Source organism: Lissotriton vulgaris, chromosome 6 (assembly GCF_964263255.1).
Source record: "Lissotriton vulgaris chromosome 6, aLisVul1.2, whole genome shotgun sequence".
NCBI lineage: Eukaryota > Metazoa > Chordata > Amphibia > Caudata > Salamandridae > Lissotriton > Lissotriton vulgaris.
The window spans coordinates 211,134,987-211,207,075 of NC_141694.1; positions in this window are offsets into that span (position 1 = coordinate 211,134,987).

Genomic DNA, 72,089 nt, shown 5'->3' on the forward strand with positions numbered 1-72,089 from the left:
CCACCAAATTGTAGCTTGCGAGCTGGCTCCCTCCCTGCAAAGGCTCCAGCTCACCTTCGTTCACAAACGCTGCAGCATCCAACGTGGTGCCGCAGCTGACCCGTCACAGCGGTGGGCTTCTCTTCGCGACCGGGTCACGGCCGCCTTTACATAACACACACAAACAGGAAACCCTTTGAAGAGACGTGCCACACGAAGGTTGATCAGCTCTCTTTATTTGGTTGCCTGCCAGCAGGAACTCACGAGGAACAGCTTTTCAAAATTAAAATGCCAGACGCGTTTCAGGTAAGACCTTTCTTCAGTGGCATGTGGTTGTAAGAGACTGCAAGCGCTTCGAACTGCACAGTTTATAATTTCCAGCACCTGTCCTTGTGGGCGTGGTCATTTGCATGGCCTTGTGGGTGATGTAGTGCAAATCCTGTATTACCCCAGTGGGTTCGCTGTTTTTGCAGTCTCTGAATGAACTCATAAGTCTTGCATTGTCCAAGATAGTGCCTGCCGAGCTTTTTAAAACCACCAAATTGTAGCTTGCGAGCTGGCTCCCTCCCTGCAAAGGCTCCAGCTCACCTTCGTTCACAAACGCTGCAGCATCCAACGTGGTGCCGCAGCTGACCCGTCACAGCGGTGGGCTTCTCTTCGCGACCGGGTCACGGCCGCCTTTACATAACACACACAAACAGGAAACCCTTTGAAGAGACGTGCCACACGAAGGTTGATCAGCTCTCTTTATTTGGTTGCCTGCCAGCAGGAACTCACGAGGAACAGCTTTTCAAAATTAAAATGCCAGACGCGTTTCAGGTAAGACCTTTCTTCAGTGGCATGTGGTTGTAAGAGACTGCAAGCGCTTCGAACTGCACAGTTTATAATTTCCAGCACCTGTCCTTGTGGGCGTGGTCATTTGCATGGCCTTGTGGGTGATGTAGTGCAAATCCTGTATTACCCCAGTGGGTTCGCTGTTTTTGCAGTCTCTGAATGAACTCATAAGTCTTGCATTGTCCAAGATAGTGCCTGCCGAGCTTTTTAAAACCACCAAATTGTAGCTTGCGAGCTGGCTCCCTCCCTGCAAAGGCTCCAGCTCACCTTCGTTCACAAACGCTGCAGCATCCAACGTGGTGCCGCAGCTGACCCGTCACAGCGGTGGGCTTCTCTTCGCGACCGGGTCACGGCCGCCTTTACATAACACACACAAACAGGAAACCCTTTGAAGAGACGTGCCACACGAAGGTTGATCAGCTCTCTTTATTTGGTTGCCTGCCAGCAGGAACTCACGAGGAACAGCTTTTCAAAATTAAAATGCCAGACGCGTTTCAGGTAAGACCTTTCTTCAGTGGCATGTGGTTGTAAGAGACTGCAAGCGCTTCGAACTGCACAGTTTATAATTTCCAGCACCTGTCCTTGTGGGCGTGGTCATTTGCATGGCCTTGTGGGTGATGTAGTGCAAATCCTGTATTACCCCAGTGGGTTCGCTGTTTTTGCAGTCTCTGAATGAACTCATAAGTCTTGCATTGTCCAAGATAGTGCCTGCCGAGCTTTTTAAAACCACCAAATTGTAGCTTGCGAGCTGGCTCCCTCCCTGCAAAGGCTCCAGCTCACCTTCGTTCACAAACGCTGCAGCATCCAACGTGGTGCCGCAGCTGACCCGTCACAGCGGTGGGCTTCTCTTCGCGACCGGGTCACGGCCGCCTTTACATAACACACACAAACAGGAAACCCTTTGAAGAGACGTGCCACACGAAGGTTGATCAGCTCTCTTTATTTGGTTGCCTGCCAGCAGGAACTCACGAGGAACAGCTTTTCAAAATTAAAATGCCAGACGCGTTTCAGGTAAGACCTTTCTTCAGTGGCATGTGGCTGTAAGAGACTGCAAGCGCTTCGAACTGCACAGTTTATAATTTCCAGCACCTGTCCTTGTGGGCGTGGTCATTTGCATGGCCTTGTGGGTGATGTAGTGCAAATCCTGTATTACCCCAGTGGGTTCGCTGTTTTTGCAGTCTCTGAATGAACTCATAAGTCTTGCATTGTCCAAGATAGTGCCTGCCGAGCTTTTTAAAACCACCAAATTGTAGCTTGCGAGCTGGCTCCCTCCCTGCAAAGGCTCCAGCTCACCTTCGTTCACAAACGCTGCAGCATCCAACGTGGTGCCGCAGCTGACCCGTCACAGCGGTGGGCTTCTCTTCGCGACCGGGTCACGGCCGCCTTTACATAACACACACAAACAGGAAACCCTTTGAAGAGACGTGCCACAAGAAGGTTGATCAGCTCTCTTTATTTGGTTGCCTGCCAGCAGGAACTCACGAGGAACAGCTTTTCAAAATTAAAATGCCAGACGCGTTTCAGGTAAGACCTTTCTTCAGTGGCATGTGGTTGTAAGAGACTGCAAGCGCTTCGAACTGCACAGTTTATAATTTCCAGCACCTGTCCTTGTGGGCGTGGTCATTTGCATGGCCTTGTGGGTGATGTAGTGCAAATCCTGTATTACCCCAGTGGGTTAGCTGTTTTTGCAGTCTCTGAATGAACTCATAAGTCTTGCATTGTCCAAGATAGTGCCTGCCGAGCTTTTTAAAACCACCAAATTGTAGCTTGCGAGCTGGCTCCCTCCCTGCAAAGGCTCCAGCTCACCTTCGTTCACAAACGCTGCAGCATCCAACGTGGTGCCGCAGCTGACCCGTCACAGCGGTGGGCTTCTCTTCGCGACCGGGTCACGGCCGCCTTTACATAACACACACAAACAGGAAACCCTTTGAAGAGACGTGCCACACGAAGGTTGATCAGCTCTCTTTATTTGGTTGCCTGCCAGCAGGAACTCACGAGGAACAGCTTTTCAAAATTAAAATGCCAGACGCGTTTCAGGTAAGACCTTTCTTCAGTGGCATGTGGTTGTAAGAGACTGCAAGCGCTTCGAATTGCACAGTTTATAATTTCCAGCACCTGTCCTTGTGGGCGTGGTCATTTGCATGGCCTTGTGGGTGATGTAGTGCAAATCCTGTATTACCCCAGTGGGTTCGCTGTTTTTGCAGTCTCTGAATGAACTCATAAGTCTTGCATTGTCCAAGATAGTGCCTGCCGAGCTTTTTAAAAACACCAAATTGTAGCTTGCGAGCTGGCTCCCTCCCTGCAAAGGCTCCAGCTCACCTTCGTTCACAAACGCTGCAGCATCCAACGTGGTGCCGCAGCTGACCCGTCACAGCGGTGGGCTTCTCTTCGCGACAGGGTCACGGCCGCCTTTACATAACACACACAAACAGGAAACCCTTTGAAGAGACGTGCCACACGAAGGTTGATCAGCTCTCTTTATTTGGTTGCCTGCCAGCAGGAACTCACGAGGAACAGCTTTTCAAAATTAAAATGCCAGACGCGTTTCAGGTAAGACCTTTCTTCAGTGGCATGTGGTTGTAAGAGACTGCAAGCGCTTCGAACTGCACAGTTTATAATTTCCAGCACCTGTCCTTGTGGGCGTGGTCATTTGCATGGCCTTGTGGGTGATGTAGTGCAAATCCTGTATTACCCCAGACGGGTCAGCTGCGGCACCACGTTGGATGCTGCAGCGTTTGTGAACGAAGGTGAGCTGGAGCCTTTGCAGGGAGGGAGCCAGCTCGCAAGCTACAATTTGGTGGTTTTAAAAAGCTCGGCAGGCACTATCTTGGACAATGCAAGACTTATGAGTTCATTCAGAGACTGCAAAAACAGCGAACCCACTGGGGTAATACAGGATTTGCACTACATCACCCACAAGGCCATGCAAATGACCACGCCCACAAGGACAGGTGCTGGAAATTATAAACTGTGCAGTTCGAAGCGCTTGCAGTCTCTTACAACCACATGCCACTGAAGAAAGGTCTTACCTGAAACGCGTCTGGCATTTTAATTTTGAAAAGCTGTTCCTCGTGAGTTCCTGCTGGCAGGCAACCAAATAAAGAGAGCTGATCAACCTTCGTGTGGCACGTCTCTTCAAAGGGTTTCCTGTTTGTGTGTGTTATGTAAAGGCGGCCGTGACCCGGTCGCGAAGAGAAGCCCACCGCTGTGACGGGTCAGCTGCGGCACCACGTTGGATGCTGCAGCGTTTGTGAACGAAGGTGAGCTGGAGCCTTTGCAGGGAGGGAGCCAGCTCGCAAGCTACAATTTGGTGGTTTTAAAAAGCTCGGCAGGCACTATCTTGGACAATGCAAGACTTATGAGTTCATTCAGAGACTGCAAAAACAGCTAACCCACTGGGGTAATACAGGATTTGCACTACATCACCCACAAGGCCATGCAAATGACCACGCCCACAAGGACAGGTGCTGGAAATTATAAACTGTGCAGTTCGAAGCGCTTGCAGTCTCTTACAACCACATGCCACTGAAGAAAGGTCTTACCTGAAACGCGTCTGGCATTTTAATTTTGAAAAGCTGTTCCTCGTGAGTTCCTGCTGGCAGGCAACCAAATAAAGAGAGCTGATCAACCTTCGTGTGGCACGTCTCTTCAAAGGGTTTCCTGTTTGTGTGTGTTATATATATATATATATATATATATATATATGTATATATATAGGCAGCGTGAACAAGGGTACTTGTACTCGAAACGCGTCGCTGATGGTTCTGTGAGAGACTAATAAACCACATTTGCTGATTTCTGTGGTCCGTTCCTTTCCTTTGTTGGCGTGGAGGCGTGGGTCCCGAGCGCAGAGCAAGTGAAGAAGGAAACCTTGGTATTTATATATATATATATATTACCTACTGGCGGTCGCCAGTAGGTAGTTATAGTTAGGATTTTTTTCAATGTTAAATCTCAAAATTCTATTTGGAATAACTTTGGCACCGGTTGACGAATCTGCCTGAAAATTTCCTGAAAATGGCCTCGTCGAGCTCGGGTCCTTCCTTGAAAGTTTGGGGGGGATACGTCAAGCGGGGGCCGAGATAAAAGGGGGGTCCCAAAACGCGTTTTCCCCATGTAAATTTCCATAGGGCGGTCGATTTCACTTTTAGCCCGAACGGCTGAATGGATTTCCAGCAAACTTGGCAAAATTGAAGGGACTGGTAGCCCGATGTGCCTTTGCTATGTCTCAAGATATGTGCTGCAGTGGATTTTGAGTAATTTAGGTTCAAAAAAATATATATATCTATATGCGCTCTCCGGTGCGCGCACCGGAGTGCGCTCCAGGCGCGACACGCGACTTGCGCGCAGGAAGCTGATTGGCTCTTGGGTGTCTGTAAACATTCTAAACAGTCTGGAGCGGCCGCCATCTTGTGTCTCGGTAAAATCGAGACACAAGGGGTTTGAAAAAAAAAGGGGCAAATGACCATTGGGGGAAGAGTAGACCCCCTCTGACCCCCTAGGTTTGATGTAGGGGCTAAAATAGGGTCCTGCAGGGCATTACATTTTTTATTTTTTTTTTCGTTTTGCGCGGGGGAAGCGCATGGTACGCGCACCGGCGAAGCACGGGGAAAATCCAGGACCATATTTATGAAGGCCTTGCGCTGCTAGTTTTGCGCCTCCTGTGCGTCAATTTTTGTGACGCACCAGCGGTGTAAAAAAATGCGCATTGTTATGCAATATTTAAAAAGTGGCGCATCTATCTAGATGCGTCACTTTTTAAATATAGTGCAACAAGGCACATTTTTTTACACTGCTGTTGTGATGCGTCACTTTTCTGTGCGCACTCCTTATGACATTCCAGATGTGTCATATTTAATGTATGACGAATCATGTTGCAAGGAGTTACAGATACATCAGTATTTCTGACATATCTGTAAACATAAAAGTGATGCGAGGCAGGTGCAAGATTTTGACGCAACAGCATCCTAAAAGTGACGCAGAGAAATCTTATAGATTTCAGTACGTCGTTATTACCAAGCTTTTTGCGGGGGAATGCCCCCTTTGCATACATTATACCTGACGCAGATATAATGTGGCGCAGAGTTTTAAAAAGTGACCCATGTACCTAGATGCGTCACTTTTTAAAAATAGCGTCAGGTATAATGCATGCAGAGGGGGTGTTCTCCCGCAAAAAGCTTTGTAATAGCGACGCAGTGAAATCTTTGAGATTTCACTGCGTCACTTTTAGGATGCTGTTGCGTCAAAATCTTGTGCCTGCTTTACAGCAGGTGTCTTAGTCTGACGCAAGCCCTTTCACATGGTGCTTTTTCCATGTGAAAGGACACATTACTGGAGTTGCGTCACTTTTGTGACGCACTCCAGCAATGCGTTACTTGGAATGTCATAAGGAGTGCGCACAGAAAAGTGACGCATCGCACCAGTGGTGTAAAAAAATGTGCCTCGTTGCGTTATATTTAAAAAGTGACGTATCTAGGTAGATGGGTCACTTTTTAAAATCAAGTGCCACATTATATCTGCGTGAGGTATAATGCATGCAGAGGGGGTGTTCCCCCGCAAAAAGCTTTGTAATAGCGACGCAGTGAAATGTTTGAGATTTCACTGCGTCACTTTTAGGATGCTGTTGCATCCTTTAAATATAGTGCAACAAGGCACATTTTATTACACTGCTGGTGTGATGCGTCACTTTTCTGTGCGCACTCCTTATGACATTCCAGATGTGTCATATTTAATGTATGACGAATCATGTTGCAAGGAGTTACAGATACGTCAGTATTTCTCACATATCTGTAAACATGAAAGTGACGCGAGGCAGGCGCAAGATTTTGACGCAACAGCATCCTAAAAGTGACGCAGAGAAATCTCATAGATTTCAGTACGTTGTTATTACCAAGCTTTTTGCGAGGGATTGCCCCCTCTGCATACATTATACCTGATGCAGATATAATGTGGCGCAGAGTTTTAAAAAGTGACCCATGTACCTAGATGCGTCACTTTTTAAAAATAGTGTCAGGTATAATGCATGCAGAGGGGGTGTTCCCCTGCAAAAAGCTTGGTAATAATGACGCAGTGCGTCACTTTTAGGATGCTGTTGCGCCAAAATCTTGCGCCTGCTTCACAGCAAACCTTTCACATGGTGCTTTTTCCATGTGAAAGGACACATTACTGGAGTTGCGTCACTTTTGTGACGCACTCCAGCAATGCGTTACTTTTGTGTTTACAGATACGTCAGAAATACTGACATATCTGTAACTCCTTGCGAATTGATTAGTCATATATTAAATATGACATATCTGGAATGTCATAAGGAGTGCGTCCAGAAAAGTGACGCATTGCTGTTTTCACGTAGCGATGCGTCACTTTTCAGAAATGAGGCCTCCAGTTTATTCACTGTGTCATAACTTTCTTTTCTAACACTCACCTTCTTTCAATCCTCCTACTTCACTTCCTTTCACCTCTCATACCTTTCTGTTCCTTCTTACTCATTCTCCTTTCAATTATCAATGCACTATATTTCACTTACTCTTCATTTTTTTAAGAATATAGCTCTTTGATGAGAATTGGAGGTAGTTCTGAAAAGAACTTTTGGTTTTCTTCTTTTAACTGAACAGGAACAAAAACAGGGAATGGAAACTGCTCAACAGGAGCAAAAAGAAAAGAAAAAAATTAGGGGTGGGAAGGGCAGCGATGGTTCTCCAATGCTCGAACCATGAGCAGGACACTTTGCTCCCCATAGGTGAGGAGTTGATTGCAGTATCTGCATTTGACGACCCCATGGTTAAATGCAGGTTGTATGTTTGCCACCTGCTCCTGCGATTGCTCTCTCCCAGAAGAAGTTGCTCCTCCTGTTGATGTAGAGGCCCCATCTCTGGGAACCTCTTGTGCCAGAGCCCTGACACTTTCCCGGGCAAAATTCTGGGGGTGCCTCCTCTCCTCATGGCGAATCATGGTGAAGTTGCCAAAAGAATACTTTTTTTGGGGGTTACCCCGTGACAGGACCTGTTTGCAGATCCTGCACTCTACTTTTGGTGCATTCACCTTTTTCTGGTCTGTTGGAAACTTAAAAAATTTCCAGATGAAATGCTCTTTGACCTTCGGCTGAGGAGGCTCTTCATCAATGAAATCATTGGAGTCATCTTCACTGCTGGATGGTCTGGCAGCCATGATTATCCAAGAAATATGCAACAGCAAAAAAGGCAGGTCTTTCAGTCACAAAAGTGAAAGAAGAAGTGAAGGAAATGGGTGGGGATTTCATTCATTGTAAAAAAAAACTGTTAGCAACCAATGAAAAGTGTTATTTTAGGGTCACATGACCCGACGCGTTTACGCTGCGCGCTCCGGAGCACTTCCGGTGCGTTTACGCAGCGCGATCGTAGGCGCTTCCGGGGCGCAAACGTGGCGCGATCGTAGGCGCTTTTGCGTGCGTTTACGCGCCGCGAACGTAGGCGCTTCCGAGGGCACTTACGTTGCGCGCCGAAGTGACGTCATCAAACTTTTACAGAAATGCATAATCATTTTCCTTATTAAAAAAAACTAATTTTATTTGTATGGTACGAAATGTTTTGCATTATTATTAACTTTTCATTCATATTTTTTTTCACGAACGACAGTTGCGCTCTGGGTGCGCTTTCAGATGAGCTCACGGAAAAGCTTACCGGAGAGCTTAGCTGAAAGCTTCCCGGAGCGCGCACCCAGAGCGCAAAAGAAAAAAATTATATAAAAAAAAATGAATACTTTAAAAAAAACAGCAAATCGAAAAAAAAAAAAAGGTTAGAAACTCGATATACAAAGGAATTAGCATTTAAAAAACCTATGAAATTCACTGAAAAAACCATAGGTTTCACACCAGTTATAGTTAGGAATTAGCATTTAAAAAACCTATTAAATTCACTGAAAAAACCATAGGTTTCACACCAGTTATAGTTAGCTGGAAATTTTACTGATATAAAACCATTGAAATTCCCATGTTATAGTTAGATGGACTCACTATAACTTGCGCGTGCAATGCACTGCTGATGATGTCTTATTAAGCCAGTTAACCAATCAATTTTTAAAAACCATCCATTTAGACACTTATTTAAACATTTATTCTTCCATCAACTTTTACATATACATATATAAAATATATTTATTTTTCAGAAAGACACACATTCACTGGATGGTGTCATCAGTGATGTCATGAGTGATGTCACTGACCATGTCATGAGTGATGTAATATGTGATGTCATCAGCAGTGCATTGCACGCGCAAGTTATAGTGAGTCCATCTAACTATAACGTGGGAATTTCAATGGTTTTACATCAGTAAAATTTCCAGCTAACTATAACTGGTGTGAAACCTATGGTTTTTTCAGTGAATATATATATATACACACAACTAACTATAACTGTGAATTTCAATGGTTTTGTACGAGTGAAATGTCTAGCTAACTATAACACCCCTAAAACCTATTTTTTTTCAGTGAATTTCAAAGGTTTTTTAAATGCTAATTCCTAACTTTAACATATCTCAAACCTATGGTTCTTTTAGTGAAGTTCAAAGGTTTTTTTAAATGATAATTTTTAAATATATTTATTGTTGTTTTTGTTTAATATTTTTTAACTACATTTCTTTATTTTTTTATTTTTAGATATGTATAAAGAGATCTGATTGGTTCATTAGACTTCCTATTGAAACTATTGAAGGACACCACCCATTTCATTCACTCTTCTTAGACACTTTCTTAGAGAAAGACCTGCGAAGGAGAACTGCTGTTCCTTCCTCTGAATCAGACCATTCTTCAGCAGTGGAGTTTTTTGTAAAGAGAGAGATACTCAAGTATTGTGTGGAAATTTTTCACATTTCCTCCAGGCCTCAAGAAAGTAAATTCTACTTAAGTTACTTGCCGTATTTGCAAGGGAGTGCTTTCTAGGGGAGACCCTACAAAGAAATACTTGTGTGGTACTGCGAGTATGCGGAAGCACCTCCAAACAAAACACCCTGTGAACTTTGCAAGGGAGGAATTGAGACGACTGATGGAGAGTCCTGCTGATCCTTCGGCTGTTCCAAGCACAAGTGGAGCAACCCCATCAACGTCATCAACGCCTCCCGACATCCGTCCCCAATTTGGGAAAATCCGGATGACACGTATACAATGCGGTCGTCTCATTGCGTATGGGGAGCAGTCAGTGGATCTGGTGTGTCGAGCCATTGACAACCACCGTTGTTAGTTTTCTTTTTTTCTCTCCTCCCAGTTTTTAGTTCTATTTCTCCAGTTCATATTTTTCCCCCTTTTAAAAAAAAAATACAAAATCGTTCAAATTTTTTTTTTAAAATACAAAACAAAAAAAAGAAAAAAAGTTATTTTCAGAACTAACTACTCTGGTTAAAGAAAGAGCTAAACTGTTATGCTAGTGTGTGAAAGTTTAGATGAATGTATGTGTAGTGCATAATTGACTATAGAAATACATTTGTGATGTGTGGTGAATACATAAGTGCAGAATTATAAGGAAGCGCTGCAGTATGACACTGTAAACTGTTTAACTACAGCATGCTGTGGTACTTACAAATTACAGGGATGCAACATATATATATAAATATGTTGCATTTCTGTGCTTCCCTCTGCACAGCTGCTTAAACTGCAGCCATGTGGTGACACAGGCATCCTTGCACCATGGTGCAAGGATGTCCGTGCCAACTGGAGATTGTTTTTGTGCAGGAAGGGACACCTTCCTGCACAAAAACAATCAGTAAAGGCATTTTTCTCCTTCAATATATGCTGTGCATTGTGGCATATATTGAAAGTGAAAAAATGAGGACAAGGGAAAACAATTTTCCTCATTGTGCTTTGCTACACAAATAGGAGGATGGTGCAGCATTCACAAACATGTTCAGATTTATAATTTCTAATAAATCTGGACATGTGTCTTGTTCTATGAGTGTTCTCTGCAAACACGCACAACAAAACCCATAGAACACCTTTTCTTTCTTTATTTATTTTTTGGAATGCGTGAGATAAAGGTTGGCCTATGACACTGAAAAAAACCCTGTCCAGTGGTGTTCTGCCACATTATCGAGTTTTCAATACTGAAATACAAAAATTTTGAATCCAGACTATGAACTTTCACTAGATCATCAAGATAAGAATATATTAAGTATACCTTTACTATTCTTTTTTTTAACAATTTTTATTCAGAACTAGTACAGACAAGAGTCAAAACACATTAATATTGCATAATTAATAATAAAGAGAGAAAAAAATATATATATAAATACCAAGAAACGTAATCATATATGATATATTCTCAAATTATTTGGAAGGGTAAGGGGATAGACAAAAGAAAAGCGAGAAATCATACGAGGAGTTCCCTTATGAGAATACATAGTGTGATCAAGAAGGATACAGGTTATAATTCATTTAATTTCGTTTAGGTAAGCCAGCTCTTCCAGTCAGTGATTGGCTGCCAGATCGCCCTACCGAGTCTAGCAGATTTTATCCCTCTAGTAGCATAAATGGCACTTTCTTGATTGAAGACACCAAGGAGGCGGGCTAACCACATTTGAAAGCTCGGTTGATCTGAGTCTTTCCACCGTGCAGCTAGTATTACCCTGAGCACTGACGAGCCTATGAAGAGCATTGCCTCTTCATCTTGGTTCAGGTTGAGTGTATTATCAGTGCCTAACAAAAACAAGGTAGGGGAGTCGGGTATCTTATGATCAAAGACTTCTTCCCAGAATTAAAAAATAATTTTTTTAATTAATGTTAAATGCTCACACTCTCAGAGCATGTGTATTAATGTTGCTGGGCCTCTACGGCATCTAGGACAGTGATTGTTCTCCCTTTTGCCCCAAGCATGTAGCTTAGCAGGAGTGAAATACAAGTTGAAATTAGTTTTATAGGTCTGGGCCTTTAAGCTAACAGACATAAGTAATCGTGATGATAAACGTAAACACATATCAATATCTACATCTGGGTTGTCGAGTTTGTCTGCCCAGGTACTTTCTGTATGTTCTATTTTGTTCAGCAATAGGCCGTAGATAATACCTTTTCTTGTGTTCTTTCTAGCTATGGTATCGATAATTTCATTTCTCCCCAAGTTGATGTTTGGTACCTTAAGTTTAAGTATTGATAATATCTGGATGAATTTGAGATAGTGTCCATTTGGAAGGTTAAATTTATGTTGTAATTCTTCAAAGGTAGTGGCGTGGTTTTCCCCCATAAGGTCTCCTATTGAGCTAATTCCTATGGATTCCCATTTCCTTCAGATGGCATCGCTCCCTTGCTCGGGGAGTAGGTTAGAGTACCATAAGGGGGTATATCTATTAAACTTTGGGATGTGCATATGCTTAGCAGTTTTTACCCAAACTTTCCAGGCGCTAGAAATATTTTTGAATTTAGTTTTTTTGTAATAGCTACCCTGCACTTCCCTCAAAAAAAGACCTTTAGCCTATTGACCTAGGGACAACTCATAAATGGAGGGAAGTGGTAGAGCCTCGAGGTCTTCAGAAACAGGGTTAAAATAAAGAAGCAGGCCATCTGTTGGAGAAATGAAGCCCAGAAGTAGAGCACCAAATTGGGCCCTGCTAAGCCACCTCTATTATGGGGGAATGACAGTAGTTTTAGTGATCTTCTAATTTTAACCTGTTGCCACATAAATTTATATTAATCAAAAAAGGGGGGGGAGGAAATCTTGTGATCCCACCAAGTTCCTTGGCTTCAAGTATTTTCAATCAAAAGGGGGAGGGAGGATCACTTGTCATGTATAACCTGGGTACAGTTCTAACTGGGATGTCCCTTGGTAAAAGACCCTCATTTACGTGTAACGATGGTGGTATGGGCGGTATATGTTGGTTCTCCGCCTTTGTTTACACGTCTGTGCAAAATCATAGGATCAGTTGGTATGCAACCTCCAACAGGAGGAGAACACCCTAGGTTAAAAACAGTAGTGATTAGTGATAGTGGGTGGTGTGTGAGTGATTTGTTAAAAATAATTCAATCGTTCCAGGGAGCTGCACTTTATTTTCCGGGGTTGACTTATGGCTGAGAATATCCAAGAATATGTGGGTGGAATTTATTAGGATTCGTACATAATCAATTCTCTAGTGTATAAAATGGTCGACATGTTTCAGCCACGTTTCGCCTCTGTAGGTCAGTTGGGCTTTCCTCAGGACCAGGTGAATGTGGTGGATCACTGACATAATATAGAATGACAAAATATAGACTTACCAAAATATAGTCACCAAAATATAGAATGCCAAAATATCGAATTCCTATCTACAAACAGGCAAGTACAAAAATATCGAATCCAAAATATAGTCTGTAAAAAATATAGTCAGTCAAAATATCGATTTTTTTTAAATGTCTTAAAAGTAATTTAAAATTAATGAAATAATAAATATAATTAACTAAAACATACTTAAAAATACTCAAATAACCTTAAAATTAAGATATAATTAATGTAAGTTATTAATAAAAAATGTACAATATTTTACCGTAGGATAGCAGGAGGGTAACATTTAATATTACCACTCCAGTGAGTGCAACAGTAGGGAAAGCGTTGGCTAGCGTAGGGGTAAAAAATACTATTCCCACTCCAGAGTGCAACAGTAGGGAAAGCGTTGGATAGCGTAGGGGTAAAAATTACTATTCCCACTCCAGAGAGTGCAACAGTAGGGAAAGCGTTGGATAGCGTAGGGGTAAAAAATACTATTCCCACTCCAGTGAGTGCATCAGTAGGGAAAGCGTTGGATAGTGTAAGGGTAAAAATTACTATTCCCACTCCAGAGAGTGCAACAGTAGGGAAAGCGTTGGATAGCGGGAGGGTAAAAAATACTATTCCCACTCCAGTGAGTGCAACAGTAGGGAAAGCGTTGGATAGCGTAGGGGTAAAAATTACTATTCCCACTCCAGAGAGTGCAGCAGTAGGGAAAGCGTTGGATAGCATAAGGGTAAAAATTACTATTCCCACTCCAGAGAGTGCAACAGTAGGGAAAGCGTTGGATAGCGGGAGGGTAAAAATTACTATTCCAACTCCAGAGCGTGCAACAGTAGGGAAAGCGTTGGATAGCGTAGGGGTAAGAATTACTATTCCCACTCCAGAGAGTGCAACAGTAGGGAAAGCGTTGGATAGCGTAGGGGTAAAAAATACTATTCCCACTCCAGAGAGTGCAACAGTAGGGAAAGTGTTGGATAGCGGGAGTGTGAAAATTACTAATCTCACTCCAGATAGTGCAACAGTAGGGAAAGCTTTGGATAGCGTAGGGGTAAAAATTACTATTCCCACTCCAGAGAGTGCAACAGTAGGGAAAGCGTTGGATAGCGTAGGGGTAAAAAATACTATTCCCACTCCAGAGAGTGCAACAGTAGTGAAAGCGTTGGATAGCGGGAGGGTGAAAATTACTATTCCCACTCGAGTGAGTTTAACAGTAGGGGAAGTAATGATTTAATATATTATTAATAATAAATTAAATATCAATACCAATAAAACATTAATTGAAATTAATAACCAATTTAATATTATGTAATAATTAATTAGAAATACAACTACATATTAGTTATTAAAAATTAATAACCTATTCATAATTATTTAACAACTACTTAATTTTCAATAACAAAAACTAATTAATAATAAAAATTAATACCAATTAACAATTAACAGAAAATTAATTATCAAAACACAAAAAGTATTTTTAATATGTAATTAATTACAATTACATTACTTCCCACCCTATTCCCCTATAAACCCACATCCCACTACAGAAAATACATTAATACAATTATCATAATTATCAAATATTTAATTAATACAAAATAATTACCAATTAATAAAAATTAATTGCCAGTTAATAGAAATTAATTACCAATTAAAAATTAATTAACAATAAATTTAAAATCAATACCAATAAATGAAAAAAATTAGTTACTTAATTACAATTAAATTACTTCCCACCCTATTCCCCTATAAACCCACAACCCGCTACAGAAAATAAATTTAGAAAATTAACATAATTAACAATTAATCAATTAATAAAAATTATTTGGCAATTCATAAAAATGAATTACCAATTAAAAAATAACAATAAATTCAAAATGAATACCAATAAATAAATAAAAATATTTAATTAATTACAATTAAATTACTTCCCACCCTATTCCCCTATAAACCCACAACCCGCTACAGAATTTAATTACGCAAAAATTAAATAACATAAAATTCATTACTTAAAATACATTAAACATACATTACAAAAATTAATATACACTTTTCACACATATACTAACATACAAAACACTTTAAAAAAATTGATATTATTAAAAAATCGATATATTTAATGCCTATATTGTATACTTCGATATTTTGACTTCTATATTTTGAAAATCGATATTACTTACCTTAAATTCGATATTTTTAACCACTATATTGTGTCCATTCGATATTTTGTCCATTCTATATTTTTACTTCGATATTATGTCCATTCTATATTTTGGAATCAATATTATGACTGTTTACCGAATGTGGTATGTGAAGTGACGATTCGTCTACTCTCTTAGGGAGGTCAATTTTGAACCTGTGGGTAAACAATAATGTAATACCTGGGGTTAGGGTCATAGGGACTAATGTGCTGTGCATAGCTAAACAATTTATAAAAACATTATTTGTAAGATGGCTTCACTTCCAAACAACACACTTATTGACGGACTGCCACCACATACTCATCCTGACATAACAAATACTAAGTGGGATTTGAACAAATCGGTATCGTAAGACCATGATGTCTGATGTCATGTGCAGGTGCATATCTTTCTATAACCATACAACTGTTATTTCCTTTCCCTTTAAGAATACTGCAGTCTGTCACATATAACTCTTTAATAGTTCAAGTGGCGTGCCTTACAGTCGCGCTGTATAGGCCAGATGGCTGCAGTTGTGTGCCTTCATTAATAAAATAGTTCGATTGTGTCACTATAGTTTAAATGGGATCACAACTATATTGATCTTGCTGTTGTTATACCTCTACTAGGCACTCAGGTGACAGGTATATCTTGTGTTAAAGTACATGACTAAGCTGAGTACCCTTGGATGTGTCAGGAACCATTGCGCTATTCTAAAGATTTCTCGCGGCTTCTCAATCACACATTTAGATTGTGAATGTTTGCTGTCAAAGTAGCTGTTAAAAACGGGGTCGTTATTATGCATACTCTGTTCAGTACATTAGCAGCGCAATTATGCATGCATTAGCGCTTGTGTAAATGAGGGTCTTTTACCAAGGGACATCCCAGTTAGAACTGTACCCAGGTTATACAGGACAAGTGATCCTCCCTCCCCCCTTTTGATTGAGAAGCCACATACATTTAGACATGATAATAATAATATTAATAATACAGAAACTTATTGAGCGCGAACAGCTACCTCTGGGGAGGTGTCCCGGCGCTAGCGAGTCCCACAACAAGAGTAAGTAGTCAGGAGGGGGGGCATGGATTATTTCATAAAAAGCCAGGTTTTTAGGAGTTTCCTAAAGCTTGCTTCTGACGTGGCGGATTGGATGGCAGGAGGCAGGGTATTCCAAAGTTTCGCCGTGCCGGCCAAAAAGGACCTGCCTCCAAGTCTCGCTTTCCTTATGCGCGGTACAGTTAGCTTGAGTAGGGAGTTTGAGCGTAGCTCACGTTTTTGGTGGTAGCGGGGAAGTCGGAGTTTCAGATAATTTGGACACGTGCCTTTTAGCGCTCTGAAAGCCAGGGTTAACACTTTGAACTTAATTCTGCGTGCCACTGGTAGCCAGTGCAGCTCGTGCAGATGCGGAGAGATGTGCTGCCTAAAAGGGACCCGTTTTATTAATCCCGCAGCCGCATTCTGTACGATTTGTAAGCGTTGCACCGCATATTTAGGTAGACCAAGAGGCCATTAGAATAATCGAGTCGAGAAGTGATTGTTGCGTGAACAACCGTTTTCCGGCATGATAGTTTCTAGTATTTTGAAAACCTTCTCGTCAGGAATCAAGGGGATAGCTCAAAATAAATAGAGCACCCTAGGAAGGATGTTCATCTTTATGAAATTTCCCCTGCCACTTATTGATAGATGTAGACTGTTTACTCGTTCTAGGTCTCTCTTAATAGTGTTTAATAAGGGGTCATAATTGAGTTTTTGGATTTGTATGATATCAGGACTTCTTACACCGAGGTAAGTAGCTTTATTGGCTTTCCTGTGGTCATTGCAGATGACTTTATCAGTGCACAGCACAATTGTTTTTTCTTTATTTAATGAGTACCCAGAGTAGCGGCCGTAGGCTTGGGCTACTGCCTCTATTTCAAACAGTGCCTCGGAGGGGTTAGGTGTTAGTACCGCAATATCATTGGCATTAGCCGAAACATTTGTTTCAAAATGATTAACCACCATAGGTGTGATTAGCGGGTTTTCTAAAAGTTTCAAAATTAATAGATTTATATACAGGGCAAATATTGGAGAACATGGACAACCTTGTTGTGTGCCTCTGGATACCTTAATTATACTGGACTCAGAACCCATATTTTTGTAATTTAGCCTTAGGATCTTTATACATAGCCATTATGGATTTAACAAATTTGGGGCCGAAATTATACCGGGTGAGTGCTGTCCATAGGAAATTCCAGGACACACGGTCAAAGGCCTTCTGGGCATCCAGGAGAATCATCAACATCTGGCCCCCGTCGCAGACATTGTATCAAACAGGGTGATGGCTCTTCGAGTGTGGTCAGTCGTGCCTTTGCCAGGGATAAACCCATGCTGCCACTGGGAGACCAGATGTTCGATGACCCGCCCAAGCCGGATGGCCATTATTTTGGCATATAATTTGAAGTCAGAATTGATTAGAGAAATTGGACGATGGGATGATAGTTGATCCTGAGGTTTGCACTTTTTTGGAAAAATAATAATGTTTGTTTCTCTCCCTGACATAGGAGGGGTACCGCTCCATTGAATTCCCAAGAACAGATCGTGTATAAGCGGACCCAATGTTTGGCTAAGGATTTAATACAATTCTAGGGGAATTCCATCCGGGCCTGCAGCCTTTCCGGAAGTCGACGAGGACAGTGGGAGCTGAAATTCAGCGAATGTAATCTCTTTCTCTAGGTCGTCCCTGATGTTATCTTCTAGGATAGTACTTGCCTCCGGATGGTCGAGAAGATTGGTCAAAAACACATCTGCTGCAGCACTGCTAGTTCTATTATCATCCTGATACAGGGTCTGGTAATATTGTTGGAAGGCGCTAATTATATCAGGTGTTCACGTGAACGTCTGCCCTCCTGATTGTATGTTTGTGATGGCATTATATGTAATTTTCTGGGTTGTGTGTAGAGCCAGTTGTTTGCCCAATCTTTACCCATTTTCATATTGTTCTTTCCGATGTGTTTTATATATTTCTGCGGCTTTCTTAGTCAGTCCGGAATTAAGCTCGGTTTTTAAAACCAGCAGTTGGTACATAGCAAGTTTCCCATCTTCTCCTTGCCCTATTTTCGCAATATGACTTCCTCGGCTCTAGCAAGTTCGCACAATTTTTTAATGGTACCCCATACTATTTTGCTTCCGTGTTCTAGCTTCGTAGCTCATTGTTTTGCCTCTTAGAGCTGTTTAAAGCAGTCCCACACAGTATTCCTTGAAGCACTGTATCTATTTATGTAAAAAAATTCCTGAGCCCAACTAGTGATATATTTAATGTAGTCATTGTTGACTAGCAGTTTCCTATCAAAGGTCCAGCTTCTACGTTCTCTCTTAGCAATTTAAATATTGACTGTAAGGGTTAGCGCATTGTGATCAGAATTGATTTTGGGTTCTTTATTAATTGTGGCGTGACTGACCAAGTCCTCTGTTGTACATAAATAGTCAATCCTGACTTATTTACTATGAGGGCAAGAATAATACGCATAGCCAGGGTCAGGGTAGTTCTTAAGATCCAATATGTCGCTAAGGACAAAGCTGTCGCGAAGTCTACAGATAGCTTTAAAAACTTGTGGCTTGCAACCTATGTAATGTGATTTTGCCTGGTTATTAATTTGGTGGCCTAACGAGATGTTTAGATCACCACATAAAATTAGTGGGCCCTGTATAGTTGCAAGTTCAAGCTCAAGTGTCTCAAATATAGTAGGATCATCTTCATTAGATCCATAAACTGAGCAGATAGTGATACCAAGATTCAATTTAATAATGACCCATCTACCCTGAGTGTTAACATGTTTGTTGATGGCTTGTCCTAGGAAGGTTTTCGCCTGCACAGCTACTCCCCTAACATTTGACATTTGAGTGGTACAGGCTAATAAATTATATCCCCTAATTTTAAGAAGTTCCCTCTTATCCCAGGGCAGGTGTGTCACTTGGAGACAAATAATATCCGCTGGATTTTGGTGTATTATCTCGCTCAAACGTTGACGTTTTTCTCTATCCAAGAGACCTGAAACGTTCCAAGTTCGTATAGTTAACTTCCCCATGATATGTTTTGTAGCTCGTAATGTGCCTGTATCCTTACCTCACAATATATTCCAAAGTGTATCTGTTCGGACTTAGCCTTGATTGCGCTGTTTACTAGGAATAATTTCGATAAAAAAGAAAAAGTTGCTCTTGGCTCGGTTCTAGTTCTGCTTTGTCTTTTTTTTATTACTAGCTCCCCCCCAACCCCCCACCCTTTGAGCACCCCCCCTCCCCACACTTCCCAATGAGACGTCCTGGGTCATAGCGTACCCAGGTGTAGATGTCAGTGAAGACAGTGCGCCTTAGCTTGCCCCGTTGCCTGATCATCGGTAGGTACATATTGGGTAAATACAATACAGATATGTTAATTCACTTTGTTATAAACCTACCCAATTATTTAAAAAGTGCTTTACCCCCTCTGCTTAGTTTTTTAGCTTTGTACCCCCAGTGTCTAGTACACTGGCATAGATGTTTTAATGCTTTAATCTTTCAGTCATTTTAACTGTTCTTTACAGCTTTGTTTCTTTTTTTTTTTTCCTTGTTATTTTTCGGTGATTTTACTTGGCTATCTCTGTGATTTCCTTCAGGTAGGATTCAGCCTGGACCTCGCTTACAAAGTTTTTAGTTTTTCCCTTATAGTTGACTTTGAGGTGGGCCAGATTTTGAAGGAACACAGTTGCTCAAATGGTGTGAACAATTACCGCATTCTCCACCTCCGTTCTACTGTCACGTGAACGAAGTCTGGGTGAGCGAAAAAGGAGAAACCTTTGTATTCTCTTTTACTTGTGGGTCTGGCAATGTTGTAGATTGTCTCTCTTAAGAGGAAGGTCCTAAAGTTGATCAACATGGCTCTGGGGTATTGTGGGGTTTTATGAGTGCGTTTAAGGGGATACCAAAGGGAGGCGATGAGCACGTTGAATCTCGCTACTCAAGTCCCATGCTTGAAGTTCAGGAGATTGGCCATAAACCCCCTTGGATCCGTTCCCTTGGCGCCTTTCGGGATCCAGAGAAAGCAAAGGTTATTTCTCCTTCCTCTGTTTTGAAGATCCTCTACTTTTTGCATCAAGTCTTTGATGATACCTTCATGCTCCTTCTCTTGACTTTGGAGCTTAGTGACATCTGACTCGAGATTTTCGATGCGAGTTTCAACGGATGCCAACCGATTAGATATTTCAGAGAAAGTTTGGCCTACTTCTTGAACAGCACCTTGAAGTTTTTGTATGGCAGCATGATTCCTGTTGCTGTCCATTATAACATCTTGATGAAAAAGTTTGATGGAGCTAAGAATTTCTCTCAGGGATGGGCCAGTTGTGTCTCCCAATCCGCTGCCGTGGTCTTCACTGTGCTGTGCAGTTTTCTCTTCTGAATCCTCCATACTACGCCTGAATGATTCCGATTCTCTAGTATATTTTGTGGTTGAGTCATTCCATGAGAGGTTTGATTTTTCTTTGACTTGGTCCGCATTGCTTCCAGGATCTGTGGTTTCATCGTAAGATATTTTACGGTGTCTTCTGTCTCTAGTTCTCTTTTTTCCAGTTTTTTCTTTGGAGTGATGTTTTGAGAGGGTGCCCCTGATTTCCCTGCGGCTGTGTTGTCGGAGAATACTAGTTTGTGCCTAGAGGTTCTTTCATTTGAAACATCTTCCTCGCCTGCCTCATTTGAGTCGCTTGTTGCGCTTGAGATAGAGACGCCTGTCTCATAAATGTCTGAGTCAGACTCATCGGCAGATGTTTTGGATTCTAGAGGTGGTTGTCTGGAGAGGATGTTTGTTCCACGCATGAGGGGAGTTCGGATCTCCGGGGTTCAATCGGATGTATAGGCACAAGTTTGCTTTCTTCGGATGTAATTGTAGGTGATGCAGCGCTTTCAAACTCTTTCCCTTTTGCGTTATTTAGTAATTTTTTATGCCCTTCCTTGGAGATTGCTATAAATATGTTTGAGATCCGGGGTTGTGAATCTACCTGCTGTCCAGTAATTTTTGCAGCCGCTTTCAAGTTTTTAATAGTCCATAGCCTCTTTGCCTTTTTGGCCAATAACTCCAAATTATCATTATCATTGTCATTATCATTATCGTGATCTTTGGTATCCATTACTTTGTCCTTTTTGTTTACTTTCTCTTTGCTTTTTATTTTATCCTTGACTTTATCCTTGTCCGTATCTGTGTCCTTTTCTGGTTTCTTATCAGCGATTTTATCTGAGTTTTTCTTGATACTATTGTTTTTGTTTTGGTCTTTGCTTTTAGGTTTACCCATAGTGTTGTTGCTGTTTTTCTCCTCATCATTTTCTCTAGCTTTGGACCCTCTAGGTTCTGGTCATCGCTGTATATCCCTTGTTTTCTAAGCATTATTATAGTTTTGTATCTCAGAGTCTGCTTTTGGGGATTTTCCGGGTGCTGTTGGCTCTTCGGGTACTACCGGATCCGTTAGATGAATAGTTGATTCAGCTGTCTGTTCACTGATTTGCTCCGATATTTGCCCCTCAGCCCCCGCCAGGTCAGCCATGTCGTATAACCAAATCCCTACTTCACCCTGGGCCTGGTCTTGTGTTTGCCCACTCAGCTGGGTCTGTGACAGTCTTTGACTCTGTCTTTGTAATGTAGCTGTAGCTGTAACTGTTACAGTTGTTCTTGTTGTTGTTGTAGTTTTGACAGTTATATGGGATCCTTGCCTACAGTAGTATCTAGAGATTAGTTGAACTTTATCGACTTTATCCTTATCTTTAGCCCGTCTATCATAGGCTTTCACATAGGCTTTTCACATAGGTTTTAGCATAGCTTTTCTCATAGGATATACTACAGGTGGCTCGTGGTTTAAATCCCCCAGAGAAAGGCCCCTGAGTGTCCGTTGCAGAAGTTGAAGAAGTCCTTGCTACCCCCCCCCCCCCCCCCCCCCAGGTCACACACCTCCTGCCAGACTTGTATATTTCTTTATCCGTACAATCAAATCTAAACTGAATGCTAAATGCTGAAAAGCCTGCCTCAAAAAAATCTTTCAGACTCTTTTTACCTTGTTTCCCTTTTTTTAGGCTCTTTTGCGTGATGCAGCGAGATATCGCAACTTTAGAGTGTGTTCAGTAGATATCAGGCGCAAATGGCAATGGCCCCGCTCTTCCCCGCTCTTCTCTTTCTACCGGTATTCAGACGTCGTGTTAACCGTGTAAGAGGAAAGCTGCTGAGTGCTTGCAGAGTGTTTGCTCACTAAATTGTGGCGCAGGACAGCGTAGGCAGTGCTGAGCGCAGGATGCACAGATCGGTGGAGCGAAGAGCCACAGAGCCACAGATCGCAGATCGCAGATGCAGAAACGGAAAGCTGCCATCAGTTAGATGCGCCTTGCGGCTTGTGGATGTAATCAGAGCAGCGCTGTAAAGAAGGTAAGAGAAGAACTGCCCATGAGTACATGCGAGGGCTGTATTAGATTGCGCTGACGGTGCAGGTGCACAACGGAGCCCAGAAGGACGCAGAGACACGTTGGAGAGGATCAGGCTAATTTTCTCGGGGCGGGCAGGATGCATGCCGGCATGCAGGGCTAGGCTGGAATGTAGTGTAATGTAGCAGGATGTAGTGGGACGTAGCAGGATACAAAATGCAGAATGCGGGATACGGGAGCTGGATACAGTACTCACCTTTGCTCCGTAGCTCTGTACCTCCAGGGGGGGTCAGGCCAATGTTCAGAATACCAGAATACCAGCGTGCACAGCAAAGTCGTCATGTTATCGCACTCCCCCTCAGAATTATAGCGATTGAACTCTCTTTCTCTCCGATATCATTCCATTATCTTTCCATTAACTTTGGCTGATCCTGGCGGGTCCTGTGCCAGCTTCGGCTGCTGCTGTACCTGTGGCTGTACCTGATATTCCTTGCGCTCTTCAGATACAAGCACTCATGTTTCTTGAATCTCGATCCTTAGTCTCTGTTTTAAGAATTCATCAAGAATTCATCGAAGAAAAGCACTCTCGTATATTGGTAGCTGTAGCTGTGGCTGTAACTAGCAGTCTTGACCCCCGAGCATCATAGTCAAGCACAAGAGGGTATTTTTCCTGAAGCTCTGATCAGGATTCACGGAGCAAGAACTGACACGTCTGCTCACACTGACGCCATCTTGTCCGCCTACTATTCTAGAACACCTTTTCAAAGCAAGGTGGTGTGTATGATGAGATTATATTTACTTGGAAAAGAAAAGTTATGCAGAATTCCTTTTCCTCACCTTGCAAATAAGAAAGAGAGTTAATGGCTATGCCAATTGTTATTATAGGAGTAAATTTGTTTACTGATAACAGAGAACAAGATACATTTATAACTACTTACGTTTTAGGGAACTGATAGGACACATTTATATATTACTGAAGGGAAGGGATGGGGCCTAATATGACATGTGCAAAAACACTCAGTGATGTGGTTTAAGTTAAAGAGTTTAATTTCTTTTAATTCTGAAATTACCAAGACCTACAAAACCACCATATGTGTCTATTCTGTACTATACCATATATCTTGCAGACAGGTGTTCTGAAGCTGTCCCCTATTTCATACCTATCTGCATTGGAATGTTCTGGCACAAATCTAGTCCATCCATCTTCCTTTTCTTCAACTGTGTGGAAACACAGTCGGTTGTGCATTTTAAGACTTACTAAAACTTACCTCAACAGTAATACACCTAAAAAACGCTACACATTTTATTCACTTGTTTTTTTATAATCTAAATTGTGGTAAATTCCATATATTAGAATTAAGATCTGTAAAAGAAAATAAAAAATAGTTATAACATGTAATAATGCATTTTTAATAGCACAGCATAATTTTAACATTTTACATAGTAATTTATTTGCCTTTTTTGCTGTTCTCAGAATATATTGAATTTTACTAGAAATAGTGATTGTTATGTGACTCATCACATAACAGGGAGCAAAAAAAAAAACAATCAATTAGATTGTTTAAAAAAAAAACAATAATCCACCCATAGTAAAATACTAGATAATACAAATCATACATATATAAAATGATTACTGCTAAGAAAATGGTATAACTTAGATTTATAAACACTATAAATGATGCCAGTTAAAATTATACACCGAGACAATGTGCAACAAAAAGTCCATCATTCAAAGAAATACCTTTCCTTGAGGCCAAAATGTATTTTTGCAGTCATTTACATGTAAATTGTCCAATGGTAATCCTATTAAATGATATTAAATAATTCCTCAGAGGCTGAATTATCTTCCTAAAACTTTGGCTTTAAAAATATTAGGTAGGAATTTGGTAATTCGAAAGGCAAACGTTGTTTGAAAACCAACTCAGCTTCATTACAAAGACTCCAGCCTTCCTCACTTTTTAGATAGGCAGTGTAATGTCCAGATGTTGTTGAAGGACCATCGTGGAAAATTATTGCTACTGCTACAAAAGTCCTTCCTGATATTGATAGTTGACTCGCCACAAAATGTTTTATTAAAGTGTCCAATTTTCTTCCGTTTACTGTACAACGTTGCATCATTAAAATTATATATTTTCAAAATCTTTGTATAAATAATGTTGATAACATTTCTGATTTGCATTGGCTACACTCCATGTTTTGATTTGCAGCTTTAACTAATTTACTAAAAGACACTGATTTACAGTCCGGTAATGTCAAATATAGAAATGTTTCAGTATCTACATTAGTGATACATGTATACATACAATTTTCACATTGATGTTCCCATTTATAACAAAGGCTAAAAATATTCTCTATGTCTACACCTTCATTTTCCAATACAGTAAGCATATACATTAGAAATTCCTGAGCATCTTGTTGGATATTTTGTGTAAATTGTGTAGAACCAGAACATACATCCAAAAGATTACGAACATCAGGAACGCTTTGTATTTTTACTTCTATCATTTCTCAATAGTTCATGGACAGAATGCAACAAGGAACAACATTTTTTTCCCAATTCCCCATAATTTGCTGTTGGAAACCTTCAAGAAAAAATACAACATTGACCACTACATTAGCATAGCAGCTGACACCAGAAGTATTTTCATACTGATAACCAACAATCTCTTCAACAGTGTCCTTTTTCTTTTTGCTTGCAATCACAATGTTATCTTGTTTTTTTTCCCTTCTCTACACCTTCAGTACAGATATTCTCATACCTTCTTTTTCGACCAACCACACGCTTTTCAAATACAGGCTATTGATCTAAATTAGGAGCATATGTTCTTCTTAACCTATTGTACTCTTTGACACAGTTGGCATCTGCAGTAACCTTTGTATCATCAAAATCAATAAAAAACAAACCAAATAATGTTCTGACTCATGACAAAGCAACATATGCCATTCCCTCTTTAAACACAGTATTTCCAATGTTCACCAAAGAACTGTCATCACTTAAACCTTGAGATTTATGAATAGTGACTGCATATGCCAGAAAAACTGGAAACTGTGTTCTACGGATATATAAATCTTTAACAAGCAAAAAACGAACAGAACAACAACCAATTTCTTTAACTTCTTCAATCTGATCAAATTTAATCTTTAAGAATTCAATACCATCTTTATTTTGATAATTAACAAAATCCACAACTTTGCCCATTGCTCCATTAACGAAACCTTTATCTACATCCAAATTACGCCTTAAAATTATCTGACAGTTTCTACATGCATATAGATTCTCTTCTAAACCAGCAGTTTTAGATATTGATTTTTTTAAAGAATCCAATTGTGTCTTCAATTTTTCGGTCAAAATAATAATGATTCCTATCATGCTCTATTTTATCGATGGCTTCCATTTTTATTATTTCTTAATTTTCCAGTTTCAAAAGTTGTTTGTTGAATATAGAACACTCACTTAGTTGTGAGCAGATTACAGATTTGTTTTCTGCAATTTTCATGTATATTTTCTCAGGAACTACGTTTTCATTTGGAAACAATTCGGAAAGTAATCGAGTCTGCAAAGCTTGTTTGCCATGTTTAGTCAGTAGTCCAATTCTTATATCTTGGAGAAAAGTTTCATAATCAACATCATTTGCCTGTCGCATATTTGTAATGAGTTCTTTGTATTCAAAATATGACCAAATGTTCACGTTCCCAACACTACCCAGAGACTTTCTGGTGTCTTCATGTGCAAGTGTTTTAAATACTGATTGTCCTTTTACAGGAGTCAGTTGCAGTAGATCTCCAAAAACGATGACATGTTTTCCTCCAAATAACACGTCATACTCTGTTTTAAGAATTTTCTGCATTCTTAAATGCACAAACACAAGCATTAAGTTTGATACCATGCTTACCTCATCAGTAATAAGTAGTTCCATTTTCTTTAAGACTCTTGAAACTTCACAACAAGCTTCTCCAGAAAGCTTGTGGTATTCCAATTTGTTTTCATGCTCTACTGGTAGCATTAGTAAACGATGTAAAGTAATTCCTTTAATGTTGTTTGCTGCCAACCCAGTTGGAGCAGTGACACCACAAGACAAATGCGACTCAGTTATTTTTTGAAAATAACTTGTAATTACTTTAATAAAGAAACTTTTTCTTGTTCCAGCTTGTCCACTCATGTCCATTCGGATAGGTTGAAATGACGTGCATGGGCAATATTTCTTTTCATGAAGTAATCCATGGTTAATCTGTTGTCTCACTTGCTTATATATTTCTTTTTGCTCAACATTTAGTTGTTCTTCCAAGTTTGCTAAGTTTGTTACTTCTACTTGGGCTTGATGCATTGCTGTTTCCACCTCATTCATGGCAATTGCTGCTTCCTTTTCAACAATTGGTTGTCCTAGTGGATCTTGACTCAGTGCAGCAGAACTTTTACTGTCTTGAGAACTGTCTCTAGCAATCTTATCTACAATTGTAGCTTCTTGATCAATTTCATCGTTCAACATTTTACATAATTTACAAAAGCACTGCACTGCATGCTATCTTTACAAGCATTAAAGGAATCTTCATAGCTCTGGAAATCTCCAAGTAATTCCAGTTCTGAACTCCATGGTTTGAATAGTAGTAAAAGGGCTAAATAGTCAAATTCCCTTTTATGAGCAGTGTTGCAACTCAGCTTTCTGTGATTAATCAATTTTCCTTTCGTTTGTTTCACCAAACATCCTTTGAAACCTATGACTTCATATTTTCCATCATTGATGTTCTCTGTAGTATTCCATTTAAAAGTGTAGTTTTGCAGCACTTCATGGAGACACATGTTCTCAAGATGATGACTTCTGTTTGGGTAATATATGTCCAACATATATTCGTTTTCAAAATATCTGTACTTTCTGGATCTTTTGCTGCTAAATATTCCATTTATTGTACAGATTTCAGTACTCAATTTCGCATTGCTGCAAGACCTAGTCTCACATAAAGGATTCTTCTAGATTTGGAGTATAGACTTGCAGATGAGAACTGATCTGAGCATTCATATGCTCCAATTTCGCAATGCGATAACATCTTCAACCTGAAACTGTATAATTTCTTACTTAGAGTCTTCTCGTGAGAAATCTCTTCCCACATTTCTTTCAATTCCGTCTTTTTTGATTTTGTAATATAGGAAATTAGATATAGAGCAACAGCAATGGAATTGTCTGCAACATATTGAATATCCATCTTAGCATGCCACATGGACAAAATAACTGGGTTGTAGTCATTTGTGTATTTTGGCTCTTCATTTCATCTTAAGTTGTAGGTATTTTTTGGAGACTTTCTTGTGATAGTATGTCACAAAGATGACATAAAACTGTTCACTCTTCCATTGGACATTACAGATGTGGAAATGCAAAACGATATTTAGTGTAGAACTTGTTCTTAGATTTGTACTTTTGTCGTCAGTATTTTCCACATCAGTGGCTTTGGAATTTTAACACTTGTGCTCTTAAGTTGTTTTCTTCTGTGCTTTTGGGTACATCACATGTTGCATATTTTTCAATAACACTCAAAACAGTATCATCCGCATCTGTTTCAAATTTGGGAGCACCATTAATCCATAACAGTATATGTATATGAGGAGCAACTCTTGCTTGATACTCCTTTCTCAAAAATAAAAAATTCAAAACTTCTCCAAGAGGAGGATTTTTTTTATTACAGATAAAAGACATCATAGCCTCGAAACTATGATTAAAATACCTGCATACATTAACAGGATCCAAAGAGCACAATTCTCCAGGTGTCTTGTATTCAATATTTTTTATATTGGAATTTGCCTCTCGAAGAAATTCTAGCAAATCATCCCAAGTGTACTCAGCACAGCTTAGGGTAAGGAACCATTTTGAAGTTCCTAAGTTCCGTAGCATACATTTCAGTTCTCCATGACAACGGTAAAAATATTCATTAGTCCCACACTGACATGCCATTAAATTAATGAGCTGAGATTCTAGATGATCACTTCTCTGGTGCACTTAATGCATAAAATCTTTTGCAGATACATTTTGCAGATGTATTCCAGTTTTTAGAATATGATTGACTGCATATGAAAGTCCAGACAAGTCACCTTCAAACAAAAGATGAAATATATAAGGGATACATTGACGAATTCTTGAATCTTCCGCATATAATCTTGTTGTTCGATATTCAGATGCAGGAATCTGCACAGGACGTTCATCATATCATCCTCCTTTTCCAGTTCGGAACAACTGTGGAAAACAATGAGCTTCCAAGCTCTCTTCCCATTCACTCATGGGAGTTCCTTTTTCTTTTTTCTTTTGGAACAAATCAATAGTGTTCCCCATCACTTCTTTTGAATGAAGTGGATGCACACTGTAATGTTCATAGATTTCTTCACATCTTAACATATCCACTTTTTCAATTTGTTCACTTGACGTTTCAGTTTCTCCTGCTAAAACTATTTCTTCTTCTCACATATAAACATTCTTATAGTATGTATTATTCTTTATCAAATACAATGTTGCCTTTTGCACTTTCCTAACATCCACTAACTCCTGCCAGATTTTCTTATTCTTAGTCGGCACACCATTAACAAGAATAACGAGTGGTTCACTTTCTACACTCTCTACACCAATAGTTTCAATATTTTTCTTTAACTCTAACATTAAATACACAACTCTTCCTTTTAATCCTCTTTGTAAATCTGAAGGAGGCAATTTACCTGTTTTAGGCTCCATACGAATAATAGCCTGAAACGGGTGCACACATTGAATGAGAATAGACTCATATGTGTTTAAATCTATCAGTTCTGTAGGAATAGCAACCAACTCTAGATTATTATGAACAGCTCTAGCAGGCATTTTATTCTCATCGAATTTGTTATAACAATACTTACAAATACGCTGACCAGTACCCAAATCAAAACAATTCTCTACCAACAAAACAGTTGCAAATTCTTTCCACTTATCATTATTTTCTTTTTCACTTTTTAAATACAAATCAACACTCCTAGTCTGATTTTTGTAGTGAGCTTGGCAACAACAAATACAAGAACAATTTGGCCTTTCACCTGAAATCACCTTAAACTTTCTAATTTCATTTTCAAATTTGTATGTACAACTATGTTCAACATTCTCTACAACATTTTCTTCTATTATTGTGTGAGTTTCTTCACTCTCTTTTTCAGGACCAAAGTAACAAAACTCAATATCATCACAAACCTTTTTCACATCTGATACTGACCCTCGCTAAAGAGCACTGTTCAACTCATTTAACTTTAGTGCTGGACTTTTTGCATAATACAATTATCTCACTAGCTTCCGCATTTGAGTATGATATACTGCCAACATCCTAAAATGATGAAAAAACTTGGACATACTTTCCTAGAAAGACAAGCCAGAGAATGACCTTGCAAACCAGTATGTTTTCTCACTCTGCAAGGGTCTAGTCCTTGCAACACTCTAATCATTTGTTTAACACTTTTTTTACAATATGCTTGTAAGAAATTGCATAATTTATCAATAGATTCTTGTCGTACACTACAAATACTACTACATTCCCAAGTGTACACTGGAGCTTTAGGATGTTTGCCTAGAACTTCATCAGCTATCACTTCTTCTGCATTTCTAGGAACCATTTGCTGTTTCTCAATTGGACAACCATTTCTAACCTCATACGCTCAGCCACTGGTGTCAACTGCATGCAAGAAATCATTGCTCTGTAAATAACTCTCTTCACTAAAAAAGGCTCAGAACTTGAAGTGTGTTTCCATTCCCCGAAGAAAATATCACAAAAATTACTTCTGGTAATTACTCTTTTCCTCTTACTTTTGACCTTCATTAAATGGATTGGTTTACCTAGTGATCAAATTCTCTTTAATACTAAAATTAATAGTTTCCTCTTTACATCAAAAGCCTTTTCAACAATGGATTTGATATGCTTCTTCTTTTTATAAAATCGTGTTCTCTTTCTACATTTCTTTGTATGTTTCTGTAAATTACGGACTACTCTTTTGCAAATTAATTTTTTGCGCATTTCTCTATATTGATTTCTTTCTTTTTTTACTATAAGTTGTATCCTTTGTATGTGCATTGCATTTTTTTCCTTTCCTAACGTTTGCACTTTTTTTTGTGTTTGGAACCTTTTCACTGCTTTGCACATTTCCATTTTTTTCTGAATATGGTAATTTTTTTAATGAAATCCTTTGTGGTCTTACCAGATATTGTTTTCTTTTTAGACACATTATGTTGGTCTTCCAATACTTGTGGTTGAGTCTTTTTCAAGTAAGTATCCTTCTTCTGAGCTTTTCTTCTTCTTTTTTTCTCTGGCATGATAACTTTATTTTAATGATGATAAACAGTATCTGTAAAAATAAGCATAAATAAGTATTTATTAATAACTTTAAAATTATACTTTTTTATTACTATACAAACACATTCCATATAAAATCTAACTAAGACATTGTAGGCCTGAAGCACAACTGTAAAGCTGGTAACAGCAGTACATACATAGTACATACCAGTGTGAAGCTCTCCATAACACTAAAACCTGAAGCACTTTATGAGTACATACATATTAACACTCAAATCCAACAAGATGGATCATATGAACCTAGCCTGGTAAAAGGTTTTTTCAGGGCAGCCCAGATTTTGGGCGGGGCCCTCTTGGAAAACAAAATGATTTTCTTGAGTCCCCTCACTGACCCAAGGTTGCCCTTCGGTAACATGCTTCATCATTGGGCCCATCCCAAGCATCTACTGCTCGGGGCGTGCTACGACTTGCGAGGGATACGTAGGAGCACTATTAGTGAAGCTATGTGTACTCCAGTGTGTGAGGTGGAGTGGTGACGAGTGATAGTTAAAAATACCTAGCTAGTAAGCCAACTCTTTATTCTTGCCTCTAGTTGGTATGTTAAAAAAGGGGGTTGGATAAAGGATAAATATATACTTTTTTAGAGAGCAAAGTTGTGCCCCGTCAAGATGCGGTCAAGCCAGGGACACATCAGGTTACAATGCCGGAGAGCTGCCTGTAACAAAGTCTACAGGCCCTCCTCCTGGGTGGACCACGGGACACAACTTTGCTCTCTAAAAAATACTGTTGGTACAAAGTTAACCGTGTGTGTATTGATCAGATACACACGTTAGGTGTGTCTTTATGATTTTGCCTTAATATTCAGGTTGATTCAAAGGAGTGGCATACATGGGGCTGGCCCTCATGTTGTCCTGAAGAAAAGGTGGAGGGGACACCTTGAAACATGTCGACAGGATACCAGGGACTATAACAACATAACAGTTATCGTTTCCTTTATCCAACCCCCTTTTTTAACATACTAAATAGAGGCAAGAATAAAGATTTGGCTTACTAGCTAGGTATTTTTAACTATTACTCTTGTTGGATTTGAGTGTTAAACTTTACATTTCAGGAGGCAGAACCTAGCAATAGCCTCACTCTCCCTCCTTTTTGATAAACTACATGCATATTAAGACAATGATCACAATACTATAAGGAGAGACACGGAGTAAATTCATAATTGGTTCACTTTTACTATAGTAAATAGATTACTACATGGTACGTAACCAGTCACTATCGTTTAGCAACAGGACAGATTTATAGAGTTTAGAGTACTGCAGTGGTGTTTGTGTAGTGTAGGTGGTCGTTGTGGAGTACTGTTCTAGGGTAGCGCAGTGGTGTTTGAGTAGTGGATGAGGTCATGCTGGGGTAGTTTTTTAGTGTTTCGGTTAGTGCAGTGATGAATGGGTTATGTAGGGGGTCTTGCTGGAGGTAGATTTAGTGTTTACGGTTGTACAATGATGTTTAAGTAGTGTAAAGGTTCATGCTGAATTACTCTTTTAGGGTAGTTCAGTGGTGTTTCGGTAGTGTAAGAGGTCGTGCTGGGGTAGGTTTTAGGTTTAGAGAAGTACAATGGTATTTGTGTAGTGTAGGGGGTCATGCTGAAGTAGTGTTTTAGGGTTTAGGGTACTGCAGCAGTGAATGGGTAGTGTAGGTGATCGTGCTGGAGGTCGATTAAGGGTTTAGGGTAGTGCACTGGTCTTTGTGTAGAATAGGGAATCGAGCTATGGATAGTGTTACTGCAAGAGTACATGTATTTATATGTCTGCAAACACATAAACAAACCAAATCATTGTCTCTCAATGTTCCCAAATAGACACTGACAGATAACAATATTTCTTATAAATGGAGTACTAGGGTAGCATAGTGGTGTTTGGGTAGTGTAAGGGGTCGTGTTGGGGTAAGCTTAAGGTTGAGGGTAGTGCAATGGTGTTTAGGTAGTGTAGGAAGTCGTACTGGGATAGTATTCTAAGGTAGTAGTGTAAGAGGTCATGCTGTGATAGATTTAACGTTTAGGGTAGTGGAATGGTGTTTAGGTGGTGTAGGGGGTTGAGCTGGGGTAGTGTCCTAAGGTAGTGCAGTGGTATTTATGTAGTGTACAGGGTCATGTAAGGGATAGTGTTTTAGAGTTTAAAGTACAGTAGTGGTGTTTGTGTAGTGTAGGGGTTATTCTGGGGTAGTTTTCTAGGAAAGTACAGTGGTGTTTCAGTAGGAGGTCATGCTGGGGTGGATTTAAGGTATAGAGTAGTGCAATGGTCTTTGAGTAGTATAGGGGGTCGTACTGGGGTAGAGTTTTAGGGTTTAGGGTAACACAGTGGTGTTTGGGTAGTGTAAGAGGTTGTGCTGTGATAGATTTAAGCTTTAGGGTAGTGCGATGGTGTTTGGGTAGTGTAGGGGGTCATGCTGGGATAGTCTTCTAGCATAGTGCAGTGGTATTTATGTAGTGTACAAGGTCATGCTAGGGATATTGTTTTAGAGTTTAAGATAGTGCAGTGCTGTTTGTGTAGTGTAGGAGGTCATGCTAGGGTAGTGTTCTAGGAAAGTACAGTGGTGTTTGGGTAGTGTATGAGGTTGTGCTGGGGTAGATTTAAGGTTTAGGGTAGTGCAATGGTGTTTGAGTAGAGCAGGCAGTCGCGCTGGAGTAGTGTTTTAGGGTTTAGGGTACTGCAGTAGTGAATGGGTAGTGTAGGTGATCATGCTGGAGGTAGATTAAGGGTTTAGGGTAGTGCACTGGTCTTTGTGTAGTGAAGGAAATCGTGCTAGGGATAGTGTCCCTGCAAGAGTACATGTATTTATATGTCTGCAAACACATAAACAAATCTAATCATTGTCTCTCAATTTTCCAAAATGGACACTGACTCACAGTGTGATTCTAGACAGATAACTACATTTCTTATAAATGGAGTACTAGGTTGGTAATACACTGGTATTTGGGTAGTGTAAGAGGTCATGCTGTGATAGATTTAACATTTAGGGTAGTGGAATGGTATTTGGGTAGTGTAGGGCGTTGAGCTGGGGTAGTGTTCTAAGGTAGTGCAGCAGTGTTTATGTATAGTGTACAGGGTCATACTAGGGATAATGTTTTAGAGTTTAAGGTACTGCAGTGGTGTTTGTGTAGTGTAGGGGGTTGTGCTGGGGTAGTGTTCTAGGAAAGCACAGTGGTGTTTGGGTAGTGTAGAAGGCCGTGCTGGGGTGCATTTAAGGTTTAGAGTGGTGCAATGGTGTTTGGGTAGTGTATGAGGTTGTGCTTGGGTAGTGTTCTAAGGTAGTGCAGTGGTGTTTATGTAGTGTACAGGGTCATGCTAGTGATGATGTTTTACAATTTAAGGTACTGCGGTGGTGTTTGTGTGGTGTAAGGAGTTGTGCTGGGGTAGTGTTCCAGGAAAGTACAGTGGTGTTTGGGTAGTGTAGGAGGTTGTACTGGGGTAGATTTAAGGTTTAGGACAGTAAAGTGGTAAATGGGTAGTGTAGGTGGTCGTGCTGGAAATAGATTAAGGGTTTACAGTAGTGAAGTGGTGTTTATGTAGTGTAGGAAATCGCACTGGGGTAGTGTCACTGCAAGAGTACATGTACTTGTTTGTCTGCAAAAACATCAAGCATCCATTCCATTTATTTCAGAACTGCATTTTACTATTAAAGCTAAACTCATTTTGGAAACACATAACCAATGACTATTTTCTAATTCTACCAAAATGTGAGCACACAATACATTTTTAATCAATTACATGTCAGGAAACACATGAACTACCAAAATACTTCTCTGACCCGGATCACAGTCATAAGAATGGCGGTCCTGGCATCAAATTCAAATAATCCTATAGTATTCTTTGACGTTACTATAGGGGGGCAGATATCCCTGACGAAGTGATGATTTCCTGAAATGCATTGGGTTTTTAATAAAATGCGTGACATCTGGAAACCATTTTGCCTCCTGTGTGTGTGTGACCCATCTTACATCGAACGAAAATGAGTAAAATGAATTGAAGAAATTGACAAGTTGAAGAAGAAAAATGATCAGAGAAGCATAAGTATTACATGAGAAAAATGATGAGGTATTTAATTGATTGGACTTATTGTCCGCTGTGCAGCTGAAATGGCGCCGTAAATTGGTTCCTGAGTGTTTTGTTCATATTGCAGCACAACTGGACGGAGCGCTAACCACGCTTGCAAGCCTGCTAAGCTTTAAATGTCTAGTTTCTATGTAAAACATAGAGGACTTTTGGTGTGCATCTCACAACCCGTTTTTTCTAAAGTATAGTTGGGCCATGTCGGTCACCAGTGGACAAGAGGATGCTATCTCCTTTTCTACTCTCACAGAGGTTAGATCTTAACGGTCATAGTACCGGTAGTGCACAATTCATGCTTCAATTGCATAGTCATACAGTTCCAAGCCTGGGGCAGCAAGTCCACCTGCTTTATAGGATTGAGTAAGTATTTCCCATTTAAATCTGGGCTGTTCCTCCACCCAAGCCAATTCAATCAGCAGAACAGTGAGCATAGATTAGTAAACTAGGATTTACATATTAACACAGCAGAAATATTTGCAAAGAAATATAGAATGTGGGAAAACACCATCACCTTCCTGATTGCCTCCATGGCTGCTAGCAACAGGTTTAGTCTAATTCAGCTCTCAGTTTGGGCAGCCAGTCTACCCAGGGCTACTCCATAAATGGTACAGACTACTACAGTGGATCATAATTCCTTAATATCTGACAGTATCATATGGACACTTAAATTGAGAGTGAAATGCACGTTGTGATGTATTGGGTGTTATTAGGACTATAAGAGATTTGCTCCAGTTGATGGTTAATTCTTCCAGGCTAACAAACTGGATAATTTCCATTACTATGGGAATACATTTTCATTAGAATCCTGAATGTACAGTCACAAGCATATAATAACATTATTATCTTTTCCCCCTTGATGTGCAGTCCCCTATGATCATGATCACATTTAACTAGTATTCTAGAAGCCATTATCATACTGACCATCACACTCCTTCAAAATTGAACTAGTGTTCTGAAAGCCATTATCAGGCACAATTACCACAGGAAATTGTTCTCGGGAAAAACATCTATCAACAAAATCGACCTCTCATTGTACAATCAGCCCTGATAAAAACCAAACTAGACCTTCATCCACTTTATGAAATAATGCAGCAGCAAGATGTTACATTTGAATTGTCAGGCAAAAGAGTAAATGTTCTCGTAGCATCAATATCTATATTAAACCTTGGTGTAATTGACGCACCCGATGGCAAGAATGGGTGGAATTTATAATGCTTGTTATATTTTCTTATATGGTCTCAAACCACCTCCCACCAGTCTCTCATTGGTTTATTCCGAAACAATGGCGCTCTGAGTTTTCATTTGGTTGATGTTTCAATGCCTGACTTACAACTATGCACCTTGAAGGACACAGTCAACATTACAAGTCTTACCGTTAGCAGTGACATCAATCATTCCAGCTATATTTTCGTCCATATTCTACTCCCCCTCTTTAAACTCAACAGGTACCATAGACTAACAGTTGCCCCACACATTTTCCAAAAGGAATATACCCTATAATACACCTAAACTCTAATAGCTTGGTGAGCAGCCTCTCGCCACTTGATTTAGGGCTGTCTTATGCGCTACAACGAACAATTCTCAGGCAGGAACCATGGGGCATATTACCAAGCAATAGCGATAATTATCGCTATTGCTTGGTTAGAGACAAAAATTTACCGCTGAGCTGCGGCGATTTTTATCGCAGATAAACCTTGGTATTACCAAGGTTTTTCGCAAATGCGATAAAAATCGGCCGCAATGCATGAATATCGCTGAAAAATCCGCGATATTCATGCATTACCGAGCTAATGCTCTTAGCCATGTTATCCACCTCCCATTAGATAACATGGCTAAGAACTGCTCAGGGCAGGTGTTAGCTTTTGGAAATATACGCGCTTAGCGCGAATATCTTCATAAGTTGGTAATAGGAGATAGCGATGTTAGCGACTGTTTCCAGTCGCTAACATCTTGGCACGCCCACTTTGCATGTCATTAGTGATAAATATCACTGACATGCAAAGTGGGGCCCAAGATGGTCGCTATCTCCTACTAGCTGCCGCTAACTGATGTTAGCGACAGCTAGGTGATAAAATTATCTCCCTATCTCCGCTTTCTTGGCTTTTAGAGCCAAAAAAGCAGAGATAAACCCCCTTGCTATTATGCCCCCATGTTTCCTCCTTTATCAAATTTTTTTCCCGTAAGAAACATATGGTCAGGGATGCCCGCCACCCCTTCCACCACCAATGGTAGGAGACAGACACAGTTTGAACTTTTGGAAGGTAGGGGGGCCTCACGACCCCCCCGGCCGTATTTAATAAAAATATGAAACAAAATGTAAAACTTTAAATTAAAACGTTTCATGTATCATGTACAAAATTCAACTTTCATTACACTTGATGAAGACAGGTATCCAGGCTAACCTTAACAAATCTCTAATACAAAGATTTTCCTAACCGAGTCTAACATCATGACATAATGCATTGCATACGAATTTTGTACATCCTATTGTTAGGGGCCAACGGCAAGGTCTTAACCGGTGTCAGATCCCTATCACCAAATTCCCGCCCTCACGTGTGAGTGGCGCATGCGCAGAGGGCTTTACCCTCGTAGCCAACTGTAACTTTCCTTGTCATGGGGGCCCCCTTTCACTCAGCGCCATCTTAAGGCCATCCGAGTTCCTGTGCTGGGTATCCGTAAGAAGGACAGCGTGGACTGCCCTTTCCCCGCACTCTCTTCCGCCGGAGCGGATATTCGGCCCCCGGGAAATTCGTGGGATGGGCATATAGCCGTCTCCCCCTGTGCGACCCATCCGTAATGGGTGCCGCCCCCCGTGGGAGGGGCCAATGGCCACCTCCCCCCGGGCACTCCCATCCATAATGGGTGGCGCCCCCACTAGGGACCTTGAAATCACTGCTCACCGATCATGAGCTTACCACCACAGGCCAGATAGTTGACCGACTATCTGGCCCCCCCACACATCCTATAGGTCATGTCTCCTCAATCCCACTAGCCAAGCTGTCATGTCCCCTATCAATAAGTCATTCCCCACCCTGGACAGGTGTACCCTATCGTCTGAATAACAGTGGTCCCCCCATATGCACCCATGAGGTATGCTTTGAAGATGAGCAGAGCGAAACAATTTCTCCATTTTATTGTTGACCCTCTTTACCGAATGGTTCAACGCTGTCGTGGACAATCCACCCCTCCAAACCTTCCTCGGGATCATGTGTGACCACGCTATTGTGCACCCTGGGAGCGTCTTTGCTAACCAACTAACCGCTGAAAGTATGTGCTCGATTAAAGCTTGTCTGCCCAACCTTACCAAGTCATTGCCCCCAACGTGCACTATGACTACTAATGGCGGTGACCTGTGCCGCCCTAACAATTCTTTCACAAAACTTTGCAGTCTGTCAATGCATAGACCGCCCTTCCCATGGAAGGACACCCTGAAACCATATTCCTCAGATGTGTGGATCGCATCACCTGTCTTGAATATGTCCGCGGCACGCCTCACGTATGAGTGGCCCACGACCCAGACCACTCGCCTTCCATTCCTTGTTCCTGAAGTGGTGGCTAGCTGATACTGGGCCGGTCCCAATTTCCGCCCTGCGCCATAGGCTCGTGAAACTGTAATCCAAACAAAAGACAACAAGCGTGAGTGCACTTCTTCAGTAACTTACAACATGTGCAGCCGCACGTACCGTTTGAAACAACTCGACGACCAGCGGCCTTATTGTTTAACATTGTCTGCCCGCAGACCCCCAGCCGTTGCTTCTGTAGCGTCTCCTATCCTGAATGAATGAGTCCCAAAATCACTCGGGTTCAAGCCCGCAGCTGCAATTGTGATTGCCAGCACCCTCTGGAACTGAAACTTTGTTAACGGGGTGCCGTCAGCATGCCGCAGCAAGGTCCCCCCATGCCGTCACCCTTTGTTTTAGGTAGGCCTCAACATGCCTTACTGGACAACAGGGACTACCCAGAGCGCGCTGCAACACAATGCTATTCCCTTGGGCCTCCTGGTCTGTCTTTGACCTGGCTATCGTGATCAGCAGGGAATCCCCCCTCACTTGCATGTGGTCCCTGCGCAGACCCCCATCAATATCCCTTTTGTTGGCAGCCACTAGTTCGCTTACCCGCAGGGCCCCATAGAATGCCAACGCAAATGCTGACCGGAATAGGATGATCTCACTAGGTGAGGAGCATGTCTCCTTCAGTTTAGCCAACAAGGAGGTCAATCTGTCGGGTATCCTTTTTGCGACCCTCTAGGCGCCGTCAGCCGCGCAGCGCCTTTCTGACTATAAAGGAATCCGTCGGGTCCCTAATCCTCTGGAGCTGAGCCATGAACGATATGGCGGCCTTATACCGACTGGCGGTTGCCACCGACCGGCCCTCCTCATGAAGCGCCACTAAAAATTGGGTAAAGGACCCCTCCTGACCCCATCTATGCTCCCATGCAGGCCCAAAAAGGCGCAGTACGAGCGGAACGCCCCTTCATAAGCTTTTCTTGTCCTGGGCACTAAACTGGCTGCCACGAGGTTTTGAAGTCCGGGGCGCCGATTTGCCATAGTGCTTCGGGAAATGGCGCTGCCACTAGCTCCACTGAGGGTAAACAATCCCTGAAAGCATGCATTTTGAAACGAGAGAGCGCATCCGCTGCATTATTCAGTACTCCCAGCACATGTTTTGCCCTGAATTGTACATTTAGTCTCAAGCATTCCAACACAATCTCTTTCAACAACCGCAATATCCACTTGCAGCGTGCTGCCTGCTGGTTAATGCACTCTACTACAGTCATGTTATCAGACCAAAATATCACCGAGCGGTTTCGGAACTCTTCTGGCCAGGCCGACAACGCTACCCAGATGGGAAATAGCTCTAGAAAACCAATGTTGCTCATCAAACCACTTGTTTCCCACCATGCTGGCCATTTCTGGGCCGACCATCTGTTACCAAGGATCGCGCCAAACCCCACACTGCCCGCAGAGTCAGTCCATAAACTCAATTCTGCTGACGAGGCCGGGGCTTTGCTCCAGACTACTCGGCCATTGAAATCCAACAGGAATGCCAGCCAAATGAGCATGTCCTGGCGAACCTCTGCCGACAGCCTCGTGCGATGGTGCCCTTCCTTTAGGCCCACCATGGACTGGGCAATTGATCGGGAGAAGGGGCGAGCCATCGGTATAACCCTCAATGCAAAGTTAAGCTGACCCACTGTTTGCTGTAGTTGGTGCAGTGTCACTTTGTCGTTCCGGAGACATTGCAACAAGGAGGCCCTGAATTTGGCGATCTTCTCCGCCGGCAAAGGGAAGCAACCCTCCACGGAGTCTAGTTCGATACCCAGAAACTCCAGGGAGGTAGTTGGACCCACCATCTTACCTGGCGCCAATGGTACCCCGAAACCCCGCATGAGCACGCAGAAATCCCGCAATGCCCGTGCACACTCCCGAGAGCCCGCTGGGCCGAGAAACAGGAAATCATCGAGATAATGCATCACATGTTGGTGCCCTGAGGCCTTTGAGAATACCCACTCCAGAAAGAGCTAAACATTTCAAAATAGGCACACGAAATTGAACAACCCATCGGCATGCACATATCCATGTAGTACTTCCCCTGAAATACAAAACCCAACAGGTGCTGATCCTGGGGATGCACCGGAAGCAACCTAAATGCGGATTCAATGTCTGATTTCGCTAACAATGCACAGGGGCCTAGGCGATTCAACATTACCACTGCGTCATCGAATGATGCATACCTCACACTGCAAATGTCTGCATCGATCGCCTCATTAACGGAAGCTCCCCTTGGTGCAGATAAATTATGAATGAGCCTGAATTCTCCCGGCTCCTTCTTGGGAACTACCCCTAATGGGGAACACACAAAATTGGCCGTTGGTGGTTCACCGAACGGTCCTGCAACCCGCCCCAAGCGAACCTCTTTTGCGATTTTTGTGGCGGCCACCGCCGGGTTGTGCTTAACGGACAGTTGGTTTCTGCATGAGGGGGCCCCCCAAAAATCACCCGCCGGGATCCTGAAGCCATACGAGAAGCCATCTCGCAGGATCCCAGCGGACACATGATCAGGGTATTTGTTCAGCCAGGGAGTCAAAGCCAGAATATCAACGCGCGATTGTTTGGACCTCCGAGGCACCGTGCCAATCCTGTTTGGTACCTCCTTTCCCTCCTGTACTATTGCCTCTGGATCGGCAGCTAGTCTCGGGGTGGGAGGTGTTACCACAACCTGCTGAGGCATGCCTGAACCTGCATGTTCCCTGCGGCTTGCTACACGTTCCCTTGTTGAAATCCCAACATACCCCTCGCTTATTCCCATTCCCGCCCGATCTAGACTGAGTATCTCCCCCGTAGGTTGGTCGAAAGGGCTGTGGATGCTTCTGCTGAAAGGCCCTGGAGCCGTTTGCACTCGACCCTGATCCACCCGCTGAGCCCAGCAAGAACTGCGCATGCCAAGATACAGTATCCAAACAATCCCAAGTCAATGTTTCATTAAACTCTTTCGCTTTTCTAAATGCCACGTCATACCCGTTCCATTCTTCTCCTCCATACTTCTCATGGAAGCCCGTGATCCTGCTCTGGTAGCAAGCAAGGTCTCCCAACAGTTCTGGAGTCTTGGCATATTCTAACTCACGATTGTCTGTCAACAATGAAAACATATTGATATACTTGTTTGCCCACACCATTTCTTTAGTTGCCATAGGAACATGTTGCGCCAAGTATTCCCGCCTTGAGGGTACAGCGCCCTCCCCCATTATTGGGAGCGATCTCGTACCGTTCTCTGTTCTACCTCCGGTCGTGTCCGTCGACTTATTCCGGTTTTCGACCACGGCCAGGTTCGCCACCGGTGGAGAAATAGAAGGCAATTTTGCTGCCCCAGCGCCCCTTGTCTGCCTGAGCTGCTCGACATTCTGCCTAGCTTCTTCGGCTGGGTCTTCCACAGCCGCGGATCCCCTGCTCCCTTCTTCAACCAGGGTACCACCGCCGCCAACTGAAGCGCTAGTTCGGGAGGCATTTGGTCATTATCCAGCGGTGTGATAACCACGGGGATTGGCAATCCCCCATCCGGTGTAGGTACCGGGCTGGACGCTGGCGCTACTGGGACCAGCGGGACCTCCATCGGGACTGGGGCCTCGCTAGGACCCACTTTCTCCTTCCTCTTTCTCCCTTTATCCCCCCCTGGGGTAATGTTTGGCAAAGCAGGCCCCACGATCCTCTTAGGTCGCCCTGAGGGCCCCGCTTGGGCCTCCACTTGTCCCCGGAGGGCCGCTAGGCCACGATCCAGCTGGTCTACTTTACAGAATTTCCTGTCCATTGCCGACACTTGGTTCACTAGTGTGCGCAGCATTCGTTCCATCTCGGAGCTCTTTCCACTCTTCTTACCAGGCATATCTGCTTCTGTTTTGTCTCTGCCTGTTTTCCAGTAGCGACTCGAACTCCAGCTATGCCTTGACGACTGAAACAGAAAAAAACAACGATTACACGTTCAAAAACTGCAGCTTGTTCCTTTGAGGGCTCACGAGCGATGAGTGGTGCAGCCTTCAGAGCTCAGGAACAAGAGGACGCCTGCCTGGATTCCCGCGCCTTTTATCTTGCAGCGGGAAGGCGGGGCAGCATCCCCATCCCGCCCAGAAGTGCACGGACTTCCGGGCGCGGTTTAGGACAACCCTTTTAGGCGGCGGGGGCGTGCGTCAACCACGCTGCTATGGGCATACCGGCCGGGATACGCCCCCGCCCGCAAACGTTTCCCGGGGGATCGGGGCACCCAGTCATACGTTCGGGGTGACCGAGAGGTCTCCCCTTTCCAAATGAACTTATTAACTGTTGACTCACACATAAGAAAGAATCTCTTTTTTAATCTACTTTTTATAACTGAATACAGGCACGCAGTCTGGCAAACCAGTCTTGAAGCAAAAGGCATTATGTATTTTTTCTTAAAAAATGGGGTAAAGTACACTGAGGTTCTCATTATTTATCATGAGCAGTAATGCAATTCCCATGCAAATAAAGTAAGCAAAATGGGTAAATGAACAAGTTTATATTGGCAGACATCAGACCACATAAATTCACATCTGACAGCATAGTAGTTTTACCAGCAAAAACTCTCAAGAATTTGTCAGAAGATTCACACAGCCTTAGAACGATCTTAGAACGCTTTGAATGTGACCCTCCTCTCACCTTTGAGCCATATTCTCAGAAGGCATCCTATCTGCATTCCCTTTAATACAGTGACAAGTCACAATGCTAAACTGTTTAGGGATTTTTTCTAAGTCCTCAATTCTCAGAACCAGTCAGTGCTTTTTAGTCATGCCTGCCACATCATTCAATATTAGCTTCTTAGAAACTGTTTGTCTTGATGTTTTCTCAGGGCATCTGAATAAATGGTCCATTATCAACTGTTCCGAGTACTGAAAAACTGACAAATTTACATGACATGACCAAAATCTATAATCTCATCGGTATGTTTTGCTCTTGTGAAAAACGTGTGCTTATCAGTGGTGGCCGATATTAGTCCTTATTGCCTGCCATGCCTCTCCAACAGGATTGGCTGGACCCGGACCACTGAAGATTCGCTCATTAACTTTTAGGCGAAAATAAAATGATAATAAAATACTTTTATTTTCATTTTATTTTTCCTCTTTGAGCAGGGTGGTGGCGCTCCTCCGTTATTACAAAGGAGCCGTCCCTGGGCATATGTACAACAATATCAGGTTGTGTGTCAAAATGTTTATGTTGAAAAGTTTTTAAAATGTTTAACAAACTTGCTATGCCCATGGGAAGGTGGCAATCATACAATACAAAACATACCTCCCTTGGGATTCCTTAGGTTGTGTGTTGCCGGTAGTCAGAACAAATCAAGCACAGCTTGATCACACACAAAGGGGGTGTTTATGAAAAGTATCATTGATCAAAATGCATATGACACAGTGCTCATGACCAGGTGATATATACAAGGATGTGTTTAAAAACTGAAAAAACACCCTTCTTGAGTATCCTAGCATAAAACGACAACAAGTCCCACACTATAGTTTTCAAGAGACCCAAAGTTAAGAGAATCATATAACCAATGAGGTGCGATGTTGGCGTTTCGACCCATAAATAATTAGTCATGTGATCTGGGTCAAGAGTGTTTACACGGCCCCTCTGAACTTACAATCAACCTTGGTGCTATAGGGAGACAAATTGTCCTGATGAGACCTGACTAATTATTTATGGGTCGAAACGCCAACATCGGACCTCATTGGTTATATGGATACATGAAAGAGCTGTAGCCAATCACGCACAGCTTCCATCTCACAAAATGTGTCCCGATCACAACCCATTGTACTGGAATCAACGTCTGGCTTCAGCAACACGAATGAGTTTCAAGTCAAGTCAAAAGAAACTTTATCCAGACCAGTTATTCCTGAACAAAAAGTGCATTTCTTATGTTAAAATATAATTTTTTACAGTGTATCAAATCTCGGTTTCTAAAATACCTTGATACATAACATGCACTGTCTCCGGTTTTTCAGCATTGGTGCTTGTTTTGCATTTATTTTTAATATATAGGTCCTGAGCCAAACAGGCTAACATCAGATATTGTTTGTACACTTCCTGCTAACAAATACACAAAGATGTGTCATTCGTTTAAGAAATAACAATAAAGTGCACAAGGCAAATCCTCCTTAAGCGGAATGTAGCACAGGCCAGAGTAGTCCATCTAGAAGTCTTGTACTTTACATTGTTCCTAGTTCTGCTAGTTAGAGTCTGCGATGACTCTTGAGTACTGCATTAAGTGAAGAATATGTTGACTCTTTTAATGAATGTGTTAATTCGCTGACTAACATAGCAGTCCCCGTTCACATTAGTAGTCAATCCTGCAAAAAACACACCGGAAACTTGGGTGCATATTATCAAGGGGTTTTATCTCCGCTTTTTTGGCTTTAAAAGCCAAGAAAGCGGAGATAAAATTATCTCCCTATTACCTAGCTGTCGCTAACACCAGTTAGCGACAGCTAGAAGGAGATAGCAACCATCTTGGGCCCCACTTTGCATGTCAGTGATATTTATCACTAATGACATGCAAAGTGGGCTTGCCAAGATGTTAGCGACTGGAAACAGTTGCTAACATCGCTATCTCCTATTACCAACTTTTGGAGATATTCGCGCTAAGCGCGAATATCTCCAAAAGCTAACACCTGCCCTGAGCAGTTCTTAGCCATGTTATCCAATGGAAGGTGGATAACATGGCTAAGAGCATTAGCTCGGTAATGCATGAATATCGCTGACTTTTCAGCGATATTCATTCATTGCGGCCGATTTTTATCGCATTTGCGATAAACCTTGGTAATACCAAGGTTTATCTGCGATAAAAATCGCCGCAGCTCAGAGGTAAATTTTTGTCTCTAACCAAGCAATAGCGATAATTATCGCTATTGCTTGGTAATATGCCCCTTGGTTTCTGATAGCCTACGCACATAAACCAGACTAGGGATGAAGCGCAAAAGAAGCTGGAAGGAACATTATGACCCTGGAAAACCAATATTGAAAACAGCTGTATAAATCTGAACAATCTATTAAAAACGACCAGGCATAATACTACTCCTGGGTCATTAATTTAAAAACACTGGACGATTCCTTTTTATCATTGTCAAAAAACTAAAAAATAACTTGAATCCTGCAACCAGAAGGGGGAACATTCATAACAACGCGGTCAAAACACTGCGCTGCCATTACCACGCGTCTTTTACAACACAAGTCGTTATCACGACTTGCGCTGGAGGGCGCTGTAGACTAAGGAATAGTAGATTTACTATTTCAACACCTTCCGTACTGTAAGTAGGCTGGAGTTGGAATAGTAAATCTTACTATTCCTAAGTCCAGCACCCTACAGCGCAAGTCGGGGTAACGACTTGCGTTGTAAAAGATGCGTTGTGTTGTCTCGCGATCTAAAAGATCGCGTTGTAACATCATACAACCACCAGAAGGTGGCCTCTTCTCAATTGCTTTGTGACCAACTATCCTCTCTTTTCTTAGACAATTAGAAACTTTTAGGACATGATTCATTTTCCATGTTGTTCTCCAACCCTGGAGAAGTCAACGGTCTTACAACCCACTGACAAAACCAGTGTTGGCTCGTTTCGCGCAGGAACACTGCATAAGAATGAACCACACCGGTTAAGGACTACGTCTTCTACATTTGTGAACTTCAAGAACAGTGTTTTACTATTTTGTTTACCCTATTGAGTGTGCATATGATTTTTTGAAATGTATCCTCTCTTTTCTTACTTGGTCTCTGTTTGTAGAATTACCTATATCTAAGCTGCTGTTGTCCATTGAGCCCGGGTGTCTTAAGACCAGGGTTCTCTAAAGTCGGTCCTGGAGGGTCGGATCCAGGCCAGATTTTTAGCATATCCCCATTTAGATAAATGTAGTTGTCTTAAAAATCCGACATGGATCCGACCCTCCAGGGCTAACTTTGGAGAACTTTGCGTTAGGCTCCTTTCCTCACCATGTTCTGAAGTCATATACAACATCACTCCCAGCCTTACTGATCTTTGCAATAAATCATTTGAATGCACTGAAAGGTTCTTACTTTGAAAATAGCCAAAATGATGTCCAGTGCTAAAAAGAAATCTTCGGCTGACTTGACCACTCTAATTTTAAACCTATTTCTCTTTTACCTCTGCCTGTCAAACTCATTGAAAAAGCTGTAAACGTTCAGCTTTCCTAATTTATTGAACACAGCTTTTTGCAAGACCCATCTCAGTCAGGATTTAGACATAAACATAGTACGGAGTCAGAATTGGTGTCAGTAGCCTGAGTTTTATTGTGGACCAGAGAGGCTCACCTGAACTGGTTCTGATCGATCTGTTGGCTGCCTTCGATATGGTGGTCCATGAGGTTCTACTTGAACGGCTGCTTGTCATTGGAATGGGTGGCAAAGCATTGAAGTGTATTCATTCTTTTCTCTCTAACACGGAGCAGTTGGTTGCTCTGCCTCCCTATCATGCTAACCCTTTTCCTCACAGTGCGGCATGCCCCAGAGGTCATCTCTGAGCCCTACTCATATCAAAATATATGTATCCCCACTGGCAAGAGTAAAGAGAACTTCTGGTTAAAATGTGGTCTTTTAAACAGATGAGACCCAGTATATAGTGACCGTGTCAGAAAATGCAGGGCACATCAAACTGAATTTCTAAAATGTGGCTACATCGATGAGAAATACCTGTCTCATTTTGAATGGGGATAAAACAGAGGTTTTGGCATTCGTAATGCTGTCAGGAACATGGTCACCGGGGGGCAGGAAGATTCACTAACATTTGACACAGTGCAATACAGCTGTGCTGCATTGTGTCAAATGGAGAGGATAGGAATGCTCCACATCTATTAGGATATGGCACATCCCTGCCCTCTACCTGCACTGTGTGCAGCCATGCTTCAACGGTTTCAGCCGTATTATTTTTGTGCAGGATGTTACACCTTCCTGCAGAAAAACAACCCTCTGAGGCTTTTTCCTCTTCCTATGTGTAGAAAGAGGGAAAAACAAGGCAAAATAAATATATTTTTCCTCGTTATGCCTCACCTTAAAAGGCGTAGCATTTTGACACATTCCAAGTCGTACTAGTGTTCGTAAATCTGGGAATGCGCCAAAAACCATGGGTGGATGCATGGGAACACCCATACTCCACCCATGGAATATTGTCCTAGGGCATAGTAATGGATCACTGAAATAATATTGAGGGACAGAATATCGACTTGCAAAAATATCGTTGACAAAATATCGACAGACAGAATATCGAGTTTGTATCTACAAACAGGTAAGTACAAAAATATCGAGTACAAAATATCGTTTACAAAAATATAGTTTTAAAAAAAATTGACTTTATTAAAAACAGTGTTAAATTAAATTAATATTAAAATTTAATTACTAAAATATACTTAAAAATACTTAAATTAACTTATAATAATTAAATATTAAATGAAATTAATAAAAATAAATTTTTACAATCATATTTGTTAAAACATATATATATAGTAACATAATATAATTAAATAATATACTATAATATTACCGTACGATAGCAGAAGTGTAAAAAATACTATTCCCACTCCAAAAAGTGCAAGCGTAGGGAAAGCATTGGATAGCGTAGGGGTTAAAATTACTATTCCCACTCCAGTGGGTGCAACAGTAGGGAAAGTGTTGGATAGCGTAGGGGTTAAAATTACTATTCCCACTCCAGTGAGTGCAACAGTAGGGAAAGGGTTGGATAGCGTAGGGGTTAAAATTACTATTCCCACTCCAGTGGGTGCAACAGTAGGGAAAGCGTTGGATAGCGTAGGGGTTAAAATTACTATTCCCACTCCAGTGAGTGCAACAGTAGGGAAAGGGTTGGATAGCGTAGGGGTTTAAATTACTATTCCCACTCCAGTGGGTGCAACAGTAGGGAAAGCATTGGATATCGTAGGGGTTAAAATGACTATTCCCACTCCAAAGAGTGCAACAGTAGGGAAAGCGTTGGATAGCGTAGGGGTAAAAATTACTATTCCCACTCCAGTGGGTGCAACAGTAGGGAAAGCGTTGGATAGCGTAGGGGTTAAAATTACTATTCCCACTCCAAAGAGTGCAACAGTAGGGAAAGCGTTGGATAGCGTAGGGGTAAAAATTACTATTCCCACTCCAGTGGGTGCAACAGTAGGGAAAGCGTTGGATAGCGTAAGGGTTAAAATTACTATTCCCACTCCAAAGAGTGCAACAGGAGGGAAAGCGTTGGATAGCGTAGGGGTTAAAATGACTATTCCCACTCCAGTGGGTGCAACAGTAGGGAAAGTGTTGGATAGCGAGGGGTTAAAATTACTATTCCCACTCCAGTGGGTGCAACAGTAGGGAAAACGTTGGATAGCGTAGGGTTTAAAATTACTATTCCCACTCCAGAGAATACAACATTAGGGAAATTAAATACTTCATAAATAATTAAAAAATATATAAATGAATATCTAATAATAATTAATTAAAACTAAATAAAAATTGTATACAATATAATAATTTATATCAATTAAAATTACTAATGAACAATAATTATTTCAATTATTCACCTATTAATACTAATTAATAAAAATATTTACTATTAATTATGTAATAATGAAAAAGTATTTAACAATTAGTTGAAATTAAATAAATATAAATAAATGTAATTAATTAATTAATTATAATTTAATCACTTCCCACCCAATTCCCCTATAAACTCACAACCCGCTACAGAAAATAAATTAGTAAAATTTACATAATTACCAATTAATCAATTAATTAAAATTAATTACCAATTAAAATTTAATTAATTAACTATTATAATTTAATTAACAATTAATTTAAATTTACTATCAATAAATAAATTTAAATATTTAATTAATTATAATTAAAATACTTCCCACCCTATTCCCCTATAAACCCACAACCCGCTACAGAATTAAATTACGCAATAATTATAAAAACAAAAATCATTAATAATAATTAATTATAACATAAATATACACTTTTCACACATATTATACCATAAAAATACACTATAGAAAAATAGATATTATTAAAAAAATCGATATTTTTTACTATCTATATTATATACTTCGATATTTTAACTTACTATATTTTTAACAGTCGATATTATATCACTTACCTTAAAAACGATATTTTGGTCCTCTATATTCTGTCCTGTCGATATTTTGTCCAGTCTATATTTAAAACTCGATATTATGTCCAGTCGATATTTTGGAGTCGATATTATGTCTGTGCACCCATAGTAATGTGTAAGGCAGCAACTTGCCCTGCCTTGTTTCACTCCAGATTTACTATACCACGCAATGTGGCTCTGCGTGGCATAGTACATCTCACTAAAGGGCTTTCGTCACCTTGCATCACGCAACGCCAATGCAAGGCCCTATTAAATCTGGGCCTCGATTGGTTGCTCAGCAATTTTGCCCTCCCCCGACCATTAGTGCTAGAAGCCTACGAATAATTTTGATGACTCTGTCCTTTACACATCAAATTTGTAATGTTAATGCTGAATGCACTGAGCTGCTCAAAATTTCTCTATAATTGATTCCCTCTACAAACCATTACATTTTTCAAAGCAGTGGTGCAGGCCCTCATTTCATCTAACACTGACCATTATAATTCTCTCTATCTTGGGACTCTCAATTATATTATACATCGGCTTCATTTGGTTGGTCCATAATTTGGCAGCTACCCAAACACAGATCAGCTAGTAGTGCTCTCATCTCTCTCCATTGGCTCCACAACGTTTTGGAATGTTTCACTTATAGGTGAGAAATAGCCTTAAAATGAGTGTTTTTACCACGTTTTGCCTTTACCACGCATTTTTTACCATGCATGTTTTTACTACATATATGCCTTTAGAACACATGCCTTTACCATGCATTTAAGTTCACTTGGCGGTTGTGGTAATTCATGGTAACGGCATGCGATGTAAATGCATAGGCATTCTAAACAAATGCAGGGTAAAAAATATATTGAACGTGGAGGTCCCTGTCTTCAATAGAAAGAGATTCCCTGTATATGTTCCTACAAATAATCTTTGCTCAGCCTCACTTAACTTGCTTATGATCTCTAAAATCAGTCTGGCGACCATGGGAGACAGGTATTTTTCTTACATGTCAGCTAAACTTTGGAAATCTTTTCCTTCTCCTTTATGAATTTTAACCTACCTCTCCCCTTGTCAGAAAAAACTCAAAACATGGCTAATCACAAATCTGTTCTCTTCGATTTACACCTTAGGTTCTATACCACAGCACTGAGACACACGTGGTATTTGTGTGCTTAAGAAATCTCACGTAATTCACCATTTATTCATTCATTCATTCATGCATTCATACACTCTTTCATTCATTTTTTTTTTTTTTTTTCATGTTTCAGCCTTCCAAATCATCAGCAAGCCTTCAAGACAGAACAAGGACTGTATAGAGGAATTTGCAGATCTTCTCACGACTTTATCTATCCGGTACACCCACATCCCTCTCTTCAGTAACTTCAACATTCGATATAACTGAAGAATGAAGAAAGTAAGAGACAACCGCCTCAACCTCTTTGATATACTCAACTTGATTCAAAATGGCACTCAAAAACATTACAGATGCCAAGTCGTCAAGCTAGTCTTCTTGATACCACAAAGGATTTAAAGCAAACTTTTCGTGCATGGGCGGACCACCTTGACATCCTCATTAACCTTCTCAGCATCCAACCAGTCCACCAAAATCAATCTGAAACGGAGCAACAAACCTCTGTTTCTGGCAGAGCTTGCTGACGACATCAAAACCTTAATTGACCTTTATTAAATCCCTTTCTAGAAACGCTAACACACCCCTCCTTACCATCAACAATGCCTTCCTCACTCTTGGCATAGTCCCAGAAGCTGTCAAGATAGGCCAGATCTTACATTTCCTGAAGAATACCACACTTTGCCCTGATGACTTTGCTAACTCGCAGTTCACCGGTCATTACACAGAGTTTCAAGACCACACCAACCATTTCCTGAATGACTGCCAGTTCGGACACAGAACCCTCTACATCACAGAGACAGCTTGCCTATCTATAGATACAATTGACCTCTGCCTCCTAATTTTGCTTGCTCTGTCAGCTGTCTTTGACAAGGATGATCATCCCACTGTCATTCACACCATTAGGTCTCTAAAGGACTCAGTGGAAACTTCCTACATTGATTCTCATCCTACCTATCCACTGATGTCAGTTTGTTGACGTGGGCACCTCCAGCTCCCAGAAAAATACTATGCCCTATGGAGTCACCCAAGTCTTCCTATTTCTTCCTGTCCTCTTCAACCTCATCCCCAGACATCTAATTCCTTAAACACTTCTTTTAGATCAGGATGTCCTTTACGTACCTGAGGCTGAACCCCACCAAAGAAGAATTCCTGATATTATCCAAGAGCAACAAGCAACAGCTAGTCCAAATACGGCTTAACAACATGAACCTTGACAGATTTTAACTTCAAATTTCATCCAATGTCAAGTCATTGGGATTCAGCCTGGATATAGAACTCGCCCCCTAGAAGAACATACTGGAGAAAACCAAGATGACATAGTACCAACTATCTGCTAAAGAAAGAAAAAATATTCCTCTAAGAATGCAATTTCAGAGCTACCAATCAAATACTCGTACTCCTGCATCTGGATGGTGTCTACTGCTCGAACTGGGGGTATCTAATTGGCAGAGGTAAGTACCTTTGACCAAGTAGGGACCCTTACTTCTAGTCAGGGTAAAGGGACACACACTGTAGATAACCCCTGCTCACCCCCTAGGTAGCTTGGCACGAGTAGACAGGCTTATCCCCAAGGCAATATGTATAATATTTGCACTTAACACACACAATGACCCCAAAGTACACCACAAACTAAGACCACACAGGTAAGTATATATAAAAATATAACTTTATCTAGTTTAACAAGGTAAACGTCAGTTACAGGATAGTTGCACGATGTCTTCACTTTTTCTTGATGATTGTATTACTTCTAGGAAGGTTTCACACTTTACTCTCAGTCTCAGTCTAGATTTTAATCTTAATAAGCGAGCACACAATCTGCGCAGACAGTCTCCGTGTCCCCCGTGTTCAGTGAGGCTCTAAGGGTGCTGAAACACGATCGGGGACACAACTACGGCCTTTGCGCTTCCCACTGCCTCGTGGCGTTTCTTAGAATTGCCACTAAAGCACTCCGTGTTGGATTTACTGCATCGGCCCCCTTCCGGTGTTTACACGGTCAATCTCCCCCCAGGCAAGGACTCACCAAGACTCCGGACGTAGCTCCGAGCCAGATACTTGGGGGCGGCTTCTTTGTGCAGGCGGGCAGTCACGCGGCGCTTCGGTGCTTAATGGACGGCTTCTCCGGCGGCGGCGCCTCTTAGAACGAGACGCGAGCGTTGGACCAATCCCAGCGCGGCTCACACGGTGAGCACCTCGTGACGTTTCAGCTCTTCCAGGAGTCAGCCACTCCCAGCGCGGCTCCTGGACAAGCCCTTCTTGACGCGGCAGCTTCTGCGGGGGATCAGCCAATCGGAGCGCGGCTCCACGGGCCAGGTCTTCAGCAGCGGCCCAATCGGAGCGCGGCCCCTTCGTTTCTTTATCCGTTGCCCTGGAGAGGGGAAGGGCAACTTCTTGATCAATATCAGGCCCCGGGCAGCGGCGGTGATACGCAGCACGGCTAACTAGGAGCGCCAATTGCAAGCAGGCCGCTCATGAAGCCACTCGCTCTCTCAGGGGGATATTTCACGATGGGAAAGCTCACGATCTCCCGGCCACTAATAATCACGTCCGAGGAGCACGCCGATCCCGCTCCACAGCAGGCAGTTTGTAGGAAAGCGCAGATGGACGTTTCTTACGGCATCTAGGAACCTTTTAACCCTGGGTTCCAGGCACAGGAGGCCAGTTCTTCTCAGGCCCTTGGAGATTCTTGCAGAGACACAGCACACAACAAAGTCTTTGTAGTTCAAGCAGGCAGGGTCACAGCACACAGCAAAGTCCCCCCTCTTCTCTCCTTCAGTTGAACAGCAGAACAGGTCAGCCCTTAAAGCACACAGCAAGGCAGTCTTCCTTAGTTCCTTCAGCGGTCCTTCTTCTGGCAGAGGTTCGCTTGATTGTAGAATCTGAAAATCTGTTGTCATGGGTCCTTCTCTTATACCCCTAAAAGTCTTTGAAGTCTTTGTGCAAGTGGGCCCTGAGCCCGGTCTAAACCAGTTCTGGGTGTTGCTGGAGCAATTGGGCTTCCTGGCTTTTTTGTTCCTTTCAGTGTGAGGGGCAGAGGCGACAGCCGCCCAGCAGGAGGTGGAGCCAGTATTGTGGCAGGCAGGCACAGCCCTATTCACTTCCAGGTGCTATCTCCTCCCACCACTCTAGTTGCAGATGCAGTCATTCAACCACGGGCTGACTCAGACAACCTCCTGGGGGCTCCCCAGTCCCTGTCACCCTCAAACCAGACAGTCAATCCACAAGCATACCCAGGGACACAGAAAGGTTAGACAAGAGAATTTAGGAACAACCTTTCCTAAAAGATGTGCTATTAAATTCTGAGTTCAGGGATATCAATCACTTATGTCCCATCTTGTTCCTGTGGGAAGATAAGCTGGTATCCATTGCGACCAGCCTCCCCCATGTTAGTCTATGGAGCAAGATAACCTTGCAGTAGTGAGCACACAAAATGGCTGCTGTTCACTACCAGAGCATGTTACCTGCACTAGTACATGCTCTACCTTTCCTATACACTGCACCCTGCCCAGGGGGGTACGTTGAGCCTTCCATAGGGGTGACCAATATGTACATAAAGGGAAGGGTTAGGCCCAGCCAGTGGGGACACTGGCCAGGAGGACATGCCAGTTTATTGACTGCACACAGGCACTGCGGTGGCAGGCCTGAGAGACCATTTTAGGGGTACTCATGTTGGTGGCACAAGCAGTGCTGCAGGTCCACTAGAAGCATCTGTCATCACCAGCCCTGGCACATTCAGTGCACTTTACTAGGGACTTCGTGGTAATACAAATATGCCAATCAGGTACATCCAATCAATATGATAATTTCCATAGGGAGCTCTTACACTCTGGCACTGATAAGCAGTGGCAGAGTGTCCAAAGCATCTAAACCAGAAAAAACGAAATCCAGCACAGCATCAAAAATACAGGAGGCAGAGGCAAAAAGATAGGGGAAAACCACGCCAAGGGTGTCAGGTTTAACATCTACTATAAGGATCCATTGTTCACATTTTCCTGTGGGTGTCAAGTAAGTACGCCAATGCCGTCCCCTGAATTTCTTGAGCACACAATCTCTCTATCTAAGAAGAGATCATAGGTATGTTCAGAGAGTAAGTTCTACTTGGACTGAGGTTTGAAGGCTAAAATGCCTATGCTACATGGAAATATGTGTTAGAACTAAGGTGAACTATAATTCCTGAGATATGTATGATTCTCTTGAGACTTGCAATGTGACTGGCCATCTTTATCTTATGGGTATAAGTTCCCTTATGTTGTATGGTATTGCTTGCTAGACAATTGATTTTCTAGTTGCTACAGTGGGAACACTTGTTTGCAGTAGTTGGGTTCTTTGCGTCATTATGTCTGGTTCCTGTACGCAGAGAAGTATACTGGTAACACTGTAGATTTGGACTCTTTTGTAAAATCATCTGGTTTTGTTTGTGCTAGAGTCATCAGCTTATGTGCTATGAACTCTGTATTAGAGTAATTTGGTTTTGTACTATGAACTCCATGAAGGAGTCACGATATTTGGTCAATCTACTTTATACTGGAATCATCTTATTGAATTACAAACTCAGTATTCTAACAATTCCTAGGTTTACAAATGCTAAAGTTTTGTATTGTGTTGTATTGTATTCAGGATGATTTAAAATAAAGATTTAACTTCCAGCTCTAGGAAATCATAGAGTTTTCAGCAACCTATATTGAAGACATTATGAGGTACATATTACAATATAGTAATATCAGTGAATTGTAATCTTGCAGACTATGATCTAAAAGAGTATTCTCATGTTGAAGATATCAGCACCTCCACAGGACAGATTAAGAATGGCAGAAAAATCAAGTGAGGTGAAAATGTGTGGTGTCTCTGTTTCTCTCTTGATTGCCCCATTCCACTTTCCCCCGATCTTTTTCTGATCAGCACGCAAATCCTTTATGTGGTCACCAGTATGTCCAAAGACGTATGGCTATTAGCATTGTGCTTGTTGGATCTCAATTGCTAGTTCCTTGACGGGTGCAGCTCCAGGTTGGGAAACTCCCTAAGTTGTAACCAAAGACCCTTGTTTGAACAATTAGGAAATACATGAAACAAAGCTAACTAATAGTGGATTATACAAGTGAAATGTTGAAAAATGTATTCAAACTAAATCTTAGTTATATGGCTGACAAGCTCACCACTTCTATTTGCACTCACCACACACACAGTCAGGATATTACTTTTAAGAAATCATTGAAGGCCTGTTCAACATTCATAAAAGTAACCCTTGCCTTGTGTTCTGTTACTCTGCAGCATTCAGCTCCGTTGATTATCATACAGTAATTCACACCCCGAAAATGCTTCTGGATTTTCTAGCACTGTCGTACAATGAATTACCTCCTACCTCACCAACCACTCACAGTTAATTCAGAAATTATCTACAATATCCCAGAAACTGCTCAAATCTTGTGGAGGACCTGTAGGATTAATTCCAGAAAGCGTTTTCTTCAATCGGTACGTAGAATGACTCTAATCCTAGATGCATTTCACAATATTGTTAGCAAAAAATGTTCTGACAGAAATATGATGTCCTAAATACTGTTTGCAGAAATATTGCTCTTTTGGGTAAATATTTCCCATTGTTAAATGCCCTGGAAATAGATTTTCATACACACTATCAAATACATGATATTTCTGACAGATAATATTTTGATTACAATATTCCAGTATCATACCATCAGACCTCTACTCACAAACATCAAATTCCACCCAGCTTTTACTTAAATTCCTCTTCGCTGATGACATTCAGCATCTCAGGACCCATCTTGGGCTATCCAGAACTGGGTATCAAGTACCTAAATTAGCAGAATCCAGAAATGACAGAATCACCAACAGATCCAAACAAACACAGATCCAATCATGCCTCTCCAACATGAATCACAATGGTTTCACCCATGTTCACTGATAGTTCAACTTGGTTTCATTCTCAATATAGAACACAGCTTTAAAGAACAATTCACAAAGACAACAAAGCGGGTTTGGTTGCAGTGCTTTCTTCTGAAACAATCGTACAATTGTTCCTGACACAGATTTCAGCACAACAGTGAAACTCTGCTCCTCTCCTTCCTAGATGGAAGGAATGCTTTGCTGCATGGCTACCTTAAACAACACTAATACTCATTAAAGCATACTACACAACTGGAAACACCTCATCAAAGACCATTGGCAGCAGGACTGTATTCATACCACTCTGAAGGAATACCATGGACTTCCTCTTCAGGCTTGCACCATCTTTAAGACCAGCTATACAACTAACAAGACCATCAGACACACCACGCTGACCAACCTGGCCAAGAAACGCATCACCTCAGGCTGCAACAACAGACCGTAACCAAAGACGGGTGATGGAAATATGCAAGAAAGACAAAAACAGAATGCACGCCTTCTCAGTCTATGCTCCCAGGAAACAAATCAGTATCCCCGCCGACATTAGAAGTACTCCTAACATCCTACACTTCTTAAAAAATGCGAAAGAGTTAAGGCTTGATTTAGAGTTTGGCAGACAGGGTACTCTGGCAGATATGCGACAAAGAACACTGCAGAAGAAACTTCAAGTATTCCTTCCCTATTATAAATTGGTTGGACCCCTAAAGTAAGTTAGGCAGCCTATCAGATTTCCATCACCCGGCGTGCTGTTTGATCGAATAATGCCATCACAGCCCCAATTTTATTTAGGGAAAGATGTCTGATATTCTTTTTTCTGTCCATCCCCGGCAGGGAAAACCTTATGGTGATGAACAGAAAAATTAAAACAATGGCGCTGACAACCAGGGAAAATCTTTGACGGTTGTTGGAGGTCATTAAATATCTACTTTTCAAAAACAAATTCCAACTTTGGTAGTTTGCTTTTGAAAAACAAAATTTAGAGCATGGCTGTCAAAACCGACTGTGGTCATCCACCAAACTTTTGACACTTTCAGCAGAACGCAATGATGGTGGTCCTCTGTAGGCACATTAATTAGCATATTATGAAGGAACAGAGATCACCAAATTCAGAGATCATCGGTGGGCCAGCAGGGATTTTTTTAAATGGCAGTTCTCTGGCAGGGTGATGGTGGTGTACCACAAGGATCATCTCTCAGTCCCACCCTCTTCAACGTTTACATGAGTCCACTCGCATCCATCGCGCGTCAACACAACCTTAACATCATCTCCTACGCTGACAACACCCAGCTGATCCTTTCCCTCACCAAAGACCCTAACACCGCCAAAACCAATCTACAAAGAAGTAGCCGAATGGATGAAAAACAGCTGCCTAAAACTTAACTCAGACAAAACGGAGGTGCTCATCCTAGGATCATCCCCCTCTGCCTGGGACGACTCATGGTGGCTTTTGGCTCTGGGCACAGCACCCATACCCACAGACCACGCACGTAACCTTGGCTTCATCCTAGACTCCTCACTCTCGATGACCAGACAAGTCAACGCTGTCTCATCCTCCTTCTTCAACGTACTTCGTATGCTCAAAAAAATCCTCAGTTGGATCCCCTCTGAGACAAGAAAGACTGTCACCCACGCACTGGTCATGAGTCGACTAGACTACGGAAACACCCTCTACGCCGGAATCACAGCCAAATTACAGAAAAAACTCCAACGCATCCAAAACGCATCAGCGAGACTCATTTTGGACATCCCTCGCCAAGATCACAATACCGGCCACCTGAAAGACCTCCACTGGCTCCCCGTCAACAAGAGAATAACGTTCCGTCTCCTCACCCACGCACACAAGGCCCTCTACAAACTAGGACCCGAATGCCTCAACACTCGACTGTCCTTCTACACACCCTCCCGCCAACTAAGATCATCCAATCAAGCTCTAGCAGCAGTTCCGCGTATCCATAGATCCACCATGGGAGGTAGATCCTTCTCCTACTTGGCGGACAAGAACTGGAACTCACTCCCCACTCACCTCCGCCTTACACAGAACCACACCTCCTTCAGAAAAGAACTTAAAACCTGGCTATTCGATAAATAATGAACCCCCTCCCCAAGCGCCTTGAGACCCGCTGGGTGAGTAGTGCGCTATATAAATTCTTGAACTTGAACCCTCACGTTTGCTCAGTGCTTCATTCTTTCCTATCTAGGACTTGTTATATAAATGCCAAACATAACTTACAAACAAACAGCCTCAAAGAGTTATATGAATACTCACACACCAATGAGGTTGTATGTGTTCCACTACGTCAAGATCGCTCTGAAACACTCATAAACAGGGCTTTCACCATCAATGTTGCCATTCACAAATTCCACCACATCATGAGAATTTCCACATTTGGAAATCCCATTTGTATGGGCATAAATACTGCCAATGCTGATTTTGTGAACCCAGATTTGGGCAAATTTATTCTTGGGAGGAAATTGAAATTAGGTTTGGAAAAGATTTGTGACCCACGACCTACATGTTTACATTTTTCACTCTGCCTTAATCCTCTAAAGAGCTTTACCAGATCTCACATTGTTGAACATAGCTCTGTTTTCTTTGCCCTTAGTTATTTACCTTAGTACCAAGGAATTTGGAGGGAGCTGAAAAAAGGACTCTCTGGTATCCTGTATGCAATCAATAGGGTGGGAGGGAGCACACCACTTTGCTCACATAACGGCAGATGTTGTAATTGCCACTCCTAAGTAGAAAAGACGGTGCTTTGCTTAATCCTTGAACAACCCAAAACCACCTATATCCCTATGAATGCAGACTAACTAACTGTGTATGGAGATACTATATGCCACATTGTTCACTATTTACTATTGTAATACCCTTGTTATTTAACATGGTTATATACACTCAAAGTGACGTCATTTAAGGGTCGCACGGAATTGCTGTGTCAAACCTTGGGTTACGCCTTTCTACTTTTTAGACCATTGGCAGTGGTTTTGTGACCTCTGGCTTCAGAGCTACCAAACTCCGCTGCATTAACATAGGAGCGGGCTGTTCTTATGCCAGCTATTTATTATACAAATAGTGAATAATAGTGATTTATTCACTATTATTTTAATGAAAATGGGGATAAAGAACTTCTCTGGCAGTCGATGTATGTAAAAAAATCTTTAAAACATCTTTTGTGTATGCTTTTGAGTCACAGAGTGTTTGCGTAGCAGTGACACTGCATGTGTCTGAGTGTGTGTATGTTGATGAGTGAGCGTGTGGGAGTAAAATTGAGTGAGAGTCATGGACAGGTAGTGAATAAGATTGGACGTCAGTAAGTATGAGTGAGAAAGAGTAAAAGTGACTGCAAGTAAGTAGGAGTGGGTGATTGAGAGTGAGTAAGTGTGAATGAATGAGTGAGATTGAGTTTAATTGTCTGAGGGAGAGTAAGAATGAGTGCACGTGAGGGTGAATGAGAAAGTATTAGTGATTCTCTGCGCGGAATCTGGAGTAGCGTACGTGCTGCTCAGTTCTGAGTCCGCTGGAGTTTTTGCAGCACGTATTCGGGGGCCCCCAGGTAAAGGGCGTTGTTGAAGTCGAGACGGGATTGGATCAGACCCTGAATGACAACTTGCTTGGCTTCAAAGGGCAGGAGTGGCAGGATTTTTCTCAGCATCCGGATGATCCCAAAGCAGATTGCGGAGGTTTTTGTTGCCTGGGTGTTGAGGGTAAGTGATTTGTCCAGCCATACTGCTAGACTCTTAATATTATCCTTCGGAGTTGGAGGGGGACCTAGACTAGAGAGCCATAGCTGGTCGATGGTGGTAGGAGTAGGGGGGCCGAGAAGCATGATCTCGGTTTTATCACCTTTAAGTTTCATAGAGGATGCCGTCATCCATCTCTTAACATCTTCCATACAAGCAGTCAGGTTGGTTTGCGGAGACTCACTGTTCCTCTGTGCCAGGGAGACCACAAGCTGAGTGTCGTCCGCGTACATGAAGATCTTGATACCATATGGGCGGACGACCTCAGCCAACAGTCTCATGTACACATTGAACAGTGTGGGGCTTAATGAAGAACCTTGCGGTACCCCGCAGTTCAGGGGTCTGCTGGTGGAGCAGGAGTCACCGTCGAAGACCTGGAAGGTCCTTCCGCTCAAGAAGGATCCCAGCCAGACAAGAGCGTCTCCGGAAACTCCCAGATCGGATAGTCGACACAGCAGAGTTCTGTGGCACACCGTGTCAAACGCGGCACTCAGATCGAAGAGGATAACTGCCACTGATCCCCCTCGGTCCAAGATCCTCCTGGATTCTTCCGTCACGGCTAGAAGAGCCGTTTCTGTGCCATGTTTGGGACGGAATCCAAGTTTGAGTAGAATCCAGTAGGCGGTTCTCTTCGAGGAATTTTGTGAGGTGGAGGTTGATGTGTTTCTCCAGAATCTCGCTTACCCAGGGTAGCAGGGAGATGGGGCGATAGTTGTTAGGATCATTGGGGTTAAGGTTGGGCTTTTTCAGTAGTGCTTTCACCATTGCCTGTTTCCAGGTTGGAGGTACAACTCCTTTTAGTATGGAGCCGTTAAGTAGATCCATAAGGGTGGGGAGGATGACTTTGCTAGCTATGGTCATCGTGCGGGGGGGGGCTGGGTCGCAAGGGGAGCCTGATTTTGTCTGTTGTGAGAGGGATTTGAGTGACTCTAGGTCTAAGAGAGGAACATTGCTCAGGGTTACTCGTTCCTTTACTGTGGGAGGCTGAGACTCAGCAGGGCTAAGCTCTGGGACAGGGGCCGCAAAGAATTATATTTTGTTTATTTTTTAATAAAAGAATTCGGCTAGATCATTGCAGCGAGCCGTGGGATTGTTGGCTGGGACTGCGGGTGGGGGAAGCTTGGAGAGGCTTTTGACTATTTGGTAGATTTCTCTTGGCTTGGATTTAGCTGACATTATTTCCTCCTTATAGTAAGCGGATTGTGCTGTGGTTATTTCGAGTTTGTAAGACCTAATGGCTTCCCTGTACTTGGCTTTGTCAGTGGTGGCAAATCCCAGGCGCCATTTTCTTTCAAGCTTCCTGCACTGACGCTTTTTCTCCTTGAGCTCCTCTGAGTACCAGGGGGCATCGTCGAAGTGAATGTTAAAATCACCCAGCAATGTGAAGTTGGAAGAGGACATAGCTAGTTCGGCCGCTTCGCGAGGGTAGTGAGGAGTGGAACTGGTTCAGTGGGCCTGGAGGGCAATACACAAGTGCACCTGTTAGGCTGTCGTTGGGGGTGAGTTTGAGGCAGAAAGACATGCTTTTGCAGTCTGGGCTAGGATCCGGGATACAGTGGCACTGGTATAGAGTTTTGTGGATGATTGCGAGGCCTCCGCCCTTCCCCCGTGTGCGGTCCCTACGAGAGATCTGGTAACCAGGGGGAAGTGCTTGTATCACATCTGGATCGCAGTCACAGGTTAGCCAGGTCTCAGTTAGAAATGCAGCGTCAGGTGTTCGCTCGTCTATTAGCAGGGAGATTTCCGCGCTATGTTTGGGCAGGGATCTGCAGTTACGGAGAAGTAGGGTGTATTTCTGCTGGTCCGGTTTATGCTGTGCGGAGTTAAGCCTAGTATTGCAGTGTAGGCAGGAGGTGGGTTGGTCCAGGGGATGGTGACGGTGGTGACAGCCGGTTTCCATGTGAGGTTTTAGTTTGAGGAGGGAAGCGGAGCTGTATTATATGCTAGGGGGCTTGGGGTGGCCAGGGGCTGTGGCCCCTGTTCCCGGCCGGCCGCGGACAGGCGCAGACAGGCTTGCCTTTAGCGCGCAGGCGGCACGCCCGCTGCGTGGTCGGCCGAGGTACATTGCTTAAGGGAGGAGTGGAAGGAGGTGTGGCCGAGCGATGGCTTCCCTGGAATGGCGTCTCTCTAACCGCACGAGCCCTTAATCGGCTGCGAGGTCCAATGTCCTGGAGGTAAGGGAGAGCCAGTGGGGGAGGGTTTCAACACAAGTTATTACACAACAAAGCGATTAAAATGTTTAAAAAATCAATCTCCCGGCTATTCGCCTCAGGAGCGCTGGTCCAAACTAATACGCGATGTCTCACTGGCGCACTTTATATAGTGTTGGGAGGGGGCGTGACTGAGCGGCAGGGGGGCGTGTCCAGGAGCGAGGGCTTCCCTGGAATGGCGTCTCTCTAACCGCACGAGCCCTTAATCGGCTGCGCGGTCCAATGTCCTGGAGGAAAGGGAGAGCCGGTGGGGGGGGTGGGGTTTAAACACAAGTTATTACACAACAAAGCGATTAAAATGTTTAAAAAATCAATCTCCTGGCTATTCACCTCAGGGGCGCTGGTCCAAACTAATACGCGCTGGCGCGCTTTATATAGTGTTGGGAGGGGGCGTGGCCGAGGATGTTGTGGCCCCGTCCTTTCAAATGTGGCTTTCTAGGTTTCTTGGAACTCACAATATTGAGTCCTGTCTGTACGAACAAAAGGGGGTGAATACACAGGACTTTGGAAGAAGGATCAGGGCACCGGTTACTAATTGGAGGCAGACCAAGCTGTTATTGCATGAGATGTACTTTTTGTATTTTATCTGTTTTATCTCCCTGCTTTAAAGGACTCGATATTATGTGTAGCTATGTATTACCTATGGATTGTCTTTTTGGACTGAGTCTGATGCCCAATTGATGTTTTAATGTCCGGATTAATTCAATAATGTTTTCTATTTTTGTGGTGCACTATAAAATCCCAATAAAATATTTAAAAAAAAGGGAAGTACTCAGGGTTAAGGTAATGCAACATCAATTTCTCGCCAAATTGGTCATATGATGTCACTTCCAGTGATGTAATTAAGGTCAAAGTGTGTATGATGTCACTTTCATTACCCCTGGCATTTTCATGAATTGACCTTTGTTGGGACGGAAAAGTCCTCTGCAAGGTAATGGACATGCCCCCCTGCCCGGAGTGCCTCAACTTTACTGATGTCTGGATCCCTAATGCAGAAGTTTGTTGTCATAGGAAAACATGAATTATGGGTGTGTGCCATGACTTAGGCCTGTCTAACGGACTGCGGTCTTGGTCGACCGGGAGGGATACCCAAATCGCTGCCCACATAGTGGGAAGAGGCTACCACTTTCACAAGGAATTAAACAGCACAAACACAGTGGTGGTAGCACACCCTATGTGGTGATTAGTAGGCGTGAACAGGTAATTTTTAACCAGTGTCACTGGAGTGAGGCCTATAGGCTCACTCAGTTAAATTTCCACCACTGTGTTCCCGAGCGCACCCTTGGCCTATATTGGTTTGGTGTGTAGTGCCTGGGAAGGGTACAATACTGAGATAATACAGTAGTATACAGTGCATGCATGCTGAATACATATGCTGGCTGTATGTGTGCCTTTGAGTGGTATAATTAATTAAGGGTATAGTCCTGTGCTGTGCATGCATGACAAATGCATGTGCTGAATGTATGCATGCCCATTAGTGGTACTGTACATAAAGGATGTAGCGTTGGGCAATGCATGCATGTTTAATACATGTGCATGATGTGGTTTTCTATGAGTGGTACAATACATGAAGGATAGCATGCAGCATCTGCATATTAAATACATGCACCGGGTCTATGCGTGCCTGTGAATAGTACAATACATGGAGGACCATGGGTTCCATTTTGGGAGACCCAGGCCTACATGGTAAAAAATTAGAAGAGGAGGTAGAGGAATCTTCCATACAGATTTGGGTATGCTGCATTCTTGTAAGCTGCGTGGGACACATACTTGAAAGGGAACAGCCAGGCTCCCCCTGAATACTTCACGGGTGTTCTTTGATTCAGTGAGAGGTCACAGGTAAGTGGCCTGGGCACATCTCAGCAGGAAAGAGATGGGGCTGATAAGACAATCATAAGGAGTAGGGCTGGAGCCCTGGCTAATCATTTGATACACATATCACATGCATTTCAGAGGTGTGATTGGTCAGGGGAGCCTGGATGTGCTTCCTGTTCCTCAAGTCAAGACGAGGAGAGCAGGAGCAGAGCCTTTGGACCCGGTGGCAAGGTAAGTGTTTATTTTTGTTTTACATTGCATACAACCAGTGCTTAATTTGTAAACAAATAAGTGCCGGGGCCTTTGTGATGGGGCCACCGCAACTTGCACCACACATTTTCCCTGCCAGCGCTGCCAATAACAGAACTTAAACAACTACTAACCATCACACTGCTATAAGTGTGAGACTTCAGACTGTTCAAGGCCCCAAGCGTTTAAAAATGGTTTGGGTGGCTGGTATTAGTTGTTTTAAACATGTATCGAATGAATAAATTACTGTTTTTCTGCTCATCTTTAAATGGGCAACTATTCCAAGTGCCGGTGCTGGAAATTAAGTGCAGGTTCCGAGCACCGGAAAGCACCGGTTCCAATTAAACACTGCATACAACCACCCATGCGCCCTTCCCTTCCCTCCCCATCCTGCACCGCACCCGCTGTGCCACCCACAAGCCATGCCAGCAGCCACTGTCACATACTGCTTTCAAGAGGAAGAGAGGGCAGATGAGTGGGTGCTTGAAAGGTCTGTCTCCAAGTGTGTGTTACTTATCTGTGCATACCTATATGACAAAAGTACGTGTTCCCAAACAACAGCTGCATTTGCGTGTTTTGTCTTGGTGCTAGGACCTGACCAGAACAGAATAAGAAGGGGCATTGATTTTTGACCTTGTCTACATGTTCAGAAGGAATCCCAGGAAAGAAAAGAATGCAAAAACTAAAGTGTGTTATTTGTGAAAGTACAGTGTGGCACAAAGCAAAATATGTCTATAGAGTAACGTGCACAAAGTAGAGGACAGTGTGCAATGTGCTCATGCCAACATACGGAAAACACCAATGGGCCTGCATGGGACATAAGACACCTGCTTGTCAACACCAGTGTGCTCTGTGAGAAAGAGAAGAGAGCTGGAGGAAGGGAGATCCAGTGGAGAGCCCTGTCAAGTGGACTCTCTTTGCAAGGTATGAGGAGATGGCTGCCTCAATGATCACATATTTGGCCATGTGCAGGATGAAGTTGCATGACAGAGAAGTGCCTCCATGAACTGAACCATGTGCATTGCTGCTCCGATGGGGCTGGGAAATGTGCATACTGAGGGGAATTACTTCGAGGCGATCCGCTGCTGCCTGGACCTTTTTTCTGATCATATAGCACTTTCTTGACCCTGCAGCCTGCTGTGCTTCTTGGCCTCCCGCCTCCCGCCGCCTGACCCCTGTTCCATCTCGGGGCGAGGCCGCCGAGCGGAGTGCGGGAGGAGAAAAACTACAACTCCCAAGAGCCTTCGGGACGCAACCCGCGTCAATTGCGCGCCAGGAGGCGCATAAATTACCAGTCACCCCGGTCGAGTGGGGGACTTACTTCGAGGCGATCCGCTGCTGCCTGGACCCTTTTGCTGATCATATAGCACTTTCTTGACCCTGCAGCCTGCTGTGCTTCTTGGCCTCCCGCCTCCCGCCGCCTGACCCCTGTTCCATCTCGGGGCGAGGCCGCCGAGCGGAGTGCGGGGAGGAGAAAAACTACAACTCCCAAGAGCCTTCGGGACGCAACCCGCGTCAATTGCACGCCAGGAGGCGCATAAATTACCAGTCACCCCGGTCGAGTGGGGGACTTACTTCGAGGCGATCCGCTGCTGCCTGGACCCTTTTGCTGATCATATAGCACTTTCTTGACCCTGCAGCCTGCTGTGCTTCTTGGCCTCCCGCCTCCCGCCGCCTGACCCCTGTTCCATCTCGGGGCGAGGCCGCCGAGCGGAGTGCGGGGAGGAGAAAAACTACAACTCCCAAGAGCCTTCGGGACGCAACCCACGTCAATTGCGCGCCAGGAGGCGCATAAATTACCAGTCACCCCGGTCGAGTGGGGGACTTACTTCGAGGTGATCCTCTGCTGCCTGGACCCTTTTGCTGATCATATAGCACTTTCTTGACCCTGCAGCCTGCTGTGCTTCTTGGCCTCCCGCCGCCTGACCCCTGTTCCATGTCGGGGCGAGGCCGCCGAGCGGAGTGCGGGGAGGAGAAAAACTACAACTCCCAAGAGCCTTCGGGACGCAACCCGCGTCAATCGCGCGCCAGGAGGCGCATAAATTACCAGTCACCCCCGTCTCGCGGGACGCCGGGTGAAGCCTGGGCCAAGGGCGGGCCCGTTTAATCCCGTTCAAGCCCGGGTAAGACTGAACTGGGCCACCCCCCTGACATTTCTTTTCATTTGTTTGTGGTTCTTCTAATACCAATAATCAGGTGTTGTTCTTTTGCATTTTGATATTGTGTCCTTCGAATCTGCTACAATGTCACCTAGAATCACTAGAAATAGCAAACTTACTCACACTGCCCAGGTCATAGGGCCAATAGACCAATTCATTGCCAAGGCGAACGATGCCATCAATCAAGGTGTCCTCCTATTAGAAAGGAGGGTCTCGCAGGACCTAGCTGCAGCCAGGCGTTCCTCATTGGGACTTTTGGCCTCTGCCGTAACTCCTCAACGCACCCTTGTCCTTGGTACACAACAAGAGACCCCAATGGTCCCTGGGACTGTAGACTTGTCGGTGTCTATCGACCTTCCCACAACACAAATATCCCAATCCTCTGCATCCCATCTCCCCCCATCACTTGAGCGAACCCCGACCTTGTTCATAAACCCTCCAGATGAGGACCTTCCATCCCCCTCTACGAGGGACCAGAGAGAAGGTGCTATCCCGAAAAAGAATAAGGGAAAAAGAAAAGGGAATAAGAACTCTCTTCAAAACAATAGTAACACACGACAGGATCTCCCGCCACAACTTGTTGAAAACTCTCCCTCTTTAGCCCAAGCTTTAACTCACTCGGCTAAGTCCCAACAGCCGACCGGCATTTCTACGACAGAAATCATAAACCTCTCATCTGACACGCATAACCTGTTTTTGAGTGGCAATACGTGCACTAGGCAGGATCCAGTTACACACGATACCCACATGCTGGCCTCTATTGAGGCTCTAATAAAGCAGCATCTCCAACCTTTAGAGGTATCACTAGCAAAAATTGAAAAATCCTTAGCCACATTAACTCCTGACTTAAAACCTAAGAAAAACTCGATCCCTATGCCCTCACTCCCTGCGGCCCCAATATATAACTCAAAACAAAAAAACCCTGGGGGAATAAATCCTACACAAACACATAAAGCACCCAAAGTGGTAAATACTACAATGGCGGCCCAACAAAAACCAGCGGCCCACCAAAAACTAGTAAATACAACTCCTGCAAACCTGCAGCAAACACTAGCCAATACAACTGCAAAAAAGCCTACTACTCCTGCTACTTCTTCCCTCCCTGCCCCACCTGTATCAGAGGGCCAACCCACCAACCGACCAGCCACTCCAACTCCAGCAAAGACTCCAGCAAAGACACCAGCCCCAAAAAAGATGTCTGCTCCCAAAAAGACACCTGCTCCAAAGAACGCAGCCTATAACACTAGACACAATGGAGCGCGCCCAGCTTACCTCCCCCCAGAAGCAACACCATATGTTATCATTATGACTGGGGTCCCAGAGCTACATACTAACTCCGATGAGCCTGGATGGTCCCTAAAAAACAAGGTACTACATTGGCTGTCAATGAACCGACCACTTCCCCCCTATGCTAACAACAGAGTCGTATCAGTCCGCAGAGTTCCCTGGGTAGGGAAGGAGCCAAAATTGATCCCAGGGGACTGTATAATAATAGATTTTGAAGATCCCCAAACTGTGGAACTTATTTCCTCATGGGGGCCTCAAACTTCTCCTGAAGGAATCTCAACAAAAAGATTAGCATTTTTCTACCCCCCAGCTAAATCCTTACCATCAGGCCACGAATGGAACTGGACTCAGGTAGGCAATTGGAACAATAAAATGAACTGGTCAACATGGCCAGGACAAGGAGGCAGGGAAACTACGCTATTCCCAGATTGGAGGGGTGTTTCCACCTATAACAGGTTTGACTGCCTGGAGATGGTGGATTGACCAGCAGCAGTCCAGGGTCCGGATAATGCGATCTCACCCCTACCTGATCTACCACCCTTAATGTTAGCAAGCCTCTCTCAATCCTTAAGTCCACCGGCTAAAATGATATTTTCACCAACTACAACAGATACAATTGCAACAGATATAACTAATACAGAGGCTGTAGATTTCCACCAATGTGACCTCACCCTGCCTTCCACTAATGCTACTATTGTTACCAACTCCAATCATGGTGTATCTTTGTCTTCCCCTCTTAATACCGTCTCATGTGCATCCCTGAAAACTCCTGCACAGAAAGGAAGCTCTGTACCCACTAATGAAACCTTGTCGTTCCATTTAGTATCAATATTGTTTTGGAATGTGGCAGGTCTCCGAACCAAGATTCTATCTGCATCCTGGCTGGACTTTGTTACCACGCACCAGATAATCTGTTTGCAAGAGACTTGGACAATCGACCCATTGCACATACAGGGTTACCTAACGTTTCACTCTCCGGCCTGCCCATCAATACATGGCAGACCAATGGGGGGCCTTGTCATATATATCTCAAATAATCTCGAAGTAAGAAAAATCTCCATATTATGTACTACCCAAAATTACCAAATTCTTCTTGTTATTTTTAAAAATGGTACGTCATATAGTATTATCAATTTTTATAATAATCTATCCCAGATAGAATGTATGAAAACTGTGTCTGCAATTACCGTGTTTACAAGCGAACAACGCGCTAAACATTCATCTACATTGTGTAATGTAATATGGGGAGGCGATTTCAATGTACAACTGTGTCCAAACTATAAGACAACTGATTGTGGCCTTTTAGACGAAAATGACAGCCCATTGACACATTTTACTCACTCCGCGGTTGGAGATTCCCTTAATGAAAGTTTAATGTCTTTAGAATTGTTGTACGCCAACGATCTTGTAGACCCCCCCCGTGGATTTCAAATCTACTTTTCACGGCCGGGGCTGTTTTAGCACCATAGATTTTATTTTGTGTTCTTTTTCTTTAAAGGGTACCCTTCTTCAGTTCACCACAGGAACAGAAGTATCTGGCGATCACTTCCCTAATAGTATTGCATTAAAGCTATCTATGAATGTTCCTCACCCTACACGGAAGAGCTTACTGACCCAAAATGCATTAACTATGGATAGAACTAACGGTTATTCAGTGAAATGGTCTCGGGTAGACCCACAAATAACAACAACTAAAATTGTAACTAAAGCACTCCCTTGGATAAACTCCTGCCTTGACGAGGATTCTACCCCCGAGCAAATTATCTCCAGTTTTGGGGAAATCCTCAAAACTATTCAGAGCGAGCTAGTCCGAACCCATAAATCAGATACCCATCCAGCCCCAAAATGGTTCGACACGGCATGTCGAAAAGCATTAACCGCCCTAAAGAAAGAACTCCATAATCCAATTAGAGACAAGGACAAAATAGCCAAGTTAAGATCTGAATACAAGCAGGCCCAAATCAGATGCAAAAAAAGAGCTCAAGAAAAAACTGTGGGCCCAGCTACACGAGAGCTGCCATACAAAGGGCAGCTCTCAGTTCTGGCAGGTAGTAAAATCTCCTTTCATGCTTGAGGCCAACACCCATCAACACCTAGACGTAGCAGTGACCGCGGACGAGTGGGTGATTCACTTTTCAAAGATCTTTAGTGATCTCCCCCCGGTCAGCGCGGCACAATGCAATCAAGTAACTGGGTGCCCAAGAAAAGGGGTGTATCCAATTGACCTATCCTTCACCTTGGGGGAGGTTATAAGTGCATTATCCTCCTCAAAAACTGGAAAGGCTCCTGGCCCGGACGGCGTCCCATTAGATATATTTGTCTCTAATATCGACTTATGGTCTCCAATTATTACTCAGCTAATGGCGGCAGTGTTAAGCACCGGCCTTCTGGATTCCTGGTCCTCCTCCATACTTCTTCCTATTTTTAAAAAAGGGGATAGAAATAACCCTGCCTGCTACAGGCCCATTTCCCTCCTGGATTCACTGGGTAAAGTCGCGGGCCGCCTAATTCTTGACCGTCTACAGGATTGGGCGGCAGAAAATAACATCTTTACCGACCTCCAGTATGGATTCCGGGAGGGACTGGGTACCGTAGAACAGGCTTTAAATCTGACACTCCTAATAGGAAAGTATGTGGGAGTCAAACGGGGTAATCTATTCATGGTCTACGTCGACCTTAGTGCGGCGTTTGACTGTGTAATTCACGCCAAGCTATGGTCTATTCTGGAGGAGTTGGGGGTCGATCCGCCGCTAATCAAATTTTTGCACAAGCTTTATTCTGAAGCTTCGGCTTGTGTAAGGTTTGGAACAGGTGGCGAATTAACATCTTCTTTCCCAATAACTCGTGGAGTTAGGCAGGGATGTGTCCTGGCTCCCTTCCTGTTTAATTTATACACCAATGGTTTGGAAGCAGCCATGCTCAAAGGGAGTCAGGATTTACCTACCATTAATCACCGCCCTATCCCAGCATTGCTTTATGCTGATGATTCAGTAATCTTCGCTAGGTCCCTGGTACAGCTGCAGAAACAATTGGACAAATATTGTAACTATATGCTCTCACTTGGGTTAAAGGTGAATAAGACCAAGACCTTTGTCATGCAAACAGGGCCCAAGGTGAAAAGCTCCAAACATCTTTGCATCGAGCAATCCAAACTAGAACGAGTTAGGGAATACCCCTATTTGGGTATCCTAATAGATGAACAGCTAACGTGGAAAAGGGCATTGGTAACTAGAAAACTGCTTTACCAACGTGCTACCTCTGCCCTTGTTTCATTTTCCAGAAAAATGGGTAAGGCATTCCCCCCCCGTACTACTTAAAATCCACCAAGCCAAATGCCAGAGCATTGCTACATACGGAGCCGGTGTATGGGGCTATGTAAACACGGCTGAACTTCAAAAAATCCAAAACGGCCTTGTAAAATACCTGTTGGCCCTCCCACAGAGCGCCCCCACATACGGATGCCATATTGAGCTTGGGATTGACTACCTAGCTGATTACATTAAATGTCAACCAATGCTACTATGGCACCGTATCTGGTCTAAGCCTGAATGTCATCTCACTCGTGCCCTGATCTTGGATTGCTTGGGGCTGACTTCCTGGAAAAAGATTCCATGGTTGGCATATGTTGTTAACTTTTTGAAAGATTTGGATCTTAACCAATATGTAATAGAGCCATCACTAATTAGTGAGCTAAGCAGAAAAACCCTCAAGTGCCACTGTCTTAACCATCTCAGGGAACTTCGTTTGAGCGGCGAAGTACCCAAGCAATCAAATGCTCACATCATGATGGTCCAAGTGTCACCAGGTATACAGCCTTATCTCACTTATTATTTGTCCAACCACGAAAAATACCTACTAACCAGGTTCCGTTTTAATTTGTTTTTCCGTTTGGTAACTTTTCCAAACCCATTAAACTGGTCTCATGACTTGGAGAAATGCCCATGCGACAAGGTCTCGTCCCAAACCACTATGCATGTAG